At 46.1% G+C, this 62,257-nt stretch overlaps 5 protein-coding genes across 6 annotated transcripts in view; 1 reads left to right on the top strand and 4 right to left on the bottom strand.

The window, feature by feature from the left end:
* Positions 1–1,982, bottom strand: part of mindy4b (MINDY family member 4B) — a 6,152-nt gene extending 4,170 nt beyond the window's left edge. Inside the window, exons 1-3 of the mRNA XM_085371441.1 lie at positions 1,920–1,982; positions 1,488–1,631; positions 964–1,083 (exon numbers count right to left, since the gene is read on the bottom strand). Of these exons, the coding sequence (XP_085227567.1) occupies positions 964–1,083; positions 1,488–1,631; positions 1,920–1,982 (327 nt within the window). The remainder of the gene's footprint in view (positions 1–963; positions 1,084–1,487; positions 1,632–1,919) is intronic.
* Positions 1,983–8,475: 6,493 nt separating this feature from the next.
* Positions 8,476–11,609, bottom strand: clrn1 (clarin 1). The gene is made up of 3 exons (XM_085371446.1): positions 11,357–11,609; positions 9,961–10,140; positions 8,476–8,899 (listed from the first exon to the last, which is right to left on the bottom strand). Exons 1-3 carry the CDS (start codon positions 11,607–11,609, stop codon positions 8,634–8,636), a joined length of 699 nt encoding a protein of 232 aa, XP_085227572.1. The 3' UTR covers positions 8,476–8,633.
* Positions 11,610–17,350: 5,741 nt separating this feature from the next.
* On the top strand, positions 17,351–40,781 carry masp1 (MBL associated serine protease 1). Of its 2 annotated transcripts, XM_085371424.1 has the most exons (13): positions 17,351–17,429; positions 25,561–25,783; positions 25,870–26,047; positions 26,339–26,470; positions 27,608–27,804; positions 27,878–28,025; positions 28,096–28,214; positions 28,480–28,558; positions 29,614–29,739; positions 29,990–30,064; positions 32,574–32,821; positions 32,926–33,114; positions 38,382–40,781. In XM_085371424.1, the coding sequence occupies exons 1-13, from the start codon at positions 17,425–17,427 to the stop codon at positions 38,847–38,849; spliced, it is 2,187 nt and encodes a 728-aa protein (XP_085227550.1). In that variant the 5' UTR covers positions 17,351–17,424; the 3' UTR covers positions 38,850–40,781. The 2 variants fall into 2 exon arrangements, with proteins under 2 accessions (XP_085227550.1, XP_085227551.1); XM_085371425.1 differs by lacking the exons at positions 17,351–17,429; positions 25,561–25,783; positions 25,870–26,047 and adding an exon at positions 26,060–26,169.
* A 7,903-nt stretch (positions 40,782–48,684) lies between these two features.
* On the bottom strand, positions 48,685–53,067 carry LOC146619601 (coagulation factor X). The gene is made up of 10 exons (XM_085371438.1): positions 52,944–53,067; positions 52,694–52,866; positions 52,234–52,258; positions 51,988–52,101; positions 51,762–51,896; positions 50,831–51,093; positions 50,634–50,748; positions 50,164–50,360; positions 49,961–50,086; positions 48,685–49,223 (listed from the first exon to the last, which is right to left on the bottom strand). Exons 1-10 carry the CDS (start codon positions 53,014–53,016, stop codon positions 48,978–48,980), a joined length of 1,467 nt encoding a protein of 488 aa, XP_085227564.1. The 5' UTR covers positions 53,017–53,067; the 3' UTR covers positions 48,685–48,977.
* A 9,158-nt stretch (positions 53,068–62,225) lies between these two features.
* Positions 62,226–62,257, bottom strand: part of abcf3 (ATP-binding cassette, sub-family F (GCN20), member 3) — a 14,810-nt gene continuing 14,778 nt past the window's right edge. The window contains exon 21 of the mRNA XM_085371426.1: positions 62,226–62,257. This exon is cut by the window's right edge and continues 460 nt beyond it. The gene's annotated coding sequence lies outside the window, so the exon portion shown is untranslated.

Below are 62,257 nucleotides of genomic sequence, written 5' to 3'. Positions count from 1 at the left end.
AAAAACCAAGTTAACATTTATTCTGTATTTTCTCTGATCTACAGGGTCAAATGTAAACACCCACTCAGTCTGCTATTAAGTGGTGCTGAAGCTTCTGCAGCACAGAGGTTGGTTAGAGGACGTTTGTTCAAAAGCAACACGGTGAGCGCATTCTGTAGTCTACCTGCCCTTTCACACGGGACGCGGCACGCACCGCGCTCTGAAGCCCGTTCATTTCTATTGCTCGTGCTGCACAACAACGTTTTAACGCTGCGCTGAGCCAGGAGTGCTCATACAATCAGCGGGTGAATTTTGACCGCCGCGCGCTGTGACGTACCTTCACGCAGCCAATAAAAACGAAGCCTACAGCTGCGCTACGTTCAACCACGCGAAGGAAAACGTTGTGTGGAGCTTGGTAAACTTTTAGGCCCAAGTGTCCGTGCGTTCCTTTCAGCGGCTCTGGGCACCTTGGGTGTTGTGGAAACGACACACGTAGTTACCTTCTTCTTTATGAACGAGTGATACATTTTTTTAATAAATTTGAGAGGGTCTTAACAATTGAATCAGCTGTGTGACAGTGAAAGTAAGAACGTTCAACATTATTTATCAGGTACATCACTGAACTGGAGGATAAATAACACTCCTGTATTATATAGAATATTATAATGTAAAATTTATCAAAAAATTAAGAAAGGTTAAAAAGCTAAAGGTTTAGTTCGAGTTTCTGCTTTTCTTTTCCTGATATTCATATAACATTTGTAAGGAAATATTAACTTTAATTCCTCCGTTCCCTTTCTCTCTCTTTCCTGATTTACTTCTTCAGACTTCATCTGGATGCAGGTCTGGAGTTGGTGTGTGAGAGAGTTCAGCATCCTGACAGCCTGATGGATGAAGCTGTCTCTCCGTCTCAAACAGCTCTAACTACATGCTTTAGCAAAGAGGAAACTTTGAAGCCTGATCTTAAAAGCAGAGTTGGTTTCTCACCCCATCAGCCTTCAGAGCGTATGCGAACTCGGAGTTTGGTTCCCTGAAGTGGAAGACTGCTTTCCTCCACTCGTAGTCGAAGACACGAAAGTTTCCACCCAGAAGAATCCTCCTCAGGCTCTGACATCAACACAGAGACAGGTCATCGGTCAGTCGTTTGTCCTGAATGCAGCCTGACGGGGAACAACAGGTCAAAGCAGCTCTGAACACTCCCTGCTCTGTTCAGACCTTCTGTTTGCTACAGGCAGCCAATGATAATAAAACTAGTGTAAAGGAGGAGGAACTAAAACTGTTTGTTTCAAGCAGAAGTCTGACTGCATAAAGATAACATCATAGAGCTGGAGTTTCAGCACCTGCACACCTCCATCCTGGTATCCTCATAAACCCCGCCTCCCTTTAGCCAAGTGGAGGAGTCGCATAACACGGCTGATCTGTGGTCAGGTGAGCTCATCGTGTTTACAGGAAAACAGGTCACCTGACACCGCTGGGTGTCAGGTGACCTGTTTCTGAATCCTTGTGTTTACCTCAATCAGTTGGGGGGTGACCGGCGTTCCCCCGAGCCCCGCAGAGATGGCCAGCCTCCGGGGGATAGAGCAGAGGGCTTGAAGGGTCCTCCGGGGTGGAGGGGCTTCCTCCTGCTCCTCCTCTTTCTCCACATCCAGCAGCCTCTGAGGAGAAAGCGAGACAAACAGCTGCCTTCGACCATTCAGTCACAATGAAAAAAACACTTCCCACAGCTTCAACGCTGAACAACGGAAACATCAGATTTACAGCAAACCTGCAGTCACGTTACTCAGGAAGGCGTTTACCTTTGTCTCCCCTCAGTGCACACACCAAAATAAATCAATATGAGCTCCTGGACAGCTGATGAACAGAGCGGAGCGTGAGGGTGACACTGATCAAACACAGTACGTGGTGGTAGTAAGTGCAGTAGTATTTTCTTAGAGGTGACTCACGTGAGGATTCCTGCTCACTTCCTGCCAGAGCAGCTCGATGTAGTCCAGCCTGCGGTCTGACATCACTGACTACAGCTGAGGGACGGCCCTTACTAACACTACAGCGGAGCCACGGCGAGGATGACGAGCTGCTCCTTCATCCTGTCTGAAGCTGCAGCCTGACTGAGTGTTACACAGTCAGCTGAAAACTGACCTGAGTGCAGTGCAGCGGCACCACCAACAGAGGGCAGAGCTGATCTATCTATCGCTCTATCAGGCGTGATGGATGCTGAGAGAGGGTCTCTGAGTTACTGTCAACATTTCAAATTCATTTCTAGTTACAGAAACAGAAATATGCTTTCTTTTGGAAACAGTGGCAGTCTGAGTCGAACCCAGACTTTTGAACCATCAGCTGAAGAGCTGTTAGCTGAAAACTCTGCACACCTCAGCATGCTGTGCATGGATATGTATGCTCACCGTGACAGCCGTCTTATTTTCCTGTCATGTTTTTGGATATGCGCAGACTCATGTATGGAAGGTGTCTAAGTCCTGCCATTAATTAATGCTTCGATCTTAAATATGATCAACCTATCTCTAATGATCGGCTATGTACCACAGGCCTTCAAGCTGGCTGTAGTTAAACCTTTACTCAAAAAGCATCTCTAGACCCAGCAGTCTTAGCTAATTATAGGCCAATCTCCAACCTTCCTTTATATCAAACATCCTTGAAAGAGTAGTTGTCAAACAGCTAACAGATCATCTGCAGAGGTTTATTTGAAGAGTTTCAGTCAGGTTTCAGAGCTCATCACAGCACAGAAACAGCTTTAGTGAAGGTTACAAATGATCTTCTTATGGCCTCTGACAGTGGACTCATCTCTGTGCTTGTCCTGCTAGACCTCAGTGCAGCGTTCGATACTGTCGACCATAATATCCTATTAGAGCGATTAGAACATGCTGTAGGTATTACAGGTACTGCACTGCAGTGGTTTGTATCATATCTATCTAATAGACTCCAGTTTGTGCATGTAAATGGAGAGTCCTCTTCACACACTGAGGTTAATTATGGAGTTCCACAGGGTTCAGTGCTAGGACCAATTCTGTTTACATTATACATGCTTCCCTTAGGCAGCATCATTAGAAGACATAGCATACATTTACACTGCTATGCAGATGACACCCAGCTCTATCTGTCCATGAAGCCAGATAACACACACCAATGAGTTAAACTGCAGGAATGTCTTAAAGACATAAAGACCTGGATGGCCGCTAACTTTCTGCTTCTTAATTCAGATAAAACTGAGGTTATTGTACTCGGCCCTGAAAATCTTAGAAATATGATATCTAAGCAGATTCTTACTCTGGATGGCATTACCTTGGCCTCCAGTAACGCTGTGAGGAACCTTGGAGTCATTTTTGACCAGGACATGTCCTTCAACGCACATATTAAACAAATATGTAAGACTGCTTTCTTCCATTTGCGCAACATCTCTAAAGTTAGAAATATCCTGTCTCAGAGTGACGCTGAAAAACTAGTTCATGCATTTATTACTTCCAGGCTGGACGACTGTAATTCATTATTATCAGGATGTCCAAAAAACTCGCTGAAAAGCCTTCAGCTGATCCAAAATGCTGCAGCAAGAGTCCTGACAGGGACTAGAAAGAGAGAGCAGATTTCTCCTGTTTTGGCTTCCTGTTAAATCCAGAATTCAAAATCCTGCTCCTCACATACAAGGTCTTAAATAATCAGGCCCCATCTTATCTTAATGACCTTGTAGTACCATATCACCCTATTAGAGCACTTCGCTCTCGCTCTGCAGGCCTACTTGTTGTTCCTAGAGTATTTAAAAGTAGAATGGGAGGCAGAGCCTTCAGTTTTCAGGCCCCTCTTCTGTGGAACCAGCTTCCAGTTTGGATTCAGGAGACAGACACTATCTCTACTTTCAAGATTAGGCTTCAAACTTTCCTTTTTGCTAAAGCATATAGTTAGGGCTGGACCAGGTGACCCTGAATCCTCCCTTAGTTATGCTGCAATAGACGTAGGCTGCTGTTGTGATTTGGTGCCATATGAATAAAACTGAGTGTAAATGAATGTTGATACTTACAACCACAGACTGTGACTGCAGCCTGCAGGAAGAACACAACAGGATAAATCCTTCAGTCTGAAAATATCTGTGCAGTTGTCTCTCTGAAAGCCTTCACACACCTGACACATAAAATCCTACAAATATTTTATGTGTTCTAAGTGTTTTTGGGACTCATCTGTTCATGCAGCAGCAACAAAGAGGCTCCATGTTTCTGATTGTCACATGTCGATGTGTCTCTCACAGCTCTACACACACTGATACTGACACAGTAAAATAATTGTGTTTGACCAGATTCAGCTCCAGGCTGTGCCACGTGCTGATATGCGGAGCAAAGCTTCAGCTCCTGGACCAGACCAGGAAGTCCTCACTGATGCTGCTGACGCTTAGAGGACAGAAAAATGCCGTACTCAGTGTGTACGAGTTGCACGGCCAGTTCAGAACCAGAAAATTCAGGATTTTGTGGTGTTTCTTTGGCGGTGTGTGTAGGCCTTCAGATTTGGGGAGCAGATCGGATTTTTTGAAGCAGGAAGTGAACTTTCCTTTGGTGCTGCAGCTCCGACACCTGGACCAGGATCTGCTGAATCTCTGCCTCCATCTGAACACACATCAGTTCATCAGTTTACAGGAAACACCACAGCTTCAGTTCCTCTCCTGACAAATCCATCTACACGCTTCACTGTTTTCACAGAAACTAAGCAGGAAGTATTTAAAGTCTAAAGCAGACACATCTGCTCGACACTGAAATATCTGCTCGTTCTGAACTCTCCATGTCTGGACTGAGACCAGATGTTCCTCTGTGCTGCTTGTGAAACAAACAATACAAACTTATATACATTGTATTGTATGTATTGTAAGTGTCACAGAAATGGCTTATGTATAAAGAAGTTTAATAGATGGTTCCAGCAGTTAAAATGTTCTTGCTTGTACGTTTCTGTGGTCAACATTGTAAGGGTGTGTTTATCTTGTCACAAAGAGCAAGTTTTTGTTACACCGCTATTATCGCGAGGTTTGGGCGTGATAGTATAGGCTGTGAGCCCACGTTTAATAATCACGCTAAGGAGTCCAGCGAGCTATCTGCAAAGGCCTGGTTAGTCTACCAGCGGTACAAGGTATTTGTCATTTGCCATAACTGTATTGTAATATTGTGAAAATTTGTAATGTGTGGTGTTCTAATTATTTTATGTTTTAATTTAGAATGCACAAGACTGTAAAGCTATTCTTCTAGGACCTCCGAAGTGGCAGGCGGCCACGAGGTAATTTTTGTTGTTAAAGCACAAGTGTTACTTTTGATAGACTGAAGCGCTTAAAGCCTTTGTGTTTTATGTTTTGTAGTTTTCACGGCGTTCAATAAATGCAGCGAAGCGCCCGTCTTGAAGAAGCCGTGCCTGTGTTGTCATTTCGGAGTTACATGTATCTTACATGACATATTTTCTCAAATATTTATTTCCAAATCATTTTAACTTTTTCTTGTTAAACAAAGACAAATTAAAATAATTTTAAGAAATTTTACAATTTTAAACATCAAGAACAGAAAATTGAGAGAAAAAAATGAAGAAAAAAGTTAGTAAATTAGAAAAAATATTAAATAAATAAATAAAATAAAGTAAAAATAAATAAAATTAAACAATAAATAAATACAAATAAAAGAATAGAGGGGGCGGGGCTTAAATCCTGTGCCTACCTTAAAAAAATAGTAAATTTCAAATTCTTTTCAATCTAGTTGCAGGTGGGTAAATCACATTGTTCTAAGGAAAAGATCTGAGATATTCCACAAAGAGTCCACTTGTGGATAAATTTAGCAGGACTACCTTTCACTGTGAGTGAGATCGTCTCCACCCTCAAGAATGTCCGGACAGTATTAAGCCATTGCAATGCAGATGGAGGCGTAAAATACAGCGTCTAGCAAGAAGGGAACAAAAAGCCACGATCTCAGTTTGCTGGGGAGTTATATTAAGAGGGTCTTTGGAACTCCAAATATGGCAGTCAGAGGGTCTTCTCGGATCGGATCCAAAAGCCTCTGAAAACCCAAAATGTGTTCAAACATAGAAACTTCTTCTTCAACAGAAGAAAACATATGGATTGCAGGGGGAGGTCACATTGATCTATAATTGAAGGAAAATTTTAGACAAACGGGATTTTGAGAAATGGACTCTGTTTATTACTGTACACCAGGGGTCAGCAACCTTTCTGATGACGAGTGCATCTAAAATTCCCTCAGCAGTCAGTGTGCCATATGATGCATTAGCAATAAATTTAATAACACTCTACACGAACAGTTACACACTATATAAACTTTACAGAATGATATTTGTTCGCAGATGTTGGCAGCTGTCAGCGAATAGTTCTCAGCTATTTTGAAACAAAACAAACACTTTTTATCCATAAATCCAGCTTCGTGTCTTTTCCTTTGTAGCTGAAGTTCGGGAAAAACTGCTCCTTTTCAGCTCAACACGAAACGCGTAATATTTTCTCTGAATACGAGACGATTGTTTTTTACGGGACGTGTGTTTGAATTACGGCCCAAGGGTTTTCACAGATTTCTATTTGTTTTATTTACACGTCACCACGTCCTGATCTGCAGGACCCTCAGTGACCCTCCGACAGTAACGGCAGTTGCACCGTCAGTCACAGGAAGCCTCTTGCTTCTTCTCATGAGAGTAACATCTGCTACCAGCAGCACCGTCTAACTTCAGCAACAAGACCATCATCGTCACCTTGACCTGCTCCAGCACACACCAAAGTGCACCTACATGTCATTGTACATATATCAGCGTGATCCTGAATCTTCGGAGCTCTGCTGTCAGAGGAAAATCGGGAGTATTACCTGTGAATCGGAGCTCGGCGATCCCGCTGTGAGGAAGCGTGTTACCTGCAGTGGTCTGAGTGACGGGAAGCTGTGTGTCCGAGGCCGGACTGTCTGAGCGGGCTCTTTTTACCTCCCACGTCTGACTGCCATCCCCAGGGTCAGCCAATTAACTGTGACAGTATCCCCTCGGGCATTGCGCGCATCACTCCCTGTTCATTCACAAACGGCACAGAGCTCATCGGTGTTGCTCTCACTCCCTGGGGTGTTTCAGGTTTTCCAGCTGATGACGTCTCCGTGTTTGACTCCCTGACACGTCTGCAGCGTTCAGGCCACCAGAGGCGCGCTCACGGGTTTCGCAGTCGCACGTGCTCATTAAGCTGCAGCTCTTCGGCCAGCAGTAATCACACCCCGTGTCCTGCCTGGACTTCAGGCTGAACATGGTTAAAGTTTAAAGTCCTTCTAAAAACAGCAGATCCAGTTTTCTCCAGCTGAGCTGCCGTCTGCCATCATCATGTGTGTGATGAAATCCTGGCCTTTAATTGGCCGGCTGCTAAAGAGGATGCCACCATTAAACACACAGTGGAAACAAGAGGACAACAGACAGTCCAGTCTGCTCTGTCAGCACGTCCAAACACGGAGGGCGGGCTCGGTGTCACTGCAGGGGGCGGGCCTCATCACAGCGCCCTGCAGCACCGCCAGCTTCATGGCCCCGTTAAAGCCAACACACGCCATGAGGTTTCAGTCCAAAGGCTCTCAACGCTAATGCCGACCCGATCACAGGCTTCCTGAAGCACCTCGCTCACCGCTGTCGCGGGTTTTCTGCCACGTGCAGCTGAAGCTGCTCAGGATTCAGCACGCTGTGTGAACGCTGCCGAGGGTTTCGGGATATTTCTGCTTTCATGATGATGTGCAAAAATGAGAACATCACCATGGCAACTGATGGCTTTCTGTATTTGGACCAGTAAACATCTGATCAGCCACAGTTACAGGTCATGTCACAGAAAAAAAATAAACTCTGGTCTTTTATATTGTAAAAAAATGAAGTCCTACGTTTGTCTCCTCATCAAACCCGTCAAAGGCGAGGACCTCCACAGGGAGCGTAACCTCCGACCTCCAGGCTCTGCTCTCTGCTGGTGACCTCTGTCCTCGTCATGTAAAGCCCTCAGAGAGATCTCAGAGGAGCAACAGACCAGCAGCTGGTCAGAGATCAGTCACAGAGAGCTGCAGGAACAGAAGAAATCCAGTCGTGAAGCCACCAAACAATCAGTCAAACCCAGAAGCAGACGCTCAGATACAGTTTTATTTTCCTAACAGGCACATTTAGCTCGTGATGGTTTGCACAGAAACACACTTTGTCAATGATTCACTGTCCAAAACCTTCCTCTGCATTCAGCGATCACGTTTGCTTTCCCACACAGCAACACGGCAGAGCCGAGGCATCGCCTGTCCTCAGAACCAAAGAGCTCGGATCAGGACGGGCTCGGCGCCGGATGCGTGGTCATCGTGATCGGTGAAACACAAGAAGCTAAAGGACGAGTGAGCCAGCGAGGACCTAAACATCACAGATCTGCAAAGAAACGAAGACACAGAGGAGCTCGACGGCATCATCTACCACAGAGTAACATTTCAAATCTATGAACTGTTCGTAGTTTCAGCGTCAGAGTCACGATCGTCGCTGTTACTGAGGGAAACGCCCTCACGCTGGTGAAGAGCGAGGGTTCGGCTTCTTCAGTGTGGAACAGACTGTGAAGGAAAGCCGTCTGACAGAGCTGCGGCGACAGGAAGTGGCGGCTGATGAAGTCTGGCGTTCAGGCCATTTTCCCGCTGAGCCGTGCTCCTCTCCTCTCAGTACATGAGGTCGGCCGCCCCGCCGCTCAGCTCCACCTCTTTGTTTTGTTGAAAGGGAAACTGGATTCCCGCCAGTCGGACCAGCAGGGCGTTCAGTCCCTGAAGGAGGAAGATGAGGAAGAAGAGCCAGAAGCATCGGTCGTAGCGCTCGGTGTACGTCTGGAAGATGAAATTCCCCTCATTGAAGTTGGCGATCCGCTCGGACAGACGACTGAGCTTTACCTCCGACACAAACAGGACCATGACGAGGCAGCTGCCGACACCTGCAGGAAACACAGACAGGAACCATCAGGCTTACCTCTGACCTCTGACCCCATCACCCTTAGACACCACCTCCACCTCTGAGAAGGCCAGAGGAGGCGAACCAGACGCCACAACAGAAGGAGTGATGATGTCATCAGAGGAGCTCAGGCGGTGAAAATAAAACCCGTGATGGAGCTTATGGTAACGTGGCTCAGCTGAGCTCAGGTCACATGACTGACAGGCGTCTCCAGTCTGTGCATCACTGGTTCCCCATCCAGGGTTTGGACCAACCATCCAACTGTGAGGAGCACAGGCTCCAACACTGCAGTTCCTCCCCCGTCCAGCGGGGGCAGCAGTGAGTTCGTCCACACAGACCGCTGCGTTAAGATGCTTCAGCCTGATGCATAAGCTGTGTGGTGTCTGTGAATATTGAGCCCTCGTAACACCTGTTTCTACTACACACCTGCATAAACTGTGTTAAGGTTCAAGTTTGCATCGTTAGGGGCGTGGCCTCAGACAGGTGCCGTGGCGGCCTGCTAGGCTTCTGCGGGCCTTTGTGAGTGAAACTGGAGTATTTGTGAGGACGCTGCCCGGCACTAATTGGGGTCTGCGGTTGCAGGCACACATTGGACGGGCCGATTAAGTGAAATGAACCCGGAGAAGGAGGAAATGAGCGGAGGATCGTTGGGTCTTAATGCTCGGCCAGGCCGCCCCCCGCCTGCTTTATCCCTCTCCTGCCCTGGGCTCTGTTATCAGGCTGTTTGTCTGTGATCCTCTCCGAACTCATTTCAGACCATCCATATTTTATATCTCGTTACAGGCTCACAGGGAGCCCGCCAACTGTCCCAGCATGCATTTCAGTGACACTGTCCTTCCTCTGCCCCCCCCCATCTCTAACAGTCGTGCTTTTGGTCGTATTTTAGCGAACAGCTGTTCTTATCTTATCAGCCCTTCTTCAAATGATGACGTATTTGGCTGTGCTGGGGGCAACCGTGAGGACGGTTATCTTTGACACACGTTACAGTACAAACAAAAGCTTCCCGTGGACTGGCAGGTGAAGCTGTGAGGGTGTGGTTCTCACAGGTGATGAAGGTCCACAGGTAAAGTCCCACGGGGCCTTGCAGCGTCTCGTAGGGTCTGCCGAAGGCGTTGAAGAAGAAGAAGCCGGTGGCCACGGAGGAGAAGAGTGTCACAACACCACAGAAGAAGATGACGGTGACGTGGAGGCCCGTGGGGATGGCACTCAGGAGGTCAGGAAAGACTGGAAGACATCAAGAGACAGACCTGCAGTGAGAGGCGTGTCCGGTCTGCAGCGACCACAGAGGTCACCGAGCCTCGGGACACACAGCCAGCACTTCCTGTTAGAGGGTCAAACAGCAGGGCGAAGACACGCTGACACAAAGCAGACGAGACCGACACAGGAAGAGACAGAAACATGAAAAACAGAATCAAGAGCGCCAACGTGACAGAAAATCTTCTGTAAACTCACAGAGACAGGAAGTGTGCAAAACAGACACAAGAAGTGAACATTGTCAGATATTTAATAAGAGATTTAAAACCAGAGAACACGAGCTGCTGGAACCTGGAGCGTGCTCCACCTCCCCACTAAGTTCAGCTGTGACAGTAACACCCCCACTGCTGGAACACCCACGAAGGCTGACAAACGTCCCACAGAGACGCTGACGTGAAACAAAAAGCTCTGCACTGAAGCAGAGACGCAGGTCCTGCAGGGACAGAGCGGCTTTGTCTCTGCTCGCAGATCCCACGCAATCAGGCGGAAACCTCATTAGTGCCGCGCTGCCCAGGACCTCAGAGGGAGCTGCTTCCTGTCCCAGCGCTCAGAGTCACGTGACAAATGTTTATTCGCCCGTTTGGAAAAGATTATCTGACAGTGGTTTCACATCTGCAGCTGTATTCATTTAACCTTTAATTAACCTTATTTATGAAGGACGCCTGCTGCTGGCCGTGTGTCCGAGCCAATGAGACGAGCTCAGCCTGCGTGACTGTGACGTTCACGCACAGTCACGCAGGCAGAGCTCAGCGTTTGTCTCAAATCAGCATCAGGGTTCAGAAATCATTTTTCTGCCACCCCGGTGACAACAGAGCTCCGGCTCCAAAACCCCCAATGCAGAAATGCTGATGCTGATCCTGGTCTGGGTCCTGGTCCTGGTCTCAGTCCTGGCTCTTCAGTTTATGGAGTTCTGGTTACTATGAAATCTCATCTGTTTGACATCTTGAACTTTTTCAGTTTGCTGTCCCAATTGAATCAGTGTTTTTATTTTTATAGTTTTTTTCAGCTGAAATATTTTCTGTCACAACAATAATGTGATGACAGCAGTCACTGCAGATCAATGAACAGGGTTATTGATTAACCTGATTATTATTAATGCAGAGTTGTTGATAGAGCCGTGAGCAGACTCGCAGCAGCTCGTGCGTGAATTACTGCTCGTGCGCATGCATCATCGGCGATCACTCACAGGAGAAGCGCGCCGCGCGGCCCCCCAGCCCGCACTGCTTCACGCGCTGTCCGTGGAACAGCCCGTAGCTCAGCTCGCCCACGAACTTGTCCAGCTCGGCCCCGGTGGCGTTGACGAGCTCGGCCCCGGTGCGGCACAGCACGGCCCCGCGGAGCCAGAGTGGCAGGCCGGTGGCCACCGCGGCCGTGAGCGCACAGGAGAGGCCGAGGAGCCCGCACACGGAGAAGAGGAGCTGCTTCTGTCTGCCCGGCATGATGGAGGAGGAGGAGCCGGGGGAGGAGGCCACCACCACAACGCCCCCGCCTCCACCTCCGGGAGGAGGGGGGACCGCGGGAAACGTCAGGTGCCAGCGCACACCTGCGCTGGGTCCATGGCAACAAGGGCTCGGTTTACAGCCAGGAGGTTCGAGTTCTCATTAAAGACGAAGCACGAGACTGTGATGCGCGCGCCCGCAGCAGACTCATCTTGCTTTCACAGCAGAGTGAAGCTGACCCCCCACCCACTTGAAACGTAAAGGCAAATAGGCGGAGCGGTTAGTGCTACGTTTGTGCAGATTTGTGCAGGTAAAATTAGCGTTTGTGCTGCTACGGTTTCCGAGATATTAAACTTTATTTTATAGGTCATTCAAAGGTCACCATCCCCCCAGACTGCTCCAAAACAAACCAAAATGGTCTACTTTTTTAGTGCTACGTTTGTGCTGATTTGTGCAGGTAAAATTAGCGTTTGTGCTGCTTCTGTTTTAAAGATATTAATGAAAATGTAAAGGTCAACCAGCCCCCCCACATTACCCAAATCCAACAAAAGTGGTATCAAACGTTTGTGCTGCAAAGATTTTCGTTTGTGCTGCTATCATTTTAAAGATATTAATAACAATTTCTAGAGGTCATCAGAGGTCAACCAGCCCCCCCACATTAATTAAATCAAACAAAATGGGTGTCAATCAACTGTGCTACGTTTGTGCTGGTTTGTGCTGCTAAAATTTTCATTTGTGCTGCTTCTGTTTTAAAGATATTAATGAAAATGTAAAGGTCAAAAGGTCAACCAGCCCCCCCACATTACCCAAATCCAACAAAAGTGGTATCAAACGTTTGTGCTACGTTTGTGCTGGTTTGTGCTGCAGAAATTTTTGTTTGTGCCGTTATTATTTTAAAGATATTAACAAAAATTTCTAGAGGTCAACCAGCCCCCCCATATTAATGGAATCAAACAAAATGGATGTCAAACGTTTGTGCTGGTTTGTGCTGCAAAAATGTTTGTTTGTGCTGTTAGCATTTTAAAATGTTTAATAAAATAACGTCTTGATGCGTGCTTAATCATCCAGGTAAGTAAATCCCAAAAGGTTGATTCTGTTCATCTGGACATTTTCAGTTGGAGAAACGTTTCGTCACTCATCCAAGTGACTTCTTCAGTCTCAGCTGACTGCAGGTTTCCCCAACCTTATAAACAGTACATTTGCATAGTGAAGGAAACTAGCGCCACTGAATGAACAATGTGCCGGGGGGTTAATTCCATGATTGTTAGTATGCAAATTCTTATGACCATTGATCAATGACAACTAATCAAAGCCTATTGATCAATGGCCATGAGTACCATTCACAGAAAGTGGGGAATGGCTACAATCACAGCATTGTAGGATGGCGAAAGATGTACCCTTGGGCCCCCCTTCTCGATCCAGAGATGGTCAGCATCCTGACAGCCCGATGGACGAAGCTGTCTCTCAGTCTGCTGGTTCTGCCCCGGAGGCTCTTCAGTATCCTTCCTGATGGCAGCAAACTGAAGACGCTGTTGAAGGGATGAGTGGAGTCACCTGTAATGGAGACGACCTTCCAGATGAGGCAGGTGCAGTAGATCTCCTGGGGAGGGAGGCAAGAGAGGTCCCCACAATGCTCTCGGCTGCTCTCACTACCCGTTGTCATTTTTTCCTGCAGAACCCAGTGCAGGAGTCATACCACACCAGTGATGCAGCTGGTGAGGATACTCTCAACTGTGCCTCTGTAAAAGGTGCTCATAATGGGGGTTGAATCTCTTGTGCTTCTCAGTTTGCAGAGGAAGTAGAGTCACTGTTGGTCTTCTCCACATTCAGGGACAGGTTGTTGTTGCTGTACCACTCTGGCAGATGGTTAACTTCACCCCTGTAGTAGATCTCGTCGTGGGTCAGCAGAGTGAAGAGAAGGGAGCTCAACACACATCCTTGGGGAGCCCCCGTATTCCGTGTTCTTGGGCTGGAGGTGTTGCTGTCGACCCGTACTGTCTGCTGTCTTCCTGTCAAGAAATCTAGCAGCCCGTTATACAGCAAGGTGCTGATCCCCAGCAGATCCAGTTTGTGAATGAGTTGCTGGGGAATGATGGTGTTGAATGCTGAACTGAAGTCTATGAACAGCACTCTGACATATGAGTCTCTAGTGTTCAGATGTGTGAGGGCTGAGTGAGGGGCAGTTGAAATTCCATCATCGGTTGAGCGTTTTGACCGGTATGCGAACTGAAATGGATCCAGGTTGGGGGAAAGCAATAATTTGATTTGATGCATGACTAACCGTTCAAAGCACTTAACTTAATAATGATGGAGGTGAGTTTGACAGGACGGTAGTCCTTAAAGCAGGAGATAGATGACTTCTTGGGTTCAGTAATGATGGTGGAGGGATCTCCACACACTGTCTGGGGATTGTGTCACCACGGTCTGTAGAGTGGGCTTGTAGTCTGTGATGGTTTGTATTCCTTGCCACTGCCTCCAAGTATCTCTGCTGTCGCTGAAGCTTTGCTGTAGCTGATGCCACGTGACAGGTTTGCCCTTGCTGTTCTTAGACTCACCTAATTCCCGGCTCTGAAGGCTTGCATTTTTCAACCTTAGGAGCATTTAAACCTGACCTGTGAGCCATGGTTTCTGATTGGCCCAGACAGTGATAGTCCTGGTCTCTGTGACATCATCGATGCATTTTGGGATGTAGGCAGTGACAGTTTCTGTATATTCCTGAAAGTCTGTGGTGTTGTCGTGTGTGGCGGCCTGTGGTGGAAAAGCAGTGCCTCTGAGGACCCTTCTGGCCACACCTGTACCTGCTTACGAACTGGTTTGGTGACTTTGACCAGGGGCCTGTGGGAACCCATGGCACACCTAGATTTCTGCCTGTACTGACCCTTATGCAAAATAGGTGGAATTAAAACAGTTCCAAAAGCAAACACAACTGATCAGTGCTGAGAGTGGTCCTGTTGCTGAGGTTGGGATGATCCTGTAATCTCTTATGAACGACCTCCAACGCTTCTATGACTGGGATGCAAGTGAAGACAGATGTAACATCTCTCTCTCACTGTACATGTACTGTTTATAAAATTAGGGAAACATAACCTGCACAAACAAAATAATTTGCAGGACAAATGTTTGACATCAATTTTGTTCGATTTGAAGAAGGTAGGGGGGGCAACTTCACTCACGGGTGTTTATAAGGTTGGGGAAACCTGCAGTCAGCTGAGACTGAAGAAGTCACTTGGATGAGTGACGAAACGTTTCTCCAACTGAAAATGTCCAGATGAACAGAATCAACCTTTTGGGATTTACTTACCTGGATGATTAAGCACGCATCAAGACGTTATTTTATTAAACATTTTAAAATGTTAGCAGCACAAACCAGCACAAACGTTTGACATCCATTTTGTTTGATTCCATTAATATGGGGGGGCTGGTTGACCTCTAGAAATTTTTGTTAATATCTTTAAAATAATAACGGCACAAACAAAAATTTCTGCAGCACAAACCAGCACAAACGTAGCACAAACGTTTGATACCACTTTTGTTGGATTTGGGTAATGTGGGGGGGCTGGTTGACCTTTTGACCTTTACATTTTCATTAATATCTTTAAAACAGAAGCAGCACAAACGAAAATTTTAGCAGCACAAACCAGCACAAACGTAGCACAGTTGATTGACACCCATTTTGTTTGATTTAATTAATGTGGGGGGGCTGGTTGACCTCTGATGACCTCTAGAAATTGTTATTAATATCTTTAAAATGATAGCAGCACAAACGAAAATCTTTGCAGCACAAACGTTTGATACCACTTTTGTTGGATTTGGGTAATGTGGGGGGGCTGGTTGACCTTTACATTTTCATTAATATCTTTAAAACAGAAGCAGCACAAACGCTAATTTTACCTGCACAAATCAGCACAAACGTAGCACTAAAAAAGTAGACCATTTTGGTTTGTTTTGGAGCAGTCTGGGGGGATGGTGACCTTTGAATGACCTATAAAATAAAGTTTAATATCTCGGAAACCGTAGCAGCACAAACGCTAATTTTACCTGCACAAATCTGCACAAACGTAGCACTAACCGCTCCGCCTATTTGCCTTTACGTTTCAAGTGGGTGGGGGGTCAGCTTCACTCTGCTCTCCTAGCAACCTTACTGCTGAGCGCGGTTTGTGGTCACGTGGGACCTTTTTCAGCCTAAAACCGGCTCTGTGACATATCACGGAGGTGGACAGGAAGTGATGCTGAAATATTCAGATAACGTCTGGAATAAGACTGAAACAGAGGTGGGGAAGGTTTCAGCACACCTGAGTCACATGAGCTCATCACCATGCCTCTGCAGAACTTTTTAATTTAGCCTTTTAAATCAGCTGAAAACTCTAAAACCAGGCTGCGGCCTGGAGTTCCTGACCACTGGTCTAACAGGTAAAACACTGAGAACGGAAGTGAGTGACTGGAGCAAGAAGCAGGAGATATCGCCATCTTTTACATCCAGTCTGTTTTCTTCTATGACACTGTTACACCCCGGCCTAGGCAACCGGAGTGCAACACGAAAAAAATAGAAATAAGGGAACAAAGGCCCCCAAGGTCACTGCTCTTAAGGAGGGCGAACTCATAAAAAAGACTAATACGGGCTAGCGCCCGCCTCTCTCTGCGCAGTGACCTGCTGGGGGAGCAGATCCACGGACAGGAGCAGGGTTGACAAACTGGTGCGGAGATCTAGCTCTGTGCTGGGATGTCCTCTGGAGTCTGTGGAGGTGGTGGGCGACAGGAGGATGTTAGTAAAGCTGACATCCATCATGAACAACCCACACCACCCTCTGCATGAGTGTGTGAGTGGGCTGAGCAGCTCCTTCAGTCACAGACTGAAACGCCCTCACAGATCAGTCAGCAGCAGTTAGCCTCCTCGATCATGATGTCATGAGTCACGTGGACAACCACAGTCACCGCCACATGGATAATGCACCTTATATGTATGGACGTGTGCATGTGTATATATATGTGTATATTTGGTGTGTATGGATGTATGTGTATTTGTACGTGTGTTTGCACGTACATATCTATCCTTATGGATTTCTTAGATAGAAGAATAGCTGAAATGAATTTCTTGCATGTTTTTCTCCGTCACACACACTGTTTGTGCGTATACATAGAACCTCAGTTACCGTGGTATATATTGTATTATCTTATTGATTTTGTATTTTTGGGCTTTGTATTCTTCTGCTCTCTGTACCTGAGCTGTGGGAACGCACGCATTTCCCCGCCGTCAGGTCAATAAAGACTCATCTTATCTTACTTCTTAACAAAGAGGTTTTATTGTGTAAAACCACAGGAAGTGTCTGTGCTGTCATTAGTGCTTTTACTGTGAAAAGACATGTGAGGAAAACGCTGAGGGTCTTCAGGTGAGCTAATGATAGGTCACGTGTTTTTCCTTCGTGCCAGAGGCTGATGTACTGCAGTACTGCATGTAAAAGTACTTTGACTGCGCCACTGTTACACAGGCCGGATGTACTTTTTACTTTTACAAGTGTACATCTCTTAAATCGGGTCTTTTCTGACTGGACTCTGGCAGCTGCTGCAGTCAGGAAACAGGAAGTTGATTAACTGTGACGTAAAACAGGTAAACAAACAAACGGACTTCAGTACGAAAAGAATCACTTTGAGCCCCAGAGGGCGCTGCTGTTCCTCCAGGCTGCTTCGGCATGGCACGTGATGACGTAAGCCTCTCAGTATACGTCACGCCGGGGTGAAACCCGGGGGTCGGTGTCCGGAGGAGCACAGAGGAGCGGAGGAGCCGCCGAAGGAGCTGAGAGGAGCTGCCACGTCCAACATGAGGTAAGGAGTTTCGGGTCACGTGATTGCAGGTTCTTGTAGTCGGTGCTGATCAGGATCGATACTCAGACTCACTGACGGACGCGGTGTAGCGGAACTCCAGGTGATCAGGTGTCATAAACGCGCCGCGGGGGCGTGGTCCCGCAGCTCAGCGCTCACGCAGGTGGAGGTGATGAAGAGGGAGGATGAAGGTTTGTGCGCTTGGGTCTCAGAGTGAAAGGAGCTGCGGGCCACTGCTGGCTCTGTCATCTGATTGGAGGAGATTTTACCGTTCAAGTATGTCTGTGAAGGTTCTCAGTCATCCAGGTCATCGTAGTCAAAGGAGCTTGCAAAGAAAAGCGTCTGGACTTCTTTAAGTTGCTTGAAGACGTTTCACCTCTCATCCGAGAAGCTTCTTCAGTTCTAAGGTCAAATGGTGGAGAGTCCCAGATATAAACCTAGCGGGAGTGACCCCCCACAGAGGGACAAAAGGACCCCTGATGATCCTCTAATCGCCTGAGCCAAGGTGTGAAACTGGGTGTGGGTCCCAATCAGCCAGAGTTTCAGGTGAGCTTACTGTGAAGGTGGGGGTCAGGTTTCACAATGGCACAGAACTGAAGAAGCTTCTGGATGAGAGGTGAAACGTCTTCAAGCAACTCAAAGAAGTCCAGACGCTTTTCTCTGTAAGCTCCTTTGACTAGTGCTCAAGTACAAAACAAACAAATATTTCCTAAAATGTGTTTGTTTTTAAAATTTCAAATGTTGTGTAACAAGAGTTTGTTTCCAATCTCTTAACCAGTGTTGGTAATCGATTACATTACTGCCCATCTCTGCTCTTCACTAACACATGGGTCTGTGCACACACACGCAGCACTGCGGCTGTCGTTGTGTTTGTATGCAACAAACTGCACATAAGTGCGTGCATGAGTTTGTGAGTCTGTCACTGCACTCACACAGCCTCAGCATGTTTGTGCTCTCTGCTCATGTTGGCTTCAGATTAATCTTTTTTGGCTTTTTAAAGAACTTATTTTAACAAAAAGTCACTTCAGGGGTCAAAGTGCATTATATTTCTGCACATCAAGGTACGGGCAGCGAGTGGCCCCCAGGCCACGGTTTGAGACCCCTGGGTTAGGGTGTGAGTTTACTGTAGTGGCTGCACACGTCACTGAAACCGAGGAACAGCTGAAGCAAAGCGGTTATAAAATGTGAAACTATCATCGGCCGGGCGTTTCCTTTCCAACATCCAGCGAGCAGCAGATGCCTCGCTAAGGTCAGAGGTCAGGAGAGCGGACAGGCTGCTGATAGGAAGCAGCCTTTCTGGAACCTGACTGACGTCCAATCAGGTGCTAACCAGCTGTACCAAATAAAGTGTCAGGGGGGCAAGGCAAGTTTATTTGTATAGCACAATTCAACAACAAGGTGATTCAAAGTGCTTTACAGAGACATTAGAAACAAGAACAAATAAAAAGCATGATTTAAAATTGATTAAAACAAACAAACAGAACAGTAGATAAAATCAGTAGTTAAAATGTAAGTTTTGAAATTTAAGCTTAAAAGTAAAACAGTGTGTATTTGGTGCTTTATTCAAATGCAGCTGAGAATAGGTGAGTCTTCAACCTGGATTTAAATAAACTGAGTGTTTCAGCTGATCTGAGGCTTTCTGGGAGTTTGTTCCAGATATAAGGAGCATAAAAGCTGAATGCAGCTTCTCCGTGTCTGGTTCTGACTCTGGGAACTGATAACAGACCGGATCCAGATGACCTGAGGGATCTGGAAGGTTCATGCTGGGTCAGGAGGTCACTGATGTATTTTCATTCATTCATTTCATTCATTTCATTCATTTATTTGTTCATTTCCAGGCACAACAAATACCTATATTGAACATAAAATGCACAAAACAAAAAACAAAAATTGCCTGAAAAAGGAGTGGGACGAAGAAAACTTATTAAATCCCACCCCTATACTCACTCATCAACAAAAAAACAAAACAAAACAATAAACTTCCCGCAGCTACGCCCATTATTGCATACAGACCCATCAACAGCCCCGGGCGCATACAAGCATCTAAACTGCAGCTCGCAAACAACATTTAGAGCCTTCATAACTGAATACAGAATATATAAATTATAAATTGCATTACCACAGGTAACAGGCAGTAATAACTACAAGTAACAAACACACATACATATACATACATATATATCTACACACACAAGTACATATATGTACATACATACGCACACTTTTTTTTTTCTTTTTTTTTTGAATCCATACCAGCAATGGTAAGAGAACAGACATTACAGAGCACACTAAAACCCATCATTGAGTATACTGTGACCAGACCAACTGTTTGTAGAGGAATTTAAATCTATGAATATTTTTGCATTGTTTCAATTGTAAACTCAGACTGTTCCAGATTTTCACACCACATACAGACACACAAAAACCTTTACGGGTTGTTCGAGTTCTGGGTAATTTGAATTCTCCAAATCCTCTCACATTATAAACCTTTTCTCGAATTTCAAATCTAGTTTGTAAATTTGCCGGTAAAAGTTTAGTAAAAGCTTTATACAAAATTATGGATGTATTGTAATTAACCAGATCCTGGAATTTAAGTAACTTTGCCTGAAGAAAGAGTTTGTGAGTATGATCTAGATAACCAGCCTTGTGAATAATACGCAGTGCTCGTTTCTGTACTGTGACTCATGGATTAGTTGTATTTTTATTTCCCCACACTTCCACACAATATGTAAGATATGGAAGAACCAGGGTACAGTACAGAGTACGAAGTGCATCTTTATCAAGGAATTGTTTCACTTTGTTCAAAACTGCGAGGCTTCTGGAAATTTAGGTTTTTATGTGTCTGACGTGGGGTTTCCATGAAATTTTATTATCAATTACGACTCCCAAAAATTTGTTTTCACTCACGTTATCAATTGGTACACCTTCAATGATAATTGGTAATTCTATATTATATTTTAAATTACCAAAAAACATTGCTTTAGTTTTATTTATATTTAATGATAATTTATTTATGTCCATCCATTTTTTTTATTAATTTTAGCTCCCTGTTTACGGTCATTACAAGATCAGTATAATCATCGCTACTGAAAAATATGTTGGTGTCATCTGCGAACAGTATGAGTTTAAGTACTTGAGAAACATCAAAAATATCATTTATGTATACATTGAAAAGTTTTGGTCCCAACACTGACCCTTGGGGAACACCACATGTAATACCAAGTTTCTCTGAATGGTAATGCCCTATGCTAACATATTGTTCCCGACCCGTTAGGTAACTTTTTAACCAGTTACCAGCTTTCCCTCGAATACCATATCTTTCCAATTTATCCAGTAAAATTGAGTGATTAATTGTGTCGAAGGCCTTTTTGAGATCAACAAAAATACCAACTGCATATTTATTTTTATCCAGTGTATCAGTAATTTCTTCTACTGCCTCAATTATCGCCATTGAGGTGGTTCTTTGCGTTCTGAAACCATACTGACCAACATTTATTATTTGATGTTTTTCAAGGAATTTTTCTAATCTTGAATTAAAAAGTTTTTCTAGAATTTTTGAGAATTGAGGCAGTAGAGAAATAGGCCTATAATTGGTAAAACTGTGTTTGTCATTACTTTTATATAGTGGTATTACTTTCGCAATTTTCATTTTTTTTGGAAAACAACCGGACTGAAATGATAAATTACAGATATATGTTAAGGGACTAGCAATATTCAGAATAACCTGTTTAACTACAGACATATTTATGTCATGATAATCCATTGAAGACTTACTTTTACATTCTAATGTGATATTTATTACTTCTTGCTCATTTGTAGCTGAGAGGAACAGTGAAGAGGGATTTGATTTTATATTACTGATATTTTCATTTTTATGACACGGGATGTCCGCTGCTAGTTCAGGGCCAACATTTATGAAGAATTTATTGAACCCATCGACAATATTACTCATGTTGTGATTTTCACCATTTGCATCAGTAAAATATTCAGAATATGATGTTCCAGAAGATCCTTGTTTAATTAAGTTGTTTAACACATCCCAAGTTCCTTTTATATTGTTTTTATTTTCATATAATCTTCTTCTATAATAAAGTTGTTTGCTCGTTCTTATAATATCAGTCAATTTATTTCTATATGCTTTATATCTTTGTTCCACTTCTTTTGTTTTTACTTTGATAAACTGTTTATACAGATTGTTTTTCTTTTTGCAAGCATTAATAATTCCTTTTGTGAGCCAAGGACTTTTTATCTTTTTTTTCTTTGTCATGTGTTCGTTTACAGGACAATGTTTATTGTACCACATAGTAAAAATATCTAGGAAATTGTCATAAGCCTTGTCCACATCTGACTCTTCATACACCGAACTCCATTTTGGTCCTAAACCATTCAGAGCTTTATAGACCAGCATCAGGACTTTAAAGTCTATCCTCTGACGGACAGGCAGCCAGTGTAAAGACCTCAGAGCTGGACTGATGTGGTCCACTTTTTTGGTCTTAGTGAGGACTCGAGCAGCAGAGTTCTGAATGAGCTGTAGTTGTCTGACTGATTTTTTAGGTAGACCTGTAAAGATGCTGTTACAGTAATCAAGCCTACTAAAAATGAATGCATGGACTAGTTTTTCCAGGTCCTGTTGAGACATCAGATCTTTTATCCTTGATATATTCTTGAGGTGATAGTAAGCTGACTTTGTTATTGTCTTAATGTGTTTTTCTAAGTTTAGGTCTGCATCCATCACTACACCCAAATTTCTCGCCTGGTTTGTGGTTTTTAGATGTATAGATTGAAGTTCTCTGGTGACCTGTAATCGTTTTTCTTTGGCGCCAAAGACTATTACCTCAGTTTGTTTTTGTTTAGCTAGAGAAAATTGTGGCACAACCAGTCATTGATTTCCTCAATGCATTTACCAAGAGCCTGTACAGGGCCTCGGTCTCCTGGTGACATTGTGATATATATTTGTGTGTCATCTGCATAGCTGTGGTAGTTTATTTTGTTGTTCTTTATAATCTGTGCCAGTGGGAGCATGTAAATGTTAAACAGAAGGGGTCCCAAGATGGAACCTTGGGGAACTCCACATGTGATGCTTGTCTGTTCAGATGTGAAGTTACCTATTGATACAAAGTATTTCCTGTTTTCTACGTATGTTTTGAACCAGTTTAGTACAGTTCCTGAAAGACCTGCCCAGTTCTCCAGTCGTTTGAGTAATATGTTGTGGTCAACTGTATCAAATGCTGCACTGAGATCCAGTAAAACTAAGACTGACATTTTTCCACTGTCTGTATTCAGACATATGTCATTAAACACTTTGGTCAGAGCGGTTTCAGTGCTGTGGTTCTGTCTAAAACCTGACTGGAAGGCATCGTAGCAGTTATTCTGTGTTAAGAAGTAACTGAGCTGTTGAGAAACTGCTTTTTCAATGATCTTACTTACAGTTTTTCTCAGTTGCTTTGGTGCATTTCTCACAACAGAATTAAACTTTGCACAACAGTTAGTTCAACCTCCACAACATGTAGTCGTTTTGGCACAACCTTGTGGCGGTTTCATGTTCATTGCGTCCAAAGGCAAATGCCTTTGGACATGAAGCAGTTGAGTAAGTACAAATATCTAAAGAATGGTCACTTTTGACTTGCTATTCATCACTATCTCCTTTCTTTTATCATGAATGTCACAATTATTTATACTTGTACCGGCTGAATAGTCATTGTCCTTACAACTAATAGTCTTCATTTCATTGCTTGTGTCAGTGCACTCAAAATTGTTGAACATCTTGTCAAACACTTTGTACACCCATTTTGAAAACCCTATTTTTAAGGAGTTTCCATGAAACCCCTGCAAACGTTTGTATATCTTGACGAAGCGGGATTCAATCTTGCAAAAGGCGTGAACGAAATCACATTGGAGAAATAGCCACCATTGATGTCCCAGGCCAACGAGGAGGAAATATTACAATGTGTGCAGCAATCTCAGAAAATGGCATTCACACCCATATTCCTCGTATTGGTGCATACAATACACAACACCGGTTGGCTTTTCTGGACGCTCTTTATAGGGACCTAATCCCACAAAATGAAAGGGATGATCCTGGTGACAATCGGACAATGTATGTAGTGGTTTGGGATAATGTTAGCTTCCATCACTCTGCTGTAGTCGGGCAGTGGTTTGCAGCACACGACAGGATGCTTATGGAGTTTCTTCCTCCTTACACTCCATTCCTAAATCCAATTGAGGAGTTTTTCTCTTCCTGGAGGTGGAAGGTATATGACAGGCATCCACATACCCAAATGACCCTGCTAGCAGCTATGGATGCAGCTTGTGATGACATCACAGCAGAGTCCTGCAGAGGGTGGAGTTGACACTCCAGAAGATACTTTCCCCGATGCATCGATAGAGCTGACATTCGCTGTGATGTTGATGCAAATATGTGGGCAGACAGACGGGAGCGTCTAGATATCAATGATTGATATGCAGCAGTGTCTGTTTTTCAGTTTTGTTTTTTTGTTTCATAACCACTGGAGTGAGGTTTACTGTCTAAGTGAGTTTATGTTTGCTGTAAAATGTTTGATTTACTGTATTTCCCCAGTTTGCACAATGCTGTGAACAGTTTCAATTAAATATTATCAAGAGTGCATATGGAGTGTCTTGATTTTCCTTTACAATTTATGGTTTTCAACATGCCATGCATGCTGTCCAGACTTGACATGTCATTGGGAAGCACCTACAAAGAAATCCGTCACAATGAGAACATGTTCAAACCATTTGATTTTGTGACCAAAGGTGCTGGTGTAATGACTTGTAATTGTGACAGCCCCGACACTTTGATTGATATAAGTACTTGCTTTTGATGAATGTATTATCTGTTTTGATTAAGGGACTTGCTTTTGAAGCATTGACTACTTATTTTGAACAACTGACTTTTCTTTTTGATGAAGTGACTCACTTTTGCAAGTTATCCACCATGTTTTGCAGTTTGCACTAATTGTTTTGAGAAGAGCCTTAGTAGTGGTGCAGAGATCAATTCTGTTGTGAGAAATGCACCAAAGCGACTGAGAAAAACTGTAAAAATGGGAGATTTGAGATCGGCCTGTAGTTGTTCATTTGTGTCTTGTCAAGATTGTCCTTTTTCAGTATAGGTTTTATTACAGCAGTTTTTAGTGATTCTGGAAACACACCTGATAATAAAGAAAAGTTGGCGATCTGTAACAGGTCTGACTCTAAAGTCTTTGAGACCTTTTTGAAAAAACTTGTTGGCAGGACATCTAAACAGCAGGAGGAGGAGTTCAGTTGACCTAAGATGTCCTCCAGGTCTTTGCTGTTAATAGGTTGAAACTGTTTCATGGTGTTTAAACAGTTTTTTGGTGGACACAGTACATATCCTGGATCTGCTGTTGATGTACCAATTGCTTGTCTAATTTTTTGGATTTTTTCTGTGAAGAATTTGGCAAAGTCATTGCAGGCCATGGTTGAATGAAGTTCAGCTGCCACTGACACAGGAGGGTTTGTTAGCCTGTCAACTGTAGAAAATAAGACCCGAGCATTATGGCTGTTTTTAGTGATGATGTCAGAGAAGTAGGACCTCCTTGCATTCCTCAGTTGTAAATTATAATTGTGAAGTTTCTCTTTATAGATGTCATAATGAACCTGGAGGTTTGTTTTTCTCCATCTGCGCTCAGCTTTCCTACACTCTCTTTTTTCATTTTTCACCAGTGTGGAGTTTCTCCATGGAGACTTTTTCCTTCCAGAGATAACCTTCACCTTAATGGGAGCAATAGTGTCCATTACATTTAACATGTTAGCATTGAAGCTATTGACGAGCTCATTGACTGACCCTCTGGGCAGGTCAGGTGTTAATGGGAAGACCTGGTTAAAGATCTCACTACTGTCTTCAGTTATACACCGTTTTGTGATCACTGCTGTTGATATATTTATGTGGGCTGAGATTTTACTTTCAAAGAAAAAGGGCATGTTTACTGATGGTGCTGGGTGGGAGCAGGCTTTCACTGAGCATGTGCAATAGGAACAGGCTGGTGTGCGTGTAACGTTCGCAGAAGGATGCGTGCGGGCCTGGTCCCAGGCCTCTGATGAGGAGGGGGCCGGACCTCTGTGACGTCCTGACGAGTGTCGCTTTGCTTCCTCTCAGACTCATCCTCATCTCGCTGCTCTTCTCGCTCGGACTCGGTGCTCAGCAGCTGTCGCTGTCGGGGATGTACGGCAGCCTGTGCTCACCAAACTTCCCGGAGCCGTATCCCCGGGACATGCAGCTGCGCTGGAACGTCAGCGTTCCTGACGGCTTCCAGATCAAGCTCTACTTCAGCCACTTCGACCTGGAGCCGTCTTACCTGTGCGAGTACGACTACGTCAAGGTGAGACACAGGATGCCAGTTTTTGGTGTGTGTGTGTGTGTTTGCGCGCCACAGTGATGTCACAAACTATGGTTCTCTGTCTGCAGGTGGAGGCTGAGGGGGAGGTGCTGGCGCTGTTCTGTGGGAAGGAGCAGACGGACACGGAGGCGGTGCCGGCTCAGCAGGCCCTCACTTCCCCCAGAAACTCCCTCAGCCTCCTCTTCTCCTCCGACTTCTCCGACGAGGAGCGGTTCTCCGGGTTCGTGGCTCACTACAGCGCCGTGGGTAAGAACCAGACCCAGCCCGCCCGAGCAGACGGGTTCGGTCTCTCGCCATGACGTCTCCTCTGGAGCCGGAGTTTGGACCTTCAGGTGTTCATCGGAGTTCTGCTCGGTGCTGGTCTGAAGGTGGGACCGAGCAGAACTCTGACGAGCAGTGAGCGAGTCTGCGGACTTCCTGTTTCAGTGCGACTCAGTTTCAGAGGTCACCTGACAAAAAGGCGCAGTTTGTTTGCGTTTCTCATCTGATGCTTGTTTCCTGTCTCCTCTGGTCCCGCCTCTGGCCCCGCCCCTCTAGACGTAGACGAGTGCAGCGAGCGGAGTGGCGAGGACGCGCTCTGCGATCATTTCTGCCACAACTACATCGGAGGATACTACTGCTCCTGTCGCTATGGTTACCGGCTGCACTCTGACAACCACACCTGCAGAGGTGAGCGCAGACATCGGCTCGGGTGTCATAATCCACAGCACCCACAGCTGATTGCTCGCGTTCATCCACAAGTACAGTAGCGTGCGCTGCGGGGCTCTGCTTTCCAAAGATATGAGCCCCACATGAACCACGGGTGGGGGAGGAATGTGTGGGTCCTCACGTGTCCTGACAGATCAGTGCTGTGGACCGTGACCCCGCTGTGACTGATAGCGGCGCCTGATCGGTGGTAAATATTTGCGTGTTTCTGTGTGGGGGAGGCAGGCTCTGTCTGAGTTCTGCCTGTGCGTGTTCACGTCTGAGGGTTTGCTACAGAGCAACGACCTCTCGGTGACCTCTGACTGATTACAGAACCATTATAACACAACACACTGAGTGTGCAAAAGTCTTGAGTCTCACCTCTTTTCTTTGCTTCCGGTTAGCCACGCCCCTTTAATGTCTCATATTTTTTCCCCTCCCAAACATGGATGCAACAAATATGATACAAAACACAGATATACAAATGAGTATTTAATCCACTGTGATCGTTCAGGAACATCTGGAAACATCTGACTATCAGCATGACAACAGTGCAAACACAAAGCTGTGCATTAAAGCACAGCTGGATAGAAACACACAAGCCTGTGAGAGCCGAACATCAGTGTGGGAAGAGCTCTGAGTGTCCTTCAGGAAGCCTGCAGATCCTCAGAGAGCAAATATACAAACTCAGTTTTTGACTCTGCTTTTCTGTGTGTGTGTGTGTGTGTGTGTGTGTGTGTGTGTGTGTGTGTGTGTGTGCTAAAATGCACTACTGTAAATGATGTATAGACAATCATTCTGTACAATACAATAATTATAGTTCTACAACTGTTTATTAATAGTAGCAATTGTATCTCTACAATCTCAAATAGTTTTCATATTTTAACCATATTTATATCCTGTTCATAGCTTGTACACTCACTGCAGCCAGTACATACTTAGAGCATATTCATAACATGCCTTCATACCGTGTACATTGTAACATACCTATAATAGATCCATATTTTGTAATATATCAATATTATTGCCAAAGCACTTTCTGGATGGATGCAAACTGCATTTCTGTTGTCTTGCACTTGTGACGTATGCAATCACAGTAAAGTTGAATTCTATTCTGTTCAGTGGAGTGCAGCAGCGATGTGTTCAGGGAACGCTCCGGAGTTCTGAGCAGCATTGACTTCCCTGCTCCGTACCCAAAGAGCTGCGAGTGCTTGTACCGCATCGAGGTGGAGGATGGCTTCAGGCTCCGCCTCCAGTTTGACTCACACTTTGATGTGGAGGATCACCCTGACGTCAGCTGTCCCTATGACTACATTAAGGTGAAGAAAACACACACACAGACACACACTCGGGTGACGTGTTGGAGCTGTTAATCAGCTGTTTTCCTGTCAGATTAAAGCAGGAAGTGCTGTGTTCGGTCCGTTCTGCGGCGATCGATCTCCAGGAGTCATTCAGACCGACAGCAACGTGGCCTCCATCGTGTTCCACAGCGATAGCTCTGGAGAAAACCTCGGCTGGAGGCTCGGCTACACGGCTACAGGTGAGTCCATGTCCAGGTGATGCAAACAGACACACAGCTGGGAGTTATAGCTTTTATTGTCTCCTGACAGGAAGTCAATGTCCCGTGCCCAATACTCCGCCCAACGCCCTGATGAACCCCTTCCAATCAGAATATTTCTTTAAAGACCACATCCTGTTCACCTGTGAGCCTGGATACCACCTGCTGAAGGTAGGGGGCGTGTCACATCAGCTGAGTTTGGTCAACCCAAATGATGTTTAGTTTGTTTCAAAAACAGCGGCGCTGCGCACGTGAAGGAATGGGCCAGCGCACTGGCGTCCGTTTGACAGATCGAACTGTCAAACGGATCGGTCACGCAGAGCGCGAACGCGGCGTGCGTCCGAGCTATGCGCCACAGGTGTAGATCAGCTGTGCGGGTCACATGGTCTGCAGTGATGCTGCTTGTTGCTAACCTGGCTGCGCTGTCTCTGCTCAGGACGGAGGTCACCTGGATCACTATCAGATCGACTGCCGGGCCGATGGATCGTGGAGCGACCGTCCTCCTCCGTGCCACAGTAAGACTGCTCGACCTTTGACCTCTCCAGAGTGTTTGTGTTTCAGTGTCTCCCGTGTTTGAGTCTGGGTTACTGCTGCTGCAACCTGTTTCCTGGAGCACACACGCCACCTGCTGGCTCTCTGCAGACTCTACAGGAGCGTCACAGTAGTGCTAGTTAGGCTTTCGTTTAGTAAACCTGAAGCTCCGCCTTTTCTGATGCTCTGTTAGTACAGTAGTGACCTCACAGCAGCCATGTTATTGGTCACATGATGTCATTAAAAGGCTCCAACAGCACAAACACGGCCCACGGGTCCAGCTCAGGTGAAGTTAGTAGCTACAGCCACCTGTGTCACCATCCACATGTCAGTCGCAGAGGCCACGCCCCTAATAATGCAAACAGGTGAGTTACGACTGACATGTTTATTTTACCACCGCGGGGAGGGGGGGACTGGCTGACCAGGCCGGTCGTGCTGTGGTAGGCAGGCACCGCCGTGGCGTCCTGCAGATCAGTTTTGAGACTGACAGGTAGCTGTCTGTGCAGGTGCTGAGAGACAGTTCAGGTCTGCTCACACACTTTCCTCTCGCTCTCGTTTCTCTGCAGACTCCAGGAGGAAGCCCAGCTCTCTGTCCAGCATCCGGACCAATCACAGCCTAGCTTAATGAGCAAGCCAGTCTCATTGGCTGATAAAGATACTGCAGGAGCGAACAGTGTTGATGTGTCTGTATTTTCCAATAAAGCGTAAAACCAGAAGCTTCTGTCGTGTGTCTGTGACTCACATTCAGGGATCGCGGCGCTGATGTGTTTCTGTCACACGTGTTCGCGTTCTTTGTCTCGATGCGTGTTCCCGTGACGCCCCCTTCAGGACACGCTGACTCTTCAGCCTGTCGGGTCTCACGTTACGTTGAGATGAGTTTCAGATTAAAATCACGTCACACTCACGTGTCTGGATCATTGGAACACGTCAGTTCTGATTCGTTGTCGCTGTCGGTCAGCTGTAGTTTGGTTCTGGCTCATTCTTCCTCCTTTCTGCTCAGACTCAAAGCTGATTGGTGTTTTTGTCCTGTCTGTCACAGTGGTGGATTGTGGGAGTCCAAAGATGGTCGACATGGCTGACGTGGTGTTTGGTAACCATGACAACAGCACACTGTTCGGTGCGACCGTTCAGTACGTGTGCAGGGAGGGCGGCGTCCAGCTTAACAGTAAGAGGTCTTCCTGTTTGGTTTCCTTCAGTGGTTGCTGTGCAGTGACAGCTCATCCGATTATTGGCTGAACCTTGTTGTTCCTCGAGCTCTGTGTCTGGTTGTAGTAAGGAAATGTTTTTATTCATTTTTATTATTTTGTTCTCATCTTTGGGCAATTTGCTCCTCATCTGTTTTTAAACATGTTGATAAAAACTGGACCTGCTATTGATAACCAGAGGCCTCCTCACACTCCGGTTACTGTTTGTAGCTTCATACAGGTGTGGTCTGAGTGGAGACTGGGTTGATTCAGAAGGAAGGAGCACAGTACCCACCTGTCTGCCAAGTACCTGCCCGTCTGCCTGTTCACCTGTCTGTCTGTTAACCCGTCTGTCTATTCACCTGTCTGCCTGTTCACCTGTCTTTCTGATAACCCGTCTGTCTGTTAACCCGTCTGCCTGTTCACCTGTCTGCCTGTTCACCTGTCTGTCTGATAACCCGTCTGTCTGTTAACCCGTCTGTCTGTTAACCCGTCTGTCTATTCACCTGTCTGCCTGTTCACCTGTCTTTCTGATAACCCGTCTGTCTGTTAACCCGTCTGCCTGTTCACCTGTCTGTCTGATAACCTGTCTGTCTGATAACCTGTCTGTCTGTTCACCTGTCTTTCTTTTCACCTGTCTGCCTGTTCACCTGTCTGTCTGTTCACCTGTCTGCCTGTTCACCTGTCTGTCTGATAACCTGTCTTTCTTTTCACCTGTCTGTCTGTTCACCTGTCTGCCTGTTCACCTGTCTGTCTGTTAACCTGTCTGTCTGATAACCTGTCTGTCTGTTCACCTGTCTTTCTTTTCACCTGTCTGTCTGTTCACCTGTCTGTCTGATAACCTGTCTTTCTTTTCACCTGTCTGCCTGTTCACCTGTCTGTCTGATAACCTGTCTTTCTTTTCACCTGTCTGTCTGTTCACCTGTCTGCCTGTTCACCTGTCTGTCTGATAACCTGTCTGTCTGTTCACCTGTCTTTCTTTTCACCTGTCTGCCTGTTCACCTGTCTGCCTGTTCACCTGTCTGTCTGTTCACCTGTCTGCCTGTTCACCTGTCTGTCTGATAACCTGTCTGCCTGTTCACCTGTCTGCCTGTTCACCTGTCTGCCTGTTCACCTGTCTGCCTGATAACCTGTCTGTCTGTTCACCTGTCTGCCTGTTCACCTGTCTGTCTGTTAACCTGTCTGCCTGTTCACCTGTCTGTCTGATAACCTGTCTGTCTGTTCACCTGTCTTTCTTTTCACCTGTCTACCTGTTCACCTGTCTGTCTGTTATCCTGTCTGCCTGTTCACCTGTCTGCCTGTTCACCTGTCTGCCTGTTCACCTGTCTGTCTGATAACCTGTCTGCCTGTTCACCTGTCTGCCTGTTCACCTGTCTGTCTGATAACCTGTCTGCCTGTTCACCTGTCTGCCTGTTAACCTGTCTGTCTGATAACCTGTCTGCCTGTTCACCTGTCTGCCTGTTAACCTGTCTGCCTGTTCACCTGTCTGCCTGTTCACCTGTCTGCCTGTTCACCTGTCTGTCTGATAACCTGTCTGTCTGATAACCTGTCTGCCTGTTAACCTGTCTGTCTGATAACCTGTCTGCCTGTTCACCTGTCTGCCTGTTCACCTGTCTGTTCGCCTGTTCACCTGTCTGTTCACCTGTCTGCCTGATAACCTGTCTGTCTGTTCACCTGTCTGCCTGTTCACCTGTCTGTCTGATAACCTGTCTGTCTGTTCACCTGTCTGCCTGTTCACCTGTCTGTCTGATAACCTGTCTGCCTGTTCACCTGTCTGCCTGTTCACCTGTCTGATCACCTGTCTGCCTGTTCACCTGTCTGTCTGTTCACCTGTCTGCCTGTTCAACTGTCTGCCTGATAACCTGTCTGCCTGATAACCTGTCTGTCTGTTCACCTGTCTGCCTGTTCACCTGTCTGTCTGTTCACCTGTCTGTCTGATAACCTGTCTGCCTGTTCACCTGTCTGCCTGTTCACCTGTCTGTCTGATAACCTGTCTGTCTGATAACCTGTCTGCCTGTTCACCTGTCTGCCTGTTCACCTGTCTGTCTGATAACCTGTCTGCCTGTTCACCTGTCTGCCTGTTAACCTGTCTGTCTGATAACCTGTCTGCCTGTTCACCTGTCTGCCTGTTAACCTGTCTGCCTGTTAACCTGTCTGTCTGATAACCTGTCTGCCTGTTCACCTGTCTGCCTGTTCACCTTTCTGTCTGATAACCTGTCTGTCTGATAACCTGTCTGCCTGTTAACCTGTCTGCCTGTTAACCTGTCTGTCTGATAACCTGTCTGCCTGTTCACCTGTCTGCCTGTTCACCTGTCTGTTCGCCTGTTCACCTGTCTGTTCACCTGTCTGCCTGATAACCTGTCTGTCTGTTCACCTGTCTGCCTGTTCACCTGTCTGTCTGATAACCTGTCTGTCTGTTCACCTGTCTGCCTGTTCACCTGTCTGTCTGATAACCTGTCTGCCTGTTCACCTGTCTGCCTGTTCACCTGTCTGATCACCTGTCTGCCTGTTCACCTGTCTGTCTGTTCACCTGTCTGCCTGTTCACCTGTCTGCCTGATAACCTGTCTGCCTGATAACCTGTCTGTCTGTTCACCTGTCTGCCTGTTCACCTGTCTGTCTGTTCACCTGTCTGTCTGATCACCTGTCTGCCTGTTCACCTGTCTGCCTGTTCACCTGTCTGTCTGATAACCTGTCTGTCTGATAACCTGTCTGCCTGTTCATCTGTCTGCCTGATCACCTGTCTGCCTGTTAACCTGTCTGCCTGTTCATCTGTCTGTCTGATAACCTGTCTGCCTGATGTCTCTGCGTGTCCAGCCTGCGGCCAGCCATCCCGCCCTCTCCCCCCTCAGGTGAAGCGGATTGTGGGCGGTCGTAGCGCTGAGCCTGGCTTCTTCCCCTGGCAGGTCCTGCTCAGTGTGGAGGACCTGTCCAGGGTCCCAGAGGATCGCTGGTTTGGCTCTGGGGCCCTGCTGTCGGAGTCCTGGGTCCTCACAGCTGCCCACATCCTGCGGTCCCTGAGGAGGGACACCAGTGTCGTTCCCGTGGCCGCTGACCACGTCAAGGTTTCTGAAGTTCTCTCCTATATCTGTGATCAGCTTTGTGTCTCTGCCAAACCGTGGGACGGATGCTTATCGGCTGTAAGTGACCTGCTTGTTCTGTCCTTCAGGTCTTCCTTGGTCTCCATGATGCCAGAGACAAACGTCGGGCCACCAACCTCTCCGTAGACCGGATCTTCCTCCACCCGGACTTCCAACCCAACAACTACAACAACGACATCGCCCTGCTGAGGCTGAGTGAGCGGGTGGAGTTTAACCAACTCATCCGTCCAGTCTGTCTCCCACTGCCTCACACACAGGTGGGTCACAGCTCCAGCTGAGTCTGCACAAAGCCGTGTTCACTTAGGTGTGATCTCCCAACACAAAGGTCAGAGGTCACAGGGAGAGGACCTCTGAGCTGACAGACACAAAGGTTATCAGACAGACATGTTAACAGACAGAATTAAAATCCTTGTAAGAGACTGAAAATGTAAAACTAATAATAAAAGTCTGCTTTATAAAAAACTAGAATGACTTTAAAAGGATCTCAGTGATTAGGTGGAGTTAGCTTTCCTGAGCTCTTCAGGCAGGAAGACCCGGTTAAGGCCTCCTTACCTGTACAGGTGTCCGTGAGTCTGCCAGAGTGTGCTTGGCAAAGTCGGGGTAAAAACAAAGCATGGTGCTCAGCAGCAGTGCATGAACGTGAAGCCGAACCTCACCTATGCTGAGCTTGCTCCAAAGGTCAGCTGGTCCCCTCATTAAAGACGGGGGGAGGAGCTACTCCTCGACACTGAGGCTGTGTCCCATTTCAGGGTCTGCACGCTTGAAGTACGCATTTCAAGTGCGGTTACGTCACCGCCACACGACGACGGCTGTCCCAATTCGAAGTGTGCTTCAAATGCCCCCCCCCCCAACCGGTCGCAGCAGATGGCCCCGCCCCTCCCTGAGGTTTCTTCCTGTTAAAAGGGAGTTTTTCCTTCCCACTGTTGCCAAAGTGCTTGCTCATAGGGGGTCATATGATTGTTGGGTTTTTCTCTGTATCTATGAAGCGCCTTGAGGCGACTTATGTTGTGATTTGGCGCTATATAAATAAAATTGAATTGAATTGAAATGCATACTCCAAATCCGCCGTCGATTTCCCCAAATATCAAGCGTGGTCCGGTGCACGCTTTGTGGTCCCATATATCCCACAATTCAGAGCGCGGCGGTGGGTGTGGATTATTTTGCCGCAAAATACGGCAGACGGGAGCGGCCAAAGAGGTTTTTTTTTTGTTTTTTTCCCAAACTTTATTGAAATTATAAAGCGAACAGTCAGTCATTCCAGTTCAGTTTGTACAGTAGACATACAAGGCAAATAAGAGTAACAATATACAGTACAATGAAATAAATAAAGGATAAAAAAGGAAAAAAAAGGGGGGAATGTGACAGACTTCATAACAACTTTGTACTTGAAAGTTGTGACAGCTCATTCGTTGAACATTTCTGAATGAATTTCAATCAATGATAAACCTTTTATATTGGAAGTTAATTTAAGAGAGTTTAAGTAATATTCAATTTCAATCAAAAACAAATTAAATGATGGGGTTGAGTTTTGAAATTTACATTTATGTATGTGGAATTTCCCTAATAAGATGGAGCGGCCGAAGAGTGAACTGTCAAAAGTACTGAATATGACGTCACTCATTTATGTGCCAATGTGTAATAATTAAAGTCAGTCATATATCCACAAACACAACAAGCTGAAAGTCAGTGATATATGTGTATATATATATATATATATATATATATATATATATATATATATATATATATATGTGTGTGTGTGTATATATATGTATATATGTGTATATATATGTGTGTGTGTGTGTGTGTGTGTGTGTGTGTGTGTGTGTGTGTATATATACACACACACACACACACACACACACACACACACACACACACACACACACACACACACACCCAGCACACCCCTGCGGGCAGTTTATCCTTCAAGCTCGGGTCCTCTACCAGAGGCCTGGGAGCTTGAGGGTCCTGCGCAGTATCTTAGCTGTTCCCAGGACTGCGTTCTTCTGGACAGAGATCTCCGATGTTATTCCCGGGATCTGCTGGAGCCACTCGCCTAGCTTGGGAGTCACCGCACCTAGTGCTCCGATTACCACGGGGACCACCGTTACCTTCACCCTCCACATCCTCTCGAGCTCTTCTCTGAGCCCTTGGTATTTCTCCAGCTTCTCGTGTTCCTTCTTCCTGATATTGCTGTCATTCGGAACCGCTACATCGATCACTACGGCCGTCTTCTTCTGTTTGTCTACCACTATGTCCGGTTGGTTAGCCACCACCATTTTGTCCGTCTGTATCTGGAAGTCCCACAGGATCTTAGCTCGGTCATTCTCCACCACCCTTGGGGGCATCTCCCATTTTGACCTCGGGACTTCCAGGTTATACTCGGCACAGATGTTCCTGTACACTATGCCGGCCACTTGGTTATGGCGTTCCATGTATGCCTTGCCTGCTAGCATCTTGCACCCTGCTGTTATGTGCTGGATTGTCTCTGGGGCATCTTTACACAGCCTGCACCTGGGGTCTTGCCTGGTGTGATAGACCCCAGCCTCTATGGATCTTGTACTCAGAGCTTGTTCTTGTGCTGCCATGATTAGTGCCTCTGTGCTGTCTTTCAGTCCAGCTTTGTCCAGCCACTGGTAGGATTTCTGGATATCAGCCACCTCCTCTATCTGCCGGTGGTACATACCGTGCAGGGGCCTGTCCTTCCATGATGGTTCCTCGTCTCCCTCCTCTTTCTTGGGTTTCTGCTGCCTGAGGTATTCACTGAGCACTCGGTCAGTTGGGGCCATCTTCCCAATGTATTCTTGGATGTTCGTTGTCTCATCCTGGACTGTGGTGCTGACACTCACCAGTCCCCGGCCCCCTTCCTTCCGCTTAGCGTACAGCCTCAGGGTGCTGGACTTGGGGTGAAACCCTCCATGCATAGTAAGGAGCTTTCTTGTCTTTATGTCAGTGGCTTCTATCTCCTCCTTTGGCCAGCCTATTACCCCAGCAGGGTACCTGATCACGGGCAGGGCGTACGTGTTGATGGCCCGGATCTTGTTCTTACCATTCAGCTGACTCCTCAGGACTTGCCTGACCCTCTGCAGGTACTTGGTGGTTGCAGCCTTTCTAGCGGCCTCTTCATGGTTCCCATTTGCCTGCGGGATCCCCAGGTACTTGTAACTGTCCTCTATGTCTGCAATGTTGCCTTCTGGTAGTTCACTCTTGGCATACAGCTTGATGTCATCCATGTACAGGAGGTGGCTGACAACTGCTCCGTTCCGTAGTCGGTATCCGTAGCCAGTCTTGTTAATGATCTCACTGAGGGGGTTCAGGCCTATGCAGAACAGCAGTGGGGACAGAGCATCTCCTTGGTAGATCCCGCACTTGATGGTGACTTGTGCTATGGGCTTGGAGTTGGCCTCTAGTGTTGTACGCCACATCCCCATTGAGTTCCTGATGAAGGCTCTTAGGGTCCCATTGATCTTGTACAATTTTAGGCATTCCAGTATCCAGCTGTGGGGCATTGAGTCATAGGCCTTCTTGTAATCAATCCAGGCAGTGCACAGGTTGGTCAGTCTGGTCTTGCAGTCTCGGCTGATTGTTCTGTCTACCAGTAGCTGGTGTTTTGCGCCTCTGGTATTCTTGCCAATTCCTTTCTGTGTCCCACTCATGTATTGACCCATGTGTCTGTTCATCTTAGCCGATATGATGCCTGACAGGAGCTTCCATGTAGTACTGAGGCAGGTTATTGGTCGGTAGTTGGAGGGGACCGGTCCCTTCTTGGGGTCCTTGGGGATCAGGACCGTCCGGCCTTCGGTTAGCCATTCCGGGTGTCTCTCGTTAACTAGCAGCTGGTTCATTTGTGCTGCCAGACGCTCGTGGAGTGCAGTCAGCTTCTTCAGCCAGTAGGCGTGAACCATGTCGGGCCCTGGTGCTGTCCAACTCTTCATACTGGAGACCCTTTCTTGGATATCTGCCACTGTGATGGTTACTGGACCCTGTTCAGGGAGGTCGCTGTGGTCTGCCCTCAGATCCACTAGCCACTGAGCATTGCCGTTATGGGTTGCGTCCTTCTCCCATATGCTCTTCCAGTATTGCTCCGTCTCCAGCCTTGGTGGTGCTGTTCTCTTATTATTGTTCCCTTGCCACTGAGAGTACACCTTTGCTGGTTCTGTGGAGAACAGCTGGTTTATTCTCCTGCCTTCTATCTCTCTGGTGTACCTCCTCAAGCGGCTGGCCAAGGCTGTGAGTCTTTGCTTGGCAGTTTCCAAGGCCTCAGGTATGGACAGCTTGCTGTATTTCTTATGCACCTTATTTGTCGCACCTTTCTGCAACTCCGTTAGTTGGCTAACCTCCCTCCGTGCTACTTTGATCTTGCCCTCTAGCCTCCTTCTCCATGGAGGGTACTGCCCCTTGTGGCTGTTCAACTTGTAGCCAAGCATCTCACTGATCACTGCTGCCGTATTGTAGATCAGCTTGTTAGTGTCAGTAATCGTGGTTGTAGGTATTGTCCGTAGTGCTGCATTAACATCATCTAGCAGACCTTCTGAGGGTACTTCACGTAATCTTGGTAACCGGCTACGCGGGATCCAGGTTTCAAGCTTGGCCATTATCCTATTTTTCAGGTCAGTTCCTCTCGCACTCAACGATCCTTCTCCTATCGCACTTGGGGCTATGTACCCAATCTCGGGTGGGGGTGATGATATCTCCCCCCTGACCTGGCGTCCTGACTCCTCCTTGCCGTAGCATTTGTGTTGTACCTCGTCAATCTCTAGCTGTGAGAGCAGTCCCTTCTTTCGAATGTTGGAACACTGAGCTACTAGTTGTTTCGCCGTCATTGTGGATGTTGGGTATCGAAGAATCCATAGGTCCGTCATCCTATTCATGTAGCCCCTGCCGCCGGGGTTACTTGCGTAGTAGCATTCCAACAACGCCCTGTTTTCGTCTCTTGCCCACCGATGCCTTCTTGTTCCAGTAGCCCACTTTTCGTCAGGGTGCCCTGGTTCCTCAACACCTGACGCGGACCTTGTTGATCCGGGCGACGCCTTCATATTTATCTGTCTCGCTCATGTCTGCGGTAGGCTCGCTTAGCATAGGGGGTCTAGCCTTAGGACCCTTACTGGATACAGACGCCCAAGGCAGGAATCGAACTTGCGATCCTGGGTTCCAAAGGCGTGTAGTCTAACCACTACGATATATATATATATCTCATAATAATCTGACAATACTATAACATTGGCCATATTATATTTACATTAACACAGTGAGATGATTTTAGTCTCATGAACAACATTAGCTAATTGTTATTTACTAACTAATCTTAAATGACTGTTCAGCAATGACGTCTCAGACACGTCTGCTTTGGGCTCGATGTGGACACGTTTGCTTTATTTCCAGTATTTTTGAATCACATGTTTCTTTATTTTTACTGGTGATGTCATCGCCTGTTTGAGGCAGTGAGATCAGATCGACTAAGGATGTAAATATTTTACTGATCTGTCTGCTGCTTGACCTCTGACCTCTGTCTTTACCCCAGGATGACCCCCTGGCACCTCCCCCCAACTCTCTGGGTGTGGTTGCTGGTTGGGGAATCTCCAACCCCAATGCCTCTGCTTCTTCCTCCCCCTCATCCACTCTGACCTTTGACCCTGTGTCGGACACCGACCTCGAGATGACCTCTGACCTCCTGCAGTATGTGAAGCTGCCTGTGGTCTCCCAGGCCGAGTGTGAGGCGAGCTACGCCTCGCGCTCCGTCAGCTACAACATCACTGACAACATGTTCTGTGCCGGCTTCTTCGAGGGGGGGCGGGACACCTGCCTAGGGGACAGCGGGGGTGCATTTGTAATGGAGGACGAGGTCAGCCGGAGGTGGGCGGTGTTTGGGTTGGTGTCCTGGGGTGGACCAGAGGAGTGCGGGAGTCTGAGAGTGTATGGAGTCTATACCCGAGTGGCCAAATACGTGGAGTGGATACAGAGCCACCTTCACGCTGCCCCCTGGTGGTGATGCTGGGTTTTTTAACACTTTGTTTTTATTGGTAGTTTTGTATATTTTTTACAAAACATTCAGACATTAACAAGTACAGAGCACTAGGCTTGCAAAGATGCATTAAAAAAAAAGGTATCCATTTATGGTACAATCAAATCAAACAGGTGAATTACAGCGATGATACTTTTGGTACCAGAATTTATAATATTTTTCCATTCAAGTAAAGGTCCCATTTTTTCCATTACTTCTCAAATTTATCAGCAGCAAGTCTTAATGAAAAAGTCTCTCCATTGTGTAAATTTCCTTGGTAATGCCTATCCAGTCCAAAAATGACGGTGGAGCCACGTTTAGCCATTTGCGAGTTATGGCTTTCTTTGCACCAGCCAGTAGTTTTAATAAAAGGTATTTGTCCGATTTCCTCAGTCCTTGGTATGAGGGGAAACATCAGCGAAAGGCCTGCTCAAAATGACACCCTTGAGCGACAGTTGGAAAACATCGCGGAACGGATCACTGCAGTTGTGAGGTCTCAGAATCAAAAGACTGACAACACCATGGAACAGAAGTTTGATACCATCATGGGGAGGCTCGCGGCTCTCCAACAGGAGATCGAGGGACCAGTGTCAGAGGGCTAAATTTGAGCTGCTCACAAAGGAGAAATCAACAATATTCAACATTTGGACACCACGGCGCCAGCTGCTAGGCCCAAGGCTGGAGCCCACCAAAACAACTCCCAACTCCCTGATAACGACTGTGTGATGACTATTCTTCCCGTCCCATGAAGGCCACCTGGGTTGGCTGGCAGACTGTTTACTTAGCCTGATAGAGCGAAGGACACTGTCTCCGCTGAACTATGGACACGCACACACATACACTGATAGGCACTCACTCATCCCCCCTCCCTTTCCAACGCCTTCGATGCTTGTTTCCGGCGAGGGAACACGGCGGGTCTGTGTGCCGCGCTGGAATGATAGCGCTGTGCAGGGTGGCTGCTGTGTTTCTTCGGATTACTCCTCACCCCCCACCCACCCCTGTGGCTTGTCATGTCTTCACAATGTTGTGCTGTGGACATTTATGTGCTTTTTTGTGCAAAGGAGTTTTTTGTTTCCTGTTCTCATGCTGTCCTACCATGGAAGCACAGCATGAGTAGGGGTCTCTTTTTTCCTCTTGTACTTTCCCCATTGTAGTGTACATTTCAATGTTTTTTCTCTGATTCTACCAATCTCCGACCTGTATCCCCATGTAATGTTTGTGCTATATGTGTAAGGTCGGGGGGGGGTCCCATTTCACTGCAGGGCAACCTGCATGTGACGAATAAAGCTTTGATTGAAGATCATTCCAGCAGTCAGACAGTCAGACAGCTACTGATTTGATATTTTTTATTTTGTTTACTAGAACGAGAGCCCGCCTCACATCATCGTGAGTTTGTCCGTTTCGAACAAAGCCTGTTTGATCTGTATCTGCTAGTTCTGAAGTTATAAATTCCAACTGTTTAGCTAATAGTGTTGCAAATATCCTGTAGTCAATATTCACGACTGATATGGGTCTGTAGGAACCACGTTCTGTTTTGTTCTTACCCGGTTTGGGAATTACTGAAATACCTGCTCGTTTCCAGGATGGGGGTATCTCCCCCTGTAAGCACATGGTTAAAGCAAACCCTCAGCAGAGGGGCTACGAGATCTCTGCTTGTACCACTCTGCCGGGTAGCCGTCCTCACCGGCCATCTTATTTGAAACGGCCTGGTTAATCTCCTCCGCAGTTACTGTTGGTGTTAATCTTTTATTTTGTTCCTATCGATGGTAAATCAAGGAAAGAAATGCATTAACAGAGGGCACATCTGTCGTGGTGGGTTCTGCGTACAGTCGGGTATAATAGGTCACAAAAGATTCTTTATGCTTTTCATGTCATATCTTATCATTTGCTGGGTTTTTAATTCTCTGAATAAATCTGTCAGCCTGCTGTTTCCTCTTGGCTTCTTGGATTTGGGACCATTTTCATAATAATTCTGCATGAATTTAGCCCTTTTCTCTATTTGGTCATCATATAACCTGTTTAATATCTGTTGTGCTTCTTTCATTTGTGATAAGGTGTCATCATTGTTACTTTTCAATGAGGTCTTTTAGATGTTTCTCTGTTTCCTTTTTTTATATGAGGACCACAAAACTAGATTCCCTCTAAGAACTGCCTTCGCTGCATCCCATAAAATACTGAGGAGAAACATCACCATTGTTATTATAGTCCATGTATTCCTTAAATTCTTCTTTTACAAACCTTTTGAATTTTACATCCTTTAGTAGACCAATATGAAGCGTCCATGAGTGCAGATGGAGTGTCAGGTACACGCCTGCATGGTCCGAAATATCTCTCAGCCCTATATCACAATTTACAATCCTGTGCTTATCAAAGTGTGACATAAAAAATAGTCCAGTCTTGAATACATATGGTGGGAATGTGAAAACCAACCCTTCTTCTTAAGCATCCTTTTAACATATAGAGCTTCTGATTGTGACACTTTAGTTTTACTGGACGTGTCCAGAAATGGATTCAAGTGAATATTCCAATCTCACCACATATTAATACGCCTGATGTTTCTGTTGCAATTAATTCAAAAAGGGTCCTGATCAGATCTTTATCAGTCCCTGGCCGTCTGTACACATTAAACATGTAACTTCCTTGTGATCTGTGTACCCTTTAGCCAGCATATAACGCCCCTCCTCATCTCTGATTTGTGAGGAAAGCTGGAAATGTACTTTGACAATAAGGCCACTCCTCTAGAATGTTTTTTTTTTTTATATGTGAGGAATAATACAGATTTTAAACCCCATTTTACACAATTTTTTGTGCTCGGTGGCAGAAAGATGTTTCCTGCCAGAAAATGGTAAATGGTCTGTATTTATATAGCGCTTTACACATCCATTCACACGCACATTCATCCACACATTCACACACTGGTGATGGCAGCTACATTGCAGCCACAGCCACCCTGGGGCGCACTGACAGAGGCGAGGCTGCGGACATGGCGCCACCGGGCCCTCTGACCACCACCAGTAGGCAACGGGTGAAGTGTCTCGCCCAAGGACACAACGATCGAGACTGGCGGAGCCGGGCTTGAACCGGCAACCTTCTGATTACAAGATGAACTGCCAACTCTTGAGCCACGGTCGCCCCCCCCCCCCAAAAAAAAAGAGTCCCAGAGAGCCCCTCGTAGTGCTGCTTGGTAATCTCGGCTCATCATAGCAGCGCTCTTGGAGAAAGCCAGTAACATCCCATAACTGCGGTCAAACCTGTTACTCTTATTTTACAGAGGAGAACTGCAGTCTTAGGTGCGGGGAAAAATTAGGTGTTACTATCCATACGCTTGAATCTGGAGCTTTTCCTGGATGTATTTCATCCGGGTCTGCCGCGGCGCCCCGCTCGCTCTTTCCCAGAATGGCGTCCGCTGCTTGGGTACGGGGATGCGTGGTATTGGGTCGTCTGCTCCCTTTTCCATCAACTTCCTCTTCTCCAGGTCTTCGGATGCGTCGTAAATCACGAGCCCGTTTTCATAAAACACACGCAGTCTGGGACAGTGGCGCGGCTGCCACTTCGTACCTCGCTAAGTAAGTTAGCTGGATGAGATTGTTGACGATTTCGCGTGATCCTGGATCGTTCGGTTCCCCGAAGCTCATCCGGGACTTGCTGTCATAGCAACAGAGCCGTAAGCGTAAACCTGCTCGGGAGCAGGTTTACTTTATGTAAACAGGATTAGATCGCGGCCACGCAGGTATGTCCGCTTCATTTATACGAAAGCAACAGCGATATTCCACCACTGTTTTACCATAAATAAATAACATCAATGTAACTAAAGATAATGCAGCACTTGATCCTTTTATTGATGTCACACAGATACATACAGGTCATTTCCTAAAAAAGGGAAATGTACTATTAACATTCTATTACATGTATGTGATTATTACAGATGTAATTCATATTTCACAGTAGTAATTGTAAATTACTTTGTGTAATCAAGATGAGAGACCACGGCTATAAAAGCGAAGGTGGATTTGGGAAGTCTGTCGCAGCCATGTCCTGTCCGTATACGCGAGCCACCCATTGCGGAAGGTGCAAGATTGATAAGGAGAGTCCTCAGAATTCAGCGTATATTGCGGGACAGACAGGATCCTTTAGCTCAGCGCGACAGTGTGCTCATAGAGAGATATCGATATTCCCGTGAGGGTATTATTTACTTAACCAACTTGTTGACGAGGGGGTGCAGGACCACCACCTGTCTTTTTTTGCTCTGCCCTTTTCTTGGTTGCTGTTATGAACAAACAAACAGATTATTCCAGGGTCTCTTTCCAAGAGACGAAAAGCAATATAAGTGATAAATATTACCATTCTGTAGAATATTCTTATATTTCACTTTTACTTGTTCCCATGTTCTAGTGGGTCCTGTTGTGGCTCTAATGTGAAAGGGGATATAATATAACATATTATAATGTAATATAATATTGGATAATATGGTGTGATATGATAAATCTACCCTACCGCCTACTGGTGTTGGCCAGAGGGGCCGATGGCTTCTGTCAGTCTGCCCCAGGGCAGCTGTGGCTACAACCGTAGCTGCCTCCACCAGTGTGTGAATGTGAGAGTGACTGAATAGTGGCATTGTAAAGCGCTTTGGGTGCCTTGAAAAGCGCTATATAAATCCACTCCATTATTATTGTTATTATTGAATTACTTACGAGTTTAATTTGTCAGCAACTTTCTGCCAGCCCTCGCTCCTTGCTTTTGCAGCCTTGCGTTTTAATTAAACTCTGAAACTCCTGAAATCCCTCACTCAAGGGTTCTTGCTCTGCTGCCGAAAAATACCGAGCCGAGCGCTCTCCTTCGACATTTTCGCCGTCCAATCAGCGGGTTGCCGATCAATGTTTCTACTATCGATGCGTAGCCCCTTTTACGACACCCAGTGATATCACATTACTGCTTCCAGCTGTACTAATCGTCAACAGCAGGTGTGTTCGGGGAACCGGATTAGCGAGCTCACGGTTAGCGCGATCGTTTGGTCTTGGATGTAGTGAGCGACGTACGAAGAACGGGCCCCAGGGCCCTGTTTCAGAAAGCCGGTTTAGTGCAAACTCTGAGTAAGTATACCCTGAGTTAACGAAAACTCTGGGTTTCCGGTTTCACAAAGCGAGTTTAGATTAATTCTGAGTGAGTTACTATGACGACACACTCCGTGAAGCTAACCTGCCCCCTAGCAGGTTTACTTCAACTAACCCTGACGTTCTCCGCCTCTTTGTCGGAAACCTGACAGTAGGAAGTGTCAGACATGGCGTGCTCCTTCCTTGAAGAGCCAGTAGATGTTGAAGCCCAAATTCTCCGCAGAGCTCTCCGCCGGGAGAGTGTGATCAGAGCGCGTTCGGACATTTTATCATTTCCTGATGATTTCCTGTGTGAACGTTACCGTTTTTCAGCACAATCTATAATTTATTTGAATAACATCCTCAGGCCATATATTACGCATGTGACACATCGCGGACATTCTCTCAGTTCTGTACATATTATTTGTATTGCACTTCGGTTTCTTGCAAACGGGAGCTTTCTGTATAATATTGGTGACGCTGAGCACGTTTCCAAGGCTACCGTCTGTCGGGCAGTCAGGAATGTTACAGTTGCACTGAAACGTCTCCTGTACTCGTCTGTGGTGTTCCCCGGTCATAGACCCACAAGATTTATCAAAGAGGGATGCCACAAAATTGCAGGTATCAGGATGAACAAAACTTAATTCATGATGTGGTGATACTTGAACTACTACTTAAATTTTACATTTATGTTCACGGTTCCCAGGCGTGATTGGCTGTATAGATGGCACTCACATTCCAATCATTGCTCCTTCAGTAAATGAAGGAGACTATGTGAACAGGAAGTCTTTCCACAGCATTAATGTACAGGTACATAGCTCCCTGTAGCATTTCAAACTAACAAATTATTTCATTATAGTAATGGATGCTAATTTGTGTTCTCTGCACTGTGAAGATCATATGTGATGCTGCCAACATTATCACAAATGTGGAAGCCAACTGCTCAGCCTCTGTGAGTGGTGGTGGTGGAGGACCCCCACCTGTTTTTCTGTTGGCTATAACGGGTCACATTTGAGCATACAGAGTAAGCAAATATGTACTTGTAATGTGCTCAGATAATTTCAATAAGTGCTTACAGAGGGGAAATTTATGTAGCCTCTAACTGCAATTGATTTACATGGGACAAACAGACCAAGCACTATGGCTCATAATACAATTACACCTTACCTGTTTGGACTATATTTTTATATTTCATTTTTACTTGCTGCCAGGAACGTTTGGGGCCTGTTGGGTTGCACCTGCGCTCACATCACGTCACAAAATAAAATATAATAAAATAACGTGTTAAATGGGTGGAAATCCCTCGATCAATGTTTATATTAACACTCACGCATTGACTCTGTCGGCTATGTTTTGCCATGCATGCTCCCTTTCTTTTGCAGCTGAGGCTGTGTTACTTTTTTTCCGCGGAATTTGCATGTTATCGGCATATGCTGCCATCAGAATTTCGGCCTCAAGCGCTGTAAGATACATTGACCGCGCCTTCTTTCCCTCCGTCTCCATGGTGACTCGCTTAATCTGTGCTCCACTAATCAGGGCTTTATGTATCCTCGTGCGCGCGCTTAATTTGGGGTTAAAGCAACTCCGCGTTGACTGAACTAATTGTTATCAGCCTTTCTGAAACCGAATATTACGAGTTGGACAGTTCGGGGTTACTCAACCCTGAGTATCGTTTTTCACTCTGAGTTTTCTAAACCGGCTTCCTGAAATAGGGCCCTGGAAGCCGGTTTAGAAAACTCAGAGTGAAAAACGATACTCAGGGTTGAGTAACCCCGAACTGTCCAACTCGGAATATTCGGTTTCAGAAAGGCTGATAACAATTAGTTCAGTCAACGCGGAGTTGCTTTAACCCCAAATTAAGCGCGCACACGAGGATACATAAAGCCCTGATTAGTGGAGCACAGATTAAGCGAGTCACCATGGAGACGGAGGGAAAGAAGGCGCGGTCAATGTATCTTACAGCGCTTGAGGCCGAAATTCTGATGGCAGCATATGCCGATAACATGCAAATTTTGCGGAAAAAAAGTAACACAGGCTCAGCTGCAAAAGAAAGGGAGCATGCATGGCAAAGCATAGCCGACAGAGTCAATGCGTGAGTGTTAATATAAACATTGATCGAGGGATTTCCACCCATTTAACACGTTATTTTATTTTATTTTTTATTTCATACATTTTATTTTGTGATGTGATGTGAGCGCAGGTGCAACCCAACAGGCCCCAAACGTTCCTGGCAGCAAGTAAAAATGAAATAGAAAAATATAGTCCAAACAGGTAAGGTGTAATTGTATTATGAGCCATAGTGCTTGGTCTGTTTGTCCCATGTAAATCAATTGCAGTTAGAGGCTACATTAATTTCCCCTCTGTAAGCACTTATTGAAATTATCTGAGCACATTACAAGTACATATTTGCTTACTCTGTATGCTCAAATGTGACCCGTTATAGCCAACAGAAAAAAAGCGGAGGCCCGAAAAACAGGTGGGGGTCCTCCACCACCACCACTCACAGAGGCTGAGCAGTTGGCTTCCACATTTGTGATAATGTTGGCAGCATCACATATGATCTTCACAGTGCAGAGAACACAAATTAGCATCCATTACTATAATGAAATAATTTGTTAGTTTGAAATGCTACAGGGAACTATGTACCTGTACATTAATGCTGTGGAAAGACTTCCTGTTCACATAGTCTCCTTCATTTACTGAAGGAGCAATGATTGGAATGTGAGTGCCATCTATACAGCCAATCACGCCTGGGAACCCTGAAAATAAATGTACAATTTAAGTAGTAGTTCAAGTATCACCACATCATGAATTAAGTTTTGTTCATCCTGATACCTGCAATTTTGTGGCATCCCTCTTTGATAAATCTTGTGGGTCTATGACCGGGGAACACCACAAACGAGTACAGGAGACGTTTCAGTGCAACTGTAACAACCTGACTGCCCGACAGACGGTAGCCTTGGAAACGTGCTCAGCGTCACCAATATTATACAGAAAGCTCCCGTTTGCAAAAAACCGAAGTGCAATACAAATAATATGCACAGAACTGAGAGAATGTCCGCGATGTGTCACATGCGTAATATATGGCCTGAGGATGTTATCCAAATAAATTATAGATTGTGCTGAAAAACGGTAACGTTCACACAGGAAATCATCAGGAAATGATAAAATGTCCGAACGCGCTCTGATCACTCTCTCCCGGCGGAGAGCTCTGCGGAGAATTTGGGCTTCAACATCTACTGGCTCTTCAAGGAAGGAGCACGCCATGTCTGACACTTCCTACTGTCAGGTTTCCGACAAAGAGGCGGAGAACGTCAGGGTTAGTTGAAGTAAACCTGCTAGGGGGCAGGTTAGCTTCACGGAGTGTGTCGTCATAGTAACTCACTCAGAATTAATCTAAACTCGCTTTGTGAAACCGGAAACCCAGAGTTTTCGTTAACTCAGGGTATACTTACTCAGAGTTTGCACTAAACCGGCTTCCTGAAACAGGGCCCTGGTCTTGCTCCACAATCGGTGTTCCCCTTATTCTCATGCAAAGCTCTGCAGTGCCTAAGCATGGATGAGGTGTTGTTGTTATATCCCAGCTCCCTGGCACATAGAAAACACTTCACCTTGTACAAAAGTCAAGACAGCTTAACATAAATTGTATTGCACCATCAGTATCATGAAAATACATCTTCTGTAGAAATTTACATACCTTGTTGGGAGGAATAAGATCAAAATGTTCCCACACAGGGGAGGACATCCTCCTCTTCTTAGCTGGCTCCATTCTCTCCTGACTTTCTCTCCTCACTCTCATAAACCTCCAAACGGTCTCCAACTCTCACTAACAACTCTCCATCAAACACCCACATTTTTGAATGAAGTCTGAGGGTTTATATCGCTGTCATATCTCGCGGCAAAGTTCGAACCACTTCATGAACCAGTCACGTGGTACAGCCGGGCAGCGAGGCTTCGGACGTCATCATTTTCAGCTCCTCCCATAAATGAAGCAAGCCTCGATACGCGCTTTGCGGAAACGCCCCCTCCATTACTTGACACACGCTCCGAAGCCTCGATACAGAACGTCCCATCACTATTGAATTGCTCACCTTGGAAACCTAAAATGTCTGCATAGTCTGCTTCCCTACCACCTTCCTTGACGTTCGAGTCTGACTACTTCACACCTGTGAATGACTGCCAGGCCCATTATGTAACGCGCTGCTCATGTTATGGCACGATGCTTTATGATGCAACATTGTTTTGTTTCATTGCTGTGTTTATGTGGGAGGCACTCAAAAGCTCTTATTAAAGAACCAAAATCAACATGTTTGCACAACAATGATGACATGATCTGTTTACTGTAACAGCAACATTCAGATATTACTGCTTAGACCTGCATTCAATCTAATGTCCAGCAGGGGGCGACTGCTCTGGTCTGATTGTCTGAAGTCTGTAGGAAATGAAATGATCTGAAGGGTTTGTGGTCTCAGCTGCTGGGTTCACAGCTTATCCAATAACAGTGAAAATGATCATCCAGGACGATAAAAGCCTATTTTTACCGAGCGTGCAGCGTCGCCTGGTCAGCTCGGCCCCTTCACTCTTCCTGCCAGGTCTCAAAAATGTTTGAAACCTGAAAAACAACCTCAAAGACCAATATGTGACATCACAGTGACCATCTCATATGTATAGTCTGTGCATGTATGTACCCACAGGTGTGTGAATCAAACATCATCCAGGAACATGAAGAGAAGCTTACACACGTTGTTTATTTGGTGAATTTTGCTCCTTGACATTTATTCATAGACAAACACAGCAACAGATTTACTGCATGCTCCTTCACAGCATTGCTTTAAATCTCAGGGTGATGCTTCCTCTGTGGTATTAAAGTACTCACTATGCATACTCGCTGTACTATTACTGCAGCAGATCCCTTTATGGCGTCAGTGTGGCAGCAGTGTTCAGAGTCGGTTTGAAGGTGGTTGCAGCTCACTCGGTATCCCATAATCCCCTCACATGAAACCGGGCACGCTTGGCTCTCGGGGCTTCACGGGCTCCCAGTGCCGTTCACGTCCCGTCTCTCCATTGTGTCTCGGATCCAGTTGAGGAAGTTGCCCAGTCGGGTGTAGACACCGTACTTGCCACGGGCGGCACATTTCTCCCCCCAGCTGACGACCCCGGTCAGGAACCAGGTCCCCCTGTAGTTCACCACAAACGGCCCTCCGCTGTCCCCGCTGCAGGCGTCCTTACTGGCCTCCAGGTAACCTGCGCAGTACATGTTGTCTGTGATCACCTGCAGGAAACACAGGAGGGGCCGGGCATCAGGGCAACGTGGGAACGGCTGCGTCTCTATCGCTGACCCTGGTCTGGTTTGATTTGGTCATAGACGGTATCGCTCGAGTGAACAGCACACCTGAGACGGGGCAGATTTACATGTACACCTGCACACAAACAATGCTGACAGCAGATGCTGTGCATCATGTTCAGGTGTCCACAGTCTGCTTAGTGCAGGATTCAAACACGTTACAGAGAGCACACCTGTTCATCCAACAGTTCTTCCTGTAAGGACACATGAACAGGTGTGCTCTTTATCGTCCTCTACGACCCCAACTCTCGTTCAGCAGTGCTGCTCGCCGAAGCAGTTTCCACCCTCGTTTCATTTTGTAGAGATGACACTACTACACTCAGTAATCAGATTACAGTTACTTTTAGAAAAGGTCATTACTTGTATTAAGTATGACGAATGTGCAGCAGTCCCCTGCTAACATGCTAACCTGTGGACCTCCATCCAAAAACTGTCCAGCCCGTCGGTGTTCACCACGAACGTGGCGGTCTATCGACAGCGGGCGTACCAGGTAACCCTCTAAGTAGCCCCCCCCCGGATCCTCTGATAAACAGTCTAGTTTATCAGAGGATGCAGCAGCTTTTCTAACGTTTACGTCACCTGTTGCTGTGTTGCTGCTCTTTCTCAAACACTAAGTATAGATCAGCAGTTGCTGCGGGGTTGGGCTCAGACGCTCAGCTGATCACCTGCTCGGTGGTGCTGATGCAGTCTTTGTAGCCGACCACTGGGAGTGTCACCTTCCTCAGGAACCTCGAGGAGCGGCCCAGGTACTCGGTGGCCCCCCAGCCCGTCACCACGCCGTGGTTGTCCTCCTGGGCACACGGACACAGTCGGCATCAGACAGATGGGCCAAGTCAGCTGCAGCACTCATCATTTCCGATGAAATTACCTTCAGCAGGTATTTGGAGAGGTGGGTGTCGGGGAGGCAGGCGGGGACTGCGGTGGGGCCCTTCTGAACAGGCCGGGCGAGATAGAGCAGAGCGAGGTCGCTGTCGAAGGTGAAGGCGTGGAAGTGAGGATGAATGATGACCTTCTGGATCTTTATCTGCTGCTCGCCTGGATCGGGACGCTGCTTGTCGTAGTCACCTGCAGACACACACACACTCAGAAAACCCAGCTCACACACACATTCCTGCGCTCAGACTGAAGGGACAGCATCGATGAACCGAGATGCCGCAATCGCTGCTGCAGCCAGCAGAGGGCACATACCTGAGTGTAGTGGTTTTACAGACGTGCAGAAGCCTACACAGATGTGTGAACAGTGTCTGATTAGCATTCAAAGTATGCGTGTTTACATGAGCACCCCTGCTGCTCTGCCGCTCACAGTGGGTGAGGTCCACTGTAAACCACCGGCCTCACCTATCGTAATGTGGTCTGCAGACTCTTCAAAGCAGTGAGCGGCAGAAACGACCCATCGGTCAGATACCAGAGTCCCTCCGCAGAAACCGAAGCCGTCAGACCTGTGGATCAGAACCTGAACAGAAACGCTCAGAGTCAGCACGTTCACACAGCTCAGAACAAGGTTCTGCTTCGTTATTCCACTGATTCCTCCAAACCTGCCAGGGGCTCCCTCCTCTCCTCTCCAGGGATCCACCCACAACACGAGGCTGCATCTCGCTACCTCCTGCCCCTCCACTGTCCGTCAGGTTCCCTCCTCTCCCTGTTGCGTTCGCTGTCCACACCTCTGTTGAATTAAGTTCAGGTAGCCAGCTGTCTGTTGCATTGTAATCCCACGTGGCATCGTCTGTCTCCAAGGAACTCAGCAGAGAGCGACCTCGATCCAAAGCCTCCATCTGCTGACGGCCGCAGGGGAACGCCACTGAGCAGGAACGGGAAAGAAAGATCACGAAATCAGCTCAGATTAGCCGTGAGACCAACAAAGACACAGACATGAATATATGAATAATGATTAACACCAGTGCATCATGGGAATTCCCCAGCATAACTAAGGGAGGATTCAGGGTCACCTGGTCCAGCCCTAACTATATGCTTTAGCAAAAAGGAAAGTTTGAAGCCTAATCTTGAAAGTAGAGATAGTGTCTGTCTCCTGAATCCAAACTGGAAGCTGGTTCCACAGAAGAGGGGCCTGAAAACTGAAGGCTCTGCCTCCCATTCTACTTTTAAATACTCTAGGAACAACAAGTAGGCCTGCAGAGCGAGAGCGAAGTGCTCTAATAGGGTGATATGGTACTACAAGGTCATTAAGATAAGATGGGGCCTGATTATTTAAGACCTTGTATGTGAGGAGCAGGATTTTGAATTCTGGATTTAACAGGAAGCCAAAACAGGAGAAATATGCTCTCTTTCTAGTCCCTGTCAGGACTCTTGCTGCATTTTGGATCAGCTGAAGGCTTTTCAGGGAGTTTTTAGGACTTCCTGATAATAATGAATTACAGTCGTCCAGCCTGGAAGTAATAAATGCCGTCTGCACTTACTGTAGTATTATGTGCAGTAATACTAATACAATGTGGGTCCTGGGAGTGTTACCGGTCTTGGAGCAGCTCTGTCTGTCACTCTCTAGGAAGTATCCGTCAGCACAGCCACACTGAACTCCAGCGCCACCTGCCAGGTCTCTGCAGTACTGCATACAGCCACCATTTCTATAGCGGCACTCCAACACCACTACCCAAGGCAATTTTCATAAATATTTCATTTGTCAGGTGTCATTTGCTCGATTTAAAGGTGGTGTACCTGAGTTTCAGGTGTTTGTTACCTGTGTTGCAGATCTTGCCCTGATACTGGGGAGGACAAAGACACGTGAAGTCTCCTCGGTCCAGGGTGCACATGCCTCCGTTCAGACAGGGGTTGGTCCCACAGGGGTTCAGATCTAAGACACACAGGTGAGGAACTCAGCTGAGTCATTGGTAGAAGACACCTGATAAGATTTCAGACTGTAGTCAGACTAAAGCACATCCAGCTGAGCTGCCACAAACTGAGTGACTGGGTTGTTCGTACTCACTTGTGTATCTGTACCAAAACTCCATCTGTGGGACAAGGACTCAGAGTTAGTGACTGCAGCTGTGGTTATGTTGAACGACTGTGTAAGAGTCTGCAGACACGACAACGCTCTGCATCCTGTGTGTGCGCAGCTAAGCTGATCTCCTGCTCTGTAATCGTCCTGATTCGTGTCCGGGATGAACGAGGGTGATGTTTTCTGATGACTTCCATCATTTCAGCTGCTTCCTCTACACACACTCTGCTAGCTACACACCCTTGACTAGAACTACGTCGAAATCCTTATTTAAGCATTTAGCTCCACCCGCTGAGGGTCAGGTTTTGGGCCCAGCATCATCAATCAGGACGAAGCGGTCCTCTCTGGGTTAGCACGGGTCTGTGGTGCTGACTTTGCTTTAATATATGTTTAAATAAAGTAACACGGTGGTAATCTCCTGCTGCGTGGGCGGCGGTGGGCTTCGTACCGTCTTCTCCTGGGTCTGGAAGATCTCTGTGGCCTCCTCCAGTGAGCAGCGCTCCTCGTAACACTCCCGCTCCAGGTTCCCGGGCAGCATCTCCTCCAGGAAATGCGAGTTGGCTCGTCGCCTCCTGGAGGAGGAGCGCAGGATCTGGCCGGCCGCCGACCGATCCAAGAACACTGAGGGGTGGACAGAAAAACGGAAACACTCAGACTGTGCCGCAGAGGCGGAAAACACGAGCGTGGGTGTGTCTCACCTGAACACTGGATGAGCGCAGAGCAGACGAGCAGAGCGCCAACGCTCAGAGTCACGGCTGTGGACGGCAGCATGTCTGTCCGACGGCTGCGTGCAAAATGGAGGATGGAGGAGCAGCTGACGGATTGATGGTTAACCACAGCTCAAATATTGACACGCAGATGTCACATCAGCCGCAGAGACGACAACACGTCTGAACTCTGTTCTGCTGGAGTATTTTCATTGCTGACCTGTAAAGGTGAAAAGGTCAAAGGTCACAGCACCTTTTGATGATCCTGTAGGAAGCAGCTGTTCATGAAAATATTCCAAAGGCTTAAGAGGAACGGAGCCAACTCTGGAATAACCTTCAGAGCACCGACAGCGACACGTGCAGGGCCTGCTGAACAGAGTACACGCGGTACTGCAGTATCTGTACTGCAGTACAGATACTTAGAAGTAAACGTGGAGGTAAATGGACTGTGTGGAAATGAAACAACCTTGCCTTTGATTCAAAACAATGGCGATGAGCAAGCTAGCACACAGCTAAGGAGCACAGATGACATGACCAAGAAAGTAGACTCTGTGCATTATTATAAATCCTCAAGCGATAATCCCCCCTTAGACTGTCTTGGTGCAAAACCAAGACATAAATCATGTCTCCTGGAAGGGGGAGGACGTATCACGGGCAGGGCACAGCGAGCTGAAATCTCTGAAACCGACTGGCCTTCACTTCCTACGAGACAGAGAAGCTCTTCTACCCCTGTATACGGGAGGAAACAGGACTGGACAACCGTGAATAGGAAGGTTAACAACAAACCTCCAAAACAACTGAATGTGAAACTGCAGAACAGATTTGCTCCACTATCAAAGGACCCTGGATCTATATCGGACAACCATCCATCTAAAAGCAGCGAAATAAGGTCTGAAAATCTGTTGAAAAGTGAAAGGCCACAGGGAAAGCTAAAGGCTAGGCCTGAAACTCTGATTGTGGGTGACTCTTCCGTAAAGGATGTACAAAGGATGTGCGGTAAGAACACTAAAGTCCTCTGCTTTCCTAACGATATGGTCAACAACCTGAAGGAGAGAATTCTTCAAATTGCAGATGAATATCCAACTGTGACAAACATTGTTCTGCATACAGGGTCAAACGATGTGTCCAAACAACAGTCGGAGGTTCTGAAACGGGACTTTACTGGAATATTAAACACTGTAAACTCTCTGAATGCAGCTGTATTCATCAGTGGACCTGTACCGCCGGTCAGAGGAGGAGACGAGAGATTCAGCAGGTTGTTTACACTGAATAAATGGCTTATATCAGCATGTGCTGACCACTCAGTGCACTTTATCGACAACTTTAATATTTTTTGGGAACGCAGGCATCAGTTTAAAGCAAATGGATTTAATTTTAACAAGTCAGGGGTGAAACTGTTCACCTCCAACTTGTTTTATTCCATACGTCATCCATCTGTGCTTGGTGCCAAGGCTGAGATAAACGAGGAGTTATCTCATAAAGAGGAACAAACAGTACTCCAAGAACAGACAAAGCCCAGCAGAAACCTTGAGGAGGAGCTCCATTTGCCCCCACCCGGGAAAAGCCTCAGAAAGGAGAGACATCTAAGGCAAGAAGAGGGGTCCCTATTTGCCTCCAACTCTCTCAACAACACCAACGACCAGGACCAGGGACCACGACCTTCCCCAGTCCCCCAAACCCCCGACAGGCCATCACCCTCCTCCCCCTCCCTTTCTCCCTCCTCCCCACACCTGAAATTCACTGAGGAGATGATGGAGCGGGTCAATGCTGGGCTCAGATCTACCCCCCGTCCCAATCCCTTTTTGTCCCCCATAAACCCCCCACCAGAGCGGCCAAAGGTTCGTCATCGAGCCCCACCCTCAACAGAGCAATCGAAGTCACATTGCCCAGCCTCGCCCCCCTTAGTTCCTCTTCATGCCCTGTCTCCGCAGTCTGATGCGTGATGTGTGGAGGGTCCGGGCTGTGAGGATTATGGCAGTGATGACTTTTCCCAGGAGAAGCTGGGACCCTGTTTACTAGAAGGTTTTAAAATCTCTGTACTTTTAGGTGACAGGAGACATGTGGCCTGGTCAAAACACAGAGAGCTGCACTCTAAAAGATCTTTAAACATAGTAAACATACCTTGTGTGCCACAGACTGCTCCCAAACACGAGGGGACAAGTAATACCTCTAAAACACTTAAGTTGGCTTTATTAAACATTAGATCTCTAGCTGGGAAAACATTTTTAATTAATGATTTAATCACTGAGCACAGCCTTGATTTTATGTTTTTAACTGAAACTTGGTTGGACCAAAGTAACAGTGGAGCTGTTCTCATCGAGACGACCCCTCCTAACTACAGTTTCATCAGTGAGGCCAGGGCGAGCAGGAGAGGAGGAGGGGTTGCTGTCTTATTTAATGAATCATTTCAATGTAAGCAGCTATCTCCTGGAAGTTTTCAGTCTTTTGAATATGTGGCTTTACAGCTGAAGGCCCCATCCAAAGTTGTGTTTCTTAATGTTTACAGGCCTCCCAAATACTGCACAGACTTTTTTAATGACCTCAGTGAACTGCTGTCTGTGATCTGTTGTTGGGGATTTTAACATTCATGTGGACAACCCTCAGGACAAAGGGACTAAAGACCTGAGTAACACTCTGGGCAACTTTGGGCTGACTCAGCATGTAACAGAGGCCACACATAATAGAGGACACACTCTTGACCTACTGATCTCCAAAGGCCTGAGCATTTCAAAGGTTACTGTGTCTGATGTGGGCCTGTCTGATCATTACTGTGTTTTCTTTGAAAGTAAAATCTCAGCCCACACAAATATATCAACAACAGTGATCACAAAACGGTGTATAACTGAACACAGTAGTGCAATTTTTAACCAGGTCTTCCCATTAACACCTGACCTGCCCAGAGGGTCAGTCAATGAGCTCGTCAATAGCTTCAATGCTAACATGTTAAATGTAATGGACACTATTGCTCCCATTAAGGTGAAGGTTATCTCTGGAAGGAAAAAGTCTCCATGGAGAAACTCCACACTGGTGAAAAATGAAAAAAGAGAGTGTAGGAAAGCTGAGCGCAGATGGAGAAAAACAAACCTCCAGGTTCATTATGACATTTATAAAGAGAAACTTCACAATTATAATTTACAACTGAGGAATGCAAGGAGGTCCTACTTCTCTGACATCATCACTAAAAACAGCCATAATGCTCGGGTCTTATTTTCTACAGTTGACAGGCTAACAAACCCTCCTGTGTCAGTGGCAGCTGAACTTCATTCGACCATGGCCTGCAATGACTTCGCCAAATTCTTCACAGACAAAATCCAAAAAATTAGACAAGCAATTGGTACATCAACAGCAGATCCAGGATATGTACTGTGTCCACCAAAAAACTGTTTAAACACCATGAAACAGTTTCAACCTATTAACAGCAAAGACCTGGAGGACATCTTAGGTCAACTGAACTCCTCCTCCTGCTGTTTAGATGTCCTGCCAACAAGTTTTTTCAAAAAGGTCTCAAAGACTTTAGAGTCAGACCTGTTACAGATCGTCAACTTTTCTTTATTATCAGGTGTGTTTCCAGAATCACTAAAAACTGCTGTAATCAAACCTATACTGAAAAAGGACAATCTTGACAAGACACAAATGAACAACTACAGGCCGATCTCAAATCTCCCATTTTTAAGTAAGATCACTGAAAAAGCAGTTTCTCAACAGCTCAGTTACTTCTTAAAACAGAATAATTGCTACGATGCCTTCCAGTCAGGTTTTAGACAGAACCACAGCCCTGAAACCGCTCTGACCAAAGTGTTTAATGACATATGTCTGAATACAGACAGTGGAAAAATGTCAGTCTTAGTTTTACTGGATCTCAGTGCAGCATTTGATACAGTTGACCACAACATATTACTCAAACGACTGGAGAACTGGGCAGGTCTTTCAGGAACTGTACTAAACTGGTTCAAAACATACGTAGAAAACAGGAAATACTTTGTATCAATAGGTAACTTCACATCTGAGCAGACAAGTATCACATGTGGAGTTCCCCAAGGTTCCATCTTGGGACCCTTCTGTTTAACATCTACATGCTCCCACTGGCACAGATTATAAAGAACAAAATAAACTACCACAGCTATGCAGATGACACACAAATATATATCACAATGTCACCAGGAGACCGAGGCCCTGTACAGGCTCTTGGTAAATGCATCGAGGAAATCAATGACTGGTTGTGCCACAATTTTCTCCAGCTAAACAAAAACAAAACTGAGGTAATAGTCTTTGGCGCCAAAGAAAAACGATTACAGGTCACCAGAGAACTTCAATCTATACATCTAAAAACCACAAACCAGGCGAGAAATTTGGGTGTAGTGATGGATGCAGACCTAAACTTAGAAAAACACATTAAGACAATAACAAAATCAGCTTACTATCACCTCAAGAATATATCAAGGATAAAAGATCTGATGTCTCAACAGGACCTGGAAAAACTAGTCCATGCATTCATCTTTAGTAGGCTTGATTACTGTAACAGCATCTTTACAGGTCTACCTAAAAAATCAGTCAGACAACTACAGCTCATTCAGAACTCTGCTGCTCGAGTCCTCACTAAGACCAAAAAAGTGGACCACATCAGTCCAGCTCTGAGGTCTTTACACTGGCTGCCTGTCCGTCAGAGGATAGACTTTAAAGTTCTGATGCTGGCCTATAAAGCTCTGAATGGTTTAGGACCAAAATACATCAGTGACCTCCTGACCCAGTATGAACCTTCCAGATCCCTCAGGTCATCTGGATCCGGTCTTTTATCAGTTCCCAGAGTCAGAACCAGACACGGAGAAGCTGCATTCAGCTTTTATGCTCCTTATATCTGGAACAAACTCCCAGAAAGCCTCAGATCAGCTGAAACACTCAGTTTATTTAAATCCAGGTTGAAGACTCACCTGTTCTCAGCTGCATTTGAATAAAGCACCAAATCCACACTTTAAGCTTAAATTTCAAAACTTACATTTAACTACTGATTTTATCTACTGTTCTGATTTTATCTGTTTTGATTTTATATACTGTTTTGTTTGTTTGTTTGTTTGTTAATTAGTTAGTTAGTTTATTTGCTTGTTTTAATCAATTTTAAATCATGCTTTTTATTTGTTCTTGTTTCTAATGTCTCTGTAAAGCACTTTGAATCACCTTGTTGTTGAATTGTGCTGTACAAATAAACTTGCCTTGCCTTGCCTTACAGATACTGCAGGGTTGCTGTGATGTAGACTGGCCTGACGACTGCTCAGTGTTAAGTCTGATTGTTGAATGTTGTCATTGTGGTTCTTAAATTTGTAAAGTCTGAGTTCAATCTACAGGATCAAGACATTCCTTTGTCTCTGACCACCAGACACTGTGTGCTGGGGGAGGTTTTATCGCAGATACATCCTGTCTGACAGATCTGTTCTTCTGTTGTTGCTTCCTGCTTTTATGACCCTTTTGGTCAGCAGGAGGTCACTCACACACACACACACACACACACACACACACACACACACACACACACACACACACACACACAGTGCCTTGTCTTAGAACCATTGGGGGGTTTTACGGAGGGAGGTGCTTGTGCTGTGTGTTGCAACTGTGTTTGTCAATAAAAAGGCTACGAGGAAGCTGCTCTTTGAAGGATTTGCAGTCAGGTGAGCAGCGTGAGCTCCAAGAGCTGGTTCTGACCCAAAACTTCCCTCATGAGCGAGTTGGTTGTTCTGTCTTGTGTTCTTCATGATGAATAAGTCTCTGTGGAAACACAGACCAACCCTCGGCCTGCACCTCCAGTGAAAGCCTATTGGTCCAGCAGAGGGAAACCAGACCCCTGAGCGACTGATTGGACACACCTGCACGCAGGCTGAGGGGGCAGCTGCAAGCAGAGGGTGCCGTTTGGCCCTCATGGCTTCATTTTCATTCCCATTGTTAAACCTGAAAGCTGTTTGAGGGTGCCTCGCCCCCCCGCTGTGTTTGTTTAGGGTTTAATTTGACTTTGTGGTGGTTTCCTTCAGTAGTTGGTGTCTGCCTGCTTTATGAGAGGAGCTGTTTTGTACTGGCTGGTTGTTTCTGACTGTGATCGGTGTTTGTGTCTTCATGTCCTTTCACCTACTGGGCCCTATTTCAGGAAGCCGGTTTAGAGCAAACTCTGAGTAAGTATACCCTGAGTTAACGAAAACTCTGGGTTTTCGGTTTCACAAAGCGAGTTTAGATTGATCCTGAGCGAGTTACTATGACGACACACTCCGTGAAGCTAACCTGCCCCCTAGCAGGTTTACTTCAACTAACCCTGACGTTCTCCGCCTCTTTGTCGGAAACCTGACTGTAGGAAGTGTCAGACATGGCGTGCCCCGTCCTTGAAGAGCCAGTAGATCGTGAAGCCCAAATTCTCCGCAGAGCTCTCCGCCGGGAGAGAGTGATCAGAGCGCGTTTGGACATTTTATCATTTCCTGATGATTTCCTGTGTGAACGTTACCGTTTTTCAGCACAATCTATAATTTATTTGGATAACATCCTCAGGCCATATATTACGCATGTGACACATCGCGGACATTCTCTCAGTTCTGTGCATATTATTTGTATTGCACTTCGGTTTCTTGCAAACGGGAGCTTTCTGTATAATATTGGTGACGCTGAGCACGTTTCCAAGGCTACCGTCTGTCGGGCAGTCAGGTTGTTACAGTTGCACTGAAACGTCTCCTGTACTCGTTTGTGGTGTTCCCCGGTCATAGACCCACAAGATTTATCAAAGAGGGATGCCACAAAATTGCAGGTATCAGGATGAACAAAACTTAATTCATGATGTGGTGATACTTGAACTACTACTTAAATTGTACATTTATTTTCAGGGTTCCCAGGCGTGATTGGCTGTATAGATGGCACTCACATTCCAATCATTGCTCCTTCAGTAAATGAAGGAGACTATGTGAACAGGAAGTCTTTCCACAGCATTAATGTACAGGTACATAGTTCCCTGTAGCATTTCAAACTAACAAATTATTTCATTATAGTAATGGATGCTAATTTGTGTTCTCTGCACTGTGAAGATCATATGTGATGCTGCCAACATTATCACAAATGTGGAAGCCAACTGCTCAGCCTCTGTGAGTGGTGGTGGTGGAGGACCCCCACCTGTTTTTCGGGCCTCCGCTTTTTTTCTGTTGGCTATAACGGGTCACATTTGAGCATACAGAGTAAGCAAATATGTACTTGTAATGTGCTCAGATAATTTCAATAAGTGCTTACAGAGGGGAAATTAATGTAGCCTCTAACTGCAATTGATTTACATGGGACAAACAGACCAAGCACTATGGCTCATAATACAATTACACCTTACCTGTTTGGACTATATTTTTATATTTCATTTTTACTTGCTGCCAGGAACGTTTGGGGCCTGTTGGGTTGCACCTGCGCTCACATCACAAAATAAAATGTATAAAATAACAAATAAAATAAAATATAATAAAATAACGTGTTAAATGGGTGGAAATCCCTCGATCAATGTTTATATTAACACTCACGCATTGACTCTGTCGGCTATGTTTTGCCATGCATGCTCCCTTTCTTTTGCAGCTGAGGCTGTGTTACTTTTTTTCCGCAAAATTTGCATGTTATCGGCATATGCTGCCATCAGAATTTCGGCCTCAAGCGCTGTAAGATACATTGACCGCGCCTTCTTTCCCTCCGTCTCCATGGTGACTCGCTTAATCTGTGCTCCACTAATCAGGGCTTTATGTATCCTCGTGCGCGCGCTTAACTTGGGGTTAAAGCAACTCCGCGTTGATTGAACTAATTGTTATCAGCCTTTCTGAAACCGAATATTCCGAGTTGGACAGTTCGGGGTTACTCAACCCTGAGTATCGTTTTTCACTCTGAGTTTTCTAAACCGGCTTCCTGAAATAGGGCCCAGGTCCTGAAGAGTCATCAGTCTGTAACAGCTTCTTCCGGTCTTCAGTCGTCCATCAGCAGTCGACAGACTGGGATGATGATTTATCTAAATCAACGTGAATTCAATTCATTTTTCAGCAACAAATCACAACAACAGACTGAAGGCTCTGCCTCCCATTCTACTTTTAAATACTCTAGGAACAACAAGTAGGCCTGCAGAGCGAGAGCGAAGTGCTCTAATAGGGTGATATGGTACTACAAGGTCATTAAGATAAGATGGGGCCTGATTATTTAAGACCTTGTATGTGAGGATCAGGATTTTGAATTCTGGATTTAACAGGAAGCCAAAACAGGAGAAATCTGCTCTCTCTTTCTAGTCCCTGTCAGGACTCTTGCTGCAGCATTTTGGATCAGCTGAAGGCTTTTCAGCGAGTTTTTTGGACTTCCTGATAATAATGAATTACAGTCGTCCAGCCTGGAAGTAATAAATGCATGAACTAGTTTTTCAGCGTCACTCTGAAACAGGATATTTCTAACTTTAGAGATGTTGCACAAATGGAAGAAAGCAGTCTTACATATTTGTTTAATATGTGCGTTGAAGGACATGTCCTGGTCAAAAATGACTCCAAGGTTCCTCACAGCGTTACTGGAGGCCAAGGTAATGCCATCCAGAGTAAGCATCTGCTTAGATACCATATTTCTAAGCTTTTCAGGGCCGAGTACAATAACCTCAGTTTGATCTGAATTAAGAAGCAGAAAGTTAGCGGCCATCCAGGTCTTTATGTCTTTAAGACATTCCTGCAGTTTAACTCTGTAGATTTTTTCTGGACATGCGCCCAGGTTCGAGTCCGACCCGCGGTTTGCTGCAGGTCTTCCCCTCCCTCTGCTGTCCTGTCCCTCTTCGGCGCTCTGAAGCCGGAGGGCTGAAGTTTGTCTGAGAGACAGAAAGAGAGAAAGCAGCTGAACCCTGGCAGCTCTGCGTCATCGCTCGCGCTCGCTGGATCGCTCGTGCCTGTGAGGGTTTCTGGGTGTCGTACCGCTGTGAAGCTCAACACAGCTCATAAAGCTCTGCCATCTGTAACCGCCCAGCACATTTCCACGGTACCATTTAAAAACAAAAATACCAAATCACATTTTTCACCTCGCTTTAACCACTGGTTTTATCAGGCGGACATGTTTTGTTGTCACTGCTTAGCTAGCGTTTCGTTAGCAGTGAGCACGGCCACGTTTAGGATAAACGTGTAAAAACTTCACTCCTGAGAGCAGATCTGCTCCTCCTGAGCGCCATCCGGTGGCACCTCTGAGTACTGCCTGGCACAGTTAAATACCGCCCACGACCCACCACAACCCCACCCCGGAGTGAAGGAGAGAGGCGGAGGCGTGATATGATTCTTTTATTTGTTTTGTGTCTG

The sequence above is a fragment of the Diplotaxodon limnothrissa genome, linkage group LG14, assembly GCF_057381915.1.
Source record: "Diplotaxodon limnothrissa isolate DT_005_m linkage group LG14, D_limnothrissa_male_GT1.1, whole genome shotgun sequence".
In the NCBI taxonomy this organism is placed as follows: Eukaryota; Metazoa; Chordata; class Actinopteri; order Cichliformes; family Cichlidae; genus Diplotaxodon; species Diplotaxodon limnothrissa.
The sequence above is the reverse complement of the archived record's forward strand: the minus strand, read 5'-3'. Positions and strand labels throughout refer to the sequence as shown.

Coding starts and splice junctions, on each gene's coding strand:
- LOC146619601 (XM_085371438.1), bottom strand. CDS start 53,016: ATGCTGCCGTCCACAGCCGTGACTCTGAGCGTTGGCGCTCTGCTCGTC. Junction 52,259..52,693: donor TCCAGACCCAGGAGAAGACG/GTACGAAGCCCA, acceptor CTTGTCCCACAG/ATGGAGTTTTGGTACAGATA. Junction 50,361..50,633: donor TGCAGACCACATTACGATAG/GTGAGGCCGGTG, acceptor GTGTGTCTGCAG/GTGACTACGACAAGCAGCGT.
- clrn1 (XM_085371446.1), bottom strand. CDS start 11,609: ATGCCGGGCAGACAGAAGCAGCTCCTCTTCTCCGTGTGCGGGCTCCTC. Junction 10,141..11,356: donor CCGCGCGGCGCGCTTCTCCT/GTGAGTGATCGC, acceptor GATGTCTTCCAG/TCTTTCCTGACCTCCTGAGT. Junction 8,900..9,960: donor CCTGTGGACCTTCATCACCT/GTGAGAACCACA, acceptor TGTTTCCTGCAG/GTGTCGGCAGCTGCCTCGTC.
- masp1 (XM_085371424.1), top strand. Junction 26,471..27,607: donor TGACAACCACACCTGCAGAG/GTGAGCGCAGAC, acceptor TATTCTGTTCAG/TGGAGTGCAGCAGCGATGTG. Junction 33,115..38,381: donor TCCCACTGCCTCACACACAG/GTGGGTCACAGC, acceptor TCTTTACCCCAG/GATGACCCCCTGGCACCTCC.